Here is a 72089-nt window from a genome sequence, read left to right on the forward strand (position 1 = left end):
CCTCGTTTGCGTTATCTCTCACTAACTGCCTTAACAACAACTGTCTTAACCCGTCATCTTCAACCTGCTTCTCAAGAGAAGCAGCAACTTTCTCTACAAAAGAAAGGAATGACTCTGATTTCCCTTGAACTATTTCAGTATATCGCTTTCTGGGTGCTGACAACTCTATGGTTTTTAACAGGGCAGCCATGCCGACCTGTTGTGCTTGCTGCAGGATGCTAGAGGGCAAGTTACCCTGTAGACTGGGATCAGAGAAGGGACCAGTCCCCATCAAAGCATCCACTCCTGCTGTCTGTCTAGGATCAGCAGCAGGGAGCTGCAAATTTGCTAATGCAGTCTTCTTGGCCAGCTTTCTCCAGGTTGTCTCAAAAACTGTAAATTGTACAGGTTGAAATAGAATTTGACCTAAGTGTCTGATATCAAATGGAGAAAGCAAATCTGTATTTATCACCCTTATTGCTTGCATAACCTCAGCAGAACCCAGCCCATATTGTGCCACCTTGGATTGGAGGTCCTGGGCAACTTTCCAAGCAATTACCTCATGCTTGTCATGCTCCCCTGAATCTGGGAGAGCCTTATACACTGGGAAAGCTCGGATCTCTTTTGGGGAACCAGTACCATCCTGAACGTCGGGCACAGCCTGCGGATGGAGTGTAACAGCTCCCCGGTTACCCCCAGAATCCTCAGATCTATTTGGCAGTCCAAGGATTTCTAATAACCTCCAGTCACCCTCCCCCAATGCTTGCACCTTAAGAGACTCTAGGAAGCGATTATGATGCGTCGGACGCACTGTTACCGTGCAGTCCGGAAAGGTCCAAGGGCGAGACCGGCGCAGCCTTTTTCTTCGCCGCGCGGCTACAGCCGCCTGACGACCTGAGGCCAGAACCTCATCTGCCTCACTTCCGGACGAGGAATCATCAGGCAAAGGCAACTTTGGGGTGCTGGGAGGGAACAGAAATGTACGGGGAGGGGAGGCACTTTGGCTAGGTTCGCCAGAGCCAGAACAGACAGGACAGACTGCAGCTGGCTGCGCGGCAGTTTGTACAGCAGTCTCTTTACGGGAGGCCGTCTCGGCCAGTTCCGACCGAGCCGGTACTGAAGCTGCAGCCGACTCTGGAACTACGGCTGCGCCCGGCGCCGCGGTCGGCGCCGCGCTCGTCTTCCGCACAGCAGCCGCGTTCGGCGCGGTTGCCGCTTCCGCCGCTGCTTCGCGCTCCCCGGGCGCGCTCGGCGCCGCCGTCTCTGGCCGGCGCTCTGCGGACGCGCCCGGCGCCGCTGCCGGTCCGTTCTCTGCGGGCGCTCCCGGCGCCGCCGCTTCTGCCCGCCGCTCAGCAGCCGCCGCCGCTTCCGCGTTTTCCCGCGGCAGCGCTGTTCCCGGTTTCGCCGCCGGCTGCGCCGTTTCTCGGCTCGGAGCTGCGTCTCCCGCTTCTGGCGGGGGGGCCGCGGGCGGCGCGGGCGGCACGGCCGGCGCTGGCGCCGCTTGCGGCGCGGGCTCGGGCATTCGCCGCTCTAAAAGGCTGAGCAAGTCCCCCATCCTTTGGGATAGGTTTCGCAGCTCTGCCAGAAAGGGCAAATGCTGCATAAAAGGGTCCATGGCTCGGTTTTGCGACTGCGCAGAACAGTCCAGCGCCAGGGAGGGCAGCGGAGCACAGCCAGGCAGTTCCGGGGGGGGCACGCCCGGCGCTACGCCCGCTAAGTTAGATCCAGGTGCATACGGAACCGAACTAGGACGCTCTCTGGGCGTCCAGTTGGCTAAGCCGCTGATTTGCGGCCCTGGATAAGCCGTGGCTGCCGTCCAGCTGAACGGCAAGGCAGGCTGTGCACCCTGCCTCTGCCCTGACCCCCCCGCCTCTGGCGGCGCGGGGTTCCTGGGGGCTGCGGAGTCCTGAGACTGTGCAGGGTGAGCCGGCGCAGGCTCTGCCTGTGGAGCCGGGGGGGTTATTCCGAATCCACCATCACTTGCCCCAGAAGCCCAGTCAGCGGGGCCCCCCTCGGACATTCCTCCGTCACTCATCACCGAGACAGGCGATCCAGCCCTGCTATGACAGTCAAGGGCTGTCAGCAGAAAAAATAATGAACGCCAGGTTTTGTATAATCCTAACGCTGCCGGCTCCCCAGTCGGGAGCTCGTGTCGGACAGCAGAGCCGAGTTCCTGCCATAAGGCAAAGTCCAGGGCAGTATCTCTGTCCATGGAAATCCCTTTTAAAGTAGCCCAGTCTAATAATTCCCGAACTGAGTTTTCAGGAATGGAGGTTTGCAATATGCTAAACACACCTTTCCAGACCAGTACGACAGCGTCATTCTGTGAGCCGCTGTTCTCCATTTCTCAGTTCTGTCGGACCTCCCGGTCCTGGGGGGGTAAAAGGAACAGCGTACCTCTACAGGAATTCGGCTTGGCTCGCAGCAGCAGGACACGTCAGAGAGTGCAAATCACGTCGGGCAGCACCAAATATTACCGCAGGCCTGGTTCCTACGGTATATCACCGTGTCCCGCAGCTATAGGGAGGAGGAGGAGAAGAAGATCCAGCAGGCAGGAATTGTGCAGCAAGATTGATTTATTTAATTATTTTACAAACTCTTTTATAGACTTTTTTCTTCATAGTCTAATTGGACAAAGGACCAGCCACCCCTTGGGGGTGATTGGCCAAAATCCTAAAACATCCATTATCAAAATATTTTCTACTATACCATAAACAAGACTTTCCAAGGTTGCAGGTGGCTTGGTTGTTTACATTCCCTGCTACCTCTTCTGTGAGAGAGAAAAGTATCTCACGGACTTAGAAAAATAACAAGAAGATCCTCACTAACAGCATTTTTGTACCTACACAGAACCTCCTAGAAACAAGGCTCCATGGTGACACCGTGGCGAATCATGGAATCAAGGAGCCCCTTGTGACACAGAGAGGCCGCCTGGAAGCAATGGTCCATTGTTACACTGCGGATTCAAGAAGACCATGGGGACAGCACGGAACCTCATGGAACCATCCGTCCATTGGGACACAGCGGGGCCTCATGGACACAAGGGGACCATTGTGGCAAAGCAGGGCCTCATGGAAGCATGGAGAGCATTGTGACATTGTGGGCAATCATGGAAGCATGGAGAGCATTGTGCCACTAAGGAAACTGATGGAACCAAGGCGATCCCTGGGACACAATGGAAGCACATGGAATCAAGGCTCCATGATGACTTTGGAGGGCCTCATGGAGCACAGCATCCATTGTGACACAGCAAGACCTCGTGGAACCAAGGAGCCTTTGTGATACTCCAGATGCGCATGGAAGCCAGGGTGCACTGAGACACAGAGGGGCCTTGTTGGAACCAAAGACACCTCTGCAAAAAGCAGGGGAGCTCACAGAACCAAGGAGTCCATTGTTACATTGTAGAAAATTATACATTACATTCTAGAAAACCTATGGAACCAAGGGGCTATTGTGACACAGTGGGGCCACATGGAAGCAATTGTCCATTATGACAATGTGGATCAAAGGTGAGCATGGTGACACTGCGGAACCTCATGGAAGCAAGGAGCCATTGTGACAAAGTGGGGCCTCATGGAATCAAGGAGACCATGGTGACACAGGTGATGCACATGAAGCCAAGGAGCCATTATGACACAGTGGGGCCTCATGGAATCAAGGAGACCATGGTGACACAGGTGATGCACATGAAGCCAAGGAGCCATTGTGACACGGTGGGGCCTCATGGAATCAAGGAGACCATGGTGACACAGGTGATGCACATGAAGCCAAGGAGCCATTGTGACACAGTGGGGCCTCATGGAATCAAGGAGACCATGGTGACACAGGTGATGCACATGAAGCCAAGGAGCCATTGTGACACAGTGGGGCCTCATGGAATCAAGGAGACCATGGTGACACAGGTGATGCACATGAAGCCAAGGAGCCATTGTGACACAGTGGGGCCTCATGGAATCAAGGAGACCATGGTGACACAGGTGATGCACATGAAGCCAAGGAGCCATTGTGACCCAGTGGGGCCTGATGGAATCAAGGAGACCATGGTGACACAGGTGATGCACATGAAGCCAAGGAGCCATTGTGACACAGCGGGGCTTCTTCCCTTCAGCTCTGCAGCTGGCTGTCCCAGCCCACAGCACTATGTGCCAACTGCTCTCCTCAGGACTCTGCCTGCACACAGGCCCAGAGAAGTTTTCCTGTTTGTAAGGAAAGAATGGAAAAGCCTGAGCAGCTTTCCTAAACAACAAACCCCACATGCTGAGTCCAGGCTGCCTGCAATGATGTCCCCTTTCTACAAGGGACACTGTGAGCAGGAATGATCTCTGAGAGCAGAATTCTCACAGTCTTTCCACTGAATTCTCTGTCCCTGTCCTTTGCCTGGCTCTCTGTTGCAGATGGAAGCTGCTGGTGCCTTTCTCATCTTGAAGCCCTCGTTTGATGCAAGCAGATGCTCCCAGGTGTGTTCAGCAGCTGTTGCTCAGTGTTGATGCAAAGCTTTTGTGTTCCTCATGGAAGCAAGGAGCCATTGTGACACTGCAGGGGCTCATGGCATCAAGGAGACAATTGTGACACTACAGAACCTCCTAGAAACAAGACTCCATGATGACACCGTGGGGAATCATGGAACCACATGGAAATGTGTTCCTCATGAGACGCAGCAGGGCCTTGTTGGAACCAAAGACACCTCTACCAAAAGCAGGGTAGCTCACAGAACCAAGGAGTCCATTGTTACAATAGAAAACCTATGGAAGCAAGGAGACCATTGTGACACAGTGGGGCCACATGGAAGCCACAGAGCCATTGTGACCCAGTGGGGCCTCATGGAATCAAGGAGACCATGGTGACACAGGTGATGCACATGAAGCCAAGGAGCCATTGTGACACAGTGGGGCCTCATGGAATCAAGGAGACCATGGTGACACAGGTGATGCACATGAAGCCAAGGAGCCATTGTGACACAGCGGGGCTTCTTCCCTTCAGCTCTGCAGCTGGCTGTCCCACACCGAGGCACCATGTGCCAAGTGCTCTCCTCAGGGCTCTGCCTGCACACAGGCCCAGAGAAGTTTTCCTGTTTGTAAGGAAAGAATGAAAAAGCCTGAGCAGGTTCCCTAGACAACCAAACCCACATGCTGAGTCCAGGCTGCCTGCAATGATGTCCCCTTTCTACAAGGGACACTGTGAGCAGGAATGATGTCTGGGAGCAGAATTCTCGCAGTCTTTCCACGGAATTCCCTGTCCCTGTCCTTTGCCTGGCTCTCTGTTGCAGATGGAAGCTGCTGGTGCCTTTCTCAGCTTGAAGCCCTCTTTTGATGCAAGCAGATGCTCCCAGGTGTGTTCAGCAGCTGTTGCTCAGTGTTGATGCAAAGCTTTTGTGTTCCTCATGGAAGCAAGGAGCCATTGTGACACTGCAGGGGCTCATGGCATCAAGGAGACAATTGTGACACTACAGAACCTCCTAGAAACAAGGCTCCATGGTGACACCGTGGGGAATCATGGAACCACATGGAAATGTGTTCCTCATGAGACGCAGCAGGGCCTTGTTGGAACCAAAGACACCTCTGCAAAAAGCAGGGTAGCTCACAGAACCAAGGAGTCCATTGTTACAATAGAAAACCTATGGAAGCAAGGGGCCATTGTGACACAGTGGGGCCTCATGGAATCAAGGAGACCATGGTGACACAGGTGATGCACATGAAGCCAAGGAGCCATTGTGACACAGTGGGGCCTCATGGAATCAAGGAGACCATGGTGACACAGGTGATTCACATGAAGCCAAGGAGCCATTGTGACACAGTGGGGCCTCATGGAATCAAGGAGACCATGGTGACACAGGTGATGCACATGAACCCAAGGAGCCATTGTGACACAACCGGTCTTCTTCCCTTCAGCTCTGCAGCTGGCCGTCCCAGCCCACGGCACCATGTGCCATCTGCTCTCCTCAGGGCTCTGCCTGCACACAGGCCCAGGAAAGTTTTCCTGATGTAAGGAAAGAATGGAAAAGCCTGAGCAGGTTTCCTGAACAACAAACCCACATACTCAGTCCAGCCTGCTTGCAATGATGTCCCCTTTCTACAAGGGACACTGTGAGCAGGAATGATCTCTGAGAGCAGAATTCTCACAGTCTTTCCACTGAATTCTCTGTCCCTGTCCTTTGCCTGGCTCTCTGTTGCAGATGGAAGCTGCTGCTGCCATTCTCTGCTTGAAGCCCTCTTTTGATGCAAGCAGGTGCTCCCAGGTGTGTTCAGCAGCTGTTGCTCAGTGTTGATGCAAAGCTTTTGTGTTCCTCATGGAAGCAAGGAGCCATTGTGACACTGCAGGGGCTCATGGCATCAAGGAGACAATTGTGACACTACAGAACCTCCTAGAAACAAGGCTCCATGGTGACACCGTGGCGAATCATGGAATCAAGGAGCCCCTTGTGACACAGAGAGGCCGCCTGGAAGCAATGGTCCATTGTTACACTGCGGATTCAAGAAGACCATGGGGACAGCACGGAACCTCATGGAACCATCCGTCCATTGGGACACAGCGGGGCCTCATGGACACAAGGGGACCATTGTGGCAAAGCAGGGCCTCATGGAAGCATGGAGAGCATTGTGACATTGTGGGCAATCATGGAAGCATGGAGAGCATTGTGCCACTAAGGAAACTGATGGAACCAAGGCGATCCCTGGGACACAATGGAAGCACATGGAATCAAGGCTCCATGATGACTTTGGAGGGCCTCATGGAGCACAGCATCCATTGTGACACAGCAAGACCTCGTGGAACCAAGGAGCCTTTGTGATACTCCAGATGCGCATGGAAGCCAGGCTGCACTGAGACACAGCGGGGCCTTGTTGGACCCAAAGACACCTCTGCAAAAAGCAGGGGAGCTCACAGAACCAAGGAGTCCATTGTTACATTGTAGAAAATTATACATTACATTCTAGAAAACCTATGGAACCAAGGGGCTATTGTGACACAGTGGGGCCACATGGAAGCAATTGTCCATTATGACAATGTGGATCAAAGGTGAGCATGGTGACACTGCGGAACCTCATGGAAGCAAGGAGCCATTGTGACACAGTGGGGCCTCATGGAATCAAGGAGACCATGGTGACACAGGTGATGCACATGAAGCCAAGGAGCCATTGTGACCCAGTGGGGCCTCATGGAATCAAGGAGACCATGGTGACACAGGTGATGCACATGAAGCCAAGGATCCATTGTGACCCAGTGGGGCCTCATGGAATCAAGGAGACCATGGTGACACAGGTGATGCACATGAAGCCAAGGAGCCATTGTGACACAGTGGGGCCTCATGGAATCAAGGAGACCATGGTGACACAGGTGATGCACATGAAGCCAAGGAGCCATTGTGACACAGTGGGGCCTCATGGAATCAAGGAGACCATGGTGACACAGGTGATGCACATGAAGCCAAGGAGCCATTGTGACACAGTGGGGCCTCATGGAATCAAGGAGACCATGGTGACACAGGTGATGCACATGAAGCCAAGGAGCCATTGTGACACAGTGGGGCCTCATGGAATCAAGGAGACCATGGTGACACAGGTGATGCACATGAAGCCAAGGAGCCATTGTGACACTGTGGGGCTTCTTCCCTTCAGCTCTGCAGCTGGCTGTCCCAGCCCACAGCACCATGTGCCAAGTGCTCTCCTCAGGGCTCTGCCTGCACACAGGCCCAGAGAAGTTTTCCTGTTTGTAAGGAAAGAATGAAAAAGCCTGAGCAGGTTCCCTAGACAACCAAACCCACATGCTCAGTCCAGGCTGCCTGCAATGATGTCCCCTTTCTACAAGGGACACTGTGAGCAGGAATGATGTCTGGGAGCAGAATTCTCGCAGTCTTTCCACGGAATTCCCTGTCCCTGTCCTTTGCCTGGCTCTCTGTTGCAGATGGAAGCTGCTGGTGCCTTTCTCAGCTTGAAGCCCTCTTTTGATGCAAGCAGATGCTCCCAGGTGTGTTCAGCAGCTGTTGCTCAGTGTTGATGCAAAGCTTTTGTGTTCCTCATGGAAGCAAGGAGCCATTGTGACACTGCAGGGGCTCATGGCATCAAGGAGACAATTGTGACAGTACAGAACTATTACCGCAGGCCTGGTTCCTACGGTATATCACCGTGTCCCGCAGCTATAGGGAGGAGGAGAAGAAGATCCAGCAGGCAGGAATTGTGCAGCAAGATTGATTTATTTAATTATTTTACAAACTCTTTTATAGACTTTTTTCTTCATAGTCTAATTGGACAAAGGACCAGCCACCCCTTGGGGGTGGTTGGCCAAAATCCTAAAACATCCATTATCAAAATATTTTCTACTATACCATAAACAAGACTTTCCAAGGTTGCAGGTGGCTTGGTTGTTTACATTCCCTGCTACCTCTTCTGTGAGAGAGAAAAGTATCTCACGGACTTAGAAAAATAACAAGAAGATCCTCACTAACAGCATTTTTGTACCTACAATTCCCCCTTTTTGTTTTATAAGATAACAACCCTACTATTAATCCTAAATAGAAATCTACATCAGTTATTAATTCTAAAAATGTCCTTAAGGCTTTAACTATCTGACTCCGTAACAAGAAATTCAAAATTCAGTCTCTGCTTGTGGAAGGACCATCCCAGTCTCTGCTTGTAGAAGGACCATCTGCCTGATGGTTGACATCCTGGTCGTCATCAGAAGAGTCATTAGGCTGATGATCTACATTCTGGTCGCCATTTGGATGGTTGGCGTTCTGGTCATCATTTGGAGGTTGCCTGTTCTGCCTCTGGTGCCGCAGGTCAGGGTGAACGCATTTTGAAGGTAGCCACTGTACTCCAGTATCTGTGGAAACGCAAGCATACCCACGACCCCAAACGATAAGCTCATGTGGGCCTTCCCATTGGTTAGTGAGTAAATTCCGTACCCAGACTTTTGCCCGGGGCAGCTGTCTGTCGCCTGCAGACTGCAATGAGAGAAAATGATTCAGAATAACAGGATTATTTGAATTTTGTGGTACTGTAAGGTGATTAATTGTATACAAAGCTTTTGCTAGTCGGCTCTGTGGGGTTTCTCCATGCATTCCCCTTTTCTGTTTGTCCAAAACACGCTTCAAGGTACCATGAGCGCGTTCGACAATGGCTTGGCCAGTAGGAGAATGTGGGATACCAAAGGTATGGTCTACACCCCATAGGTGTAAAAACTGCCGCATCTTCTCCGAGGCGTAGGCAGGACCATTATCGGTTTTCACAGAAGCTGGCACGCCCAGGACTGAGAAAGCCAATTTCCAATGGGCAATGACATCACGGCCCTTCTCTCCAGTGTGAGCAGTAGCCCACATAGCCGAGGAGAAAGTGTCAATAGACACGTGCACATATTTCAGCCGACCAAATTCTGGGATGTGAGTTACATCCGTTTGCCAAATCTGCAAGGCTTTTAGCCCTCTGGGGTTTACCCCCGCTGGCAAAGGCGCAGCGAGTCCATGACAGTCAGCACAAGCGCTGACAATGTCGCGCACCTCGGTTGGCGTTAAATGGAACTGCTTCTGCAGGGTATGTGCACTTTGATGGAAGAAACCGTGCGATGCCTTGGCTTGTGCAATTTTGTCAGGCTGAGGCCCTACCCACGCAGGGTTGGCCAGCATGTCAGCCCTGGCATTGCCTTCTGTTAGAAACCCTGGTAAATTGGTGTGGCTTCGAATGTGCAGAATGTAATACGGATGCACTCAAGCCTGAATCGCAGACCACAAGGTTTGCAACAGTGAAAACAGAGCCGCATTGTTCACCTCCTTCAGAAGTGAACAATCTAAGCGTTGAGTTATATCTGCTACATAAGCAGAGTCAGTCACCAAATTCAAAGGTTCCTGTGAGAATCGCTGAAAAGCCATGGTAACAGCCCTTAATTCAACTAACTGAGCAGAGCCTGACTCGGATTGGTGTGTTAATCAACCACCTCAAGGGCAGTGTAGGATACTGTGCGCCCTTGCACACAGTGACCCCTGCTAAAAATTTGTCCCAATCCGTATGCCCCAGGCTGCCAACACATCCCGTCCCCAAAGGTTAAGGGAAGTGGTAGCAACATAAGGCCTAATTGTAGCTGTGTGCCCCTCTAAATCCTTCACCACCACAGGCTGTTCGCTTAAATAGCTCTGTGTGGATCCTCCTAATCCTGCGATGGCCGATCCCACCGGGGCTAAAGGCCATGAGGGAGGCCACGCAGAGAAGGAGATGATAGTTACATCAGCACCCGTATCAATCAAACCTCGAAGCTGAATCCGGGGCAGACGGGCGTTCGGCAGGATCAGGGTACATGTCATCTGTGGCCTTTGGTCAGAGATGTCTGCAGTCCAGAAGGCCTGCGGAAGTCCCGTAGATCCACTGCCATTATCTTCGTGAGTTTGTTGCTCTATCCTGGGGACACAAGACTTAAAAGGCACCAATTTAGCAAGGCAGGTCTTTTCAGGAATAGTTACAGGGGGTTTTTGCGTGGAGACCATAGCGCAAATCTGACCTTTAAAGTCAGCATCAATAACTCCTGAGTGCACTAAGATTCCTTGATGGGCAACATCAGGTTTTCCCACCAGCATCGCACTGGATCCCTGGGCTAAGGGTCCATATGCATCCAAGGGAACCTTATAAATACCGCTAGAGTCTAAGACGACTGCGGCTGTGGTGTGGACGTCAAACCCGTCTGATCCGTGGGTGCCGTCTGATCCCTGGGTGCCGTCTCTAGGGTGGCTGGGTAGGCCTGTGCCTGTACCTGTGCCACTCTCTGGGGGAGCGACTGCATCGGAGAGCAATTCCCCCTCCTTGCACCCCGGCGGAAGTTTCCCGAAAAAGGCTGACCATTGGCATGAGTCCGGGATCTACAGTAGCCCGTGCAATGCCCTGGCCTGCCACACCTTTTGCACTGGGGGATCGGTGTGTTCTCTTTTTGGCTAGGCTTAGGCCGCTTCCGTTTCTTCACCTGTTTTGGTTGCTTTGGTTCACGACCAGAAGATGCGTGAACAGGCTGCAGGAACGCAGCCAAAGCAGACCTTCTCTGGCTCCCAGATCCCACCTTAGCGCAGGCTTCGACCATGTCTGTTACCTCAGGATCCCCTGGTAAGGCATCTATGATTTTTCTGCACTCCTCGTTTGCGTTATCTCTCACTAACTGCCTTAACAACAACTGTCTTAACCCGTCATCTTCAACCTGCTTCTCAAGAGAAGCAGCAACTTTCTCTACAAAAGAAAGGAATGACTCTGATTTCCCTTGAACTATTTCAGTATATCGCTTTCTGGGTGCTGACAACTCTATGGTTTTTAACAGGGCAGCCATGCCGACCTGTTGTGCTTGCTGCAGGATGCTAGAGGGCAAGTTACCCTGTAGACTGGGATCAGAGAAGGGACCAGTCCCCATCAAAGCATCCACTCCTGCTGTCTGTCTAGGATCAGCAGCAGGGAGCTGCAAATTTGCTAATGCAGTCTTCTTGGCCAGCTTTCTCCAGGTTGTCTCAAAAACTGTAAATTGTACAGGTTGAAATAGAATTTGACCTAAGTGTCTGATATCAAATGGAGAAAGCAAATCTGTATTTATCACCCTTATTGCTTGCATAACCTCAGCAGAACCCAGCCCATATTGTGCCACCTTGGATTGGAGGTCCTGGGCAACTTTCCAAGCAATTACCTCATGCTTGTCATGCTCCCCTGAATCTGGGAGAGCCTTATACACTGGGAAAGCTCGGATCTCTTTTGGGGAACCAGTACCATCCTGAACGTCGGGCACAGCCTGCGGATGGAGTGTAACAGCTCCCCGGTTACCCCCAGAATCCTCAGATCTATTTGGCAGTCCAAGGATTTCTAATAACCTCCAGTCACCCTCCCCCAATGCTTGCACCTTAAGAGACTCTAGGAAGCGATTATGATGCGTCGGACGCACTGTTACCGTGCAGTCCGGAAAGGTCCAAGGGCGAGACCGGCGCAGCCTTTTTCTTCGCCGCGCGGCTACAGCCGCCTGACGACCTGAGGCCAGAACCTCATCTGCCTCACTTCCGGACGAGGAATCATCAGGCAAAGGCAACTTTGGGGTGCTGGGAGGGAACAGAAATGTACGGGGAGGGGAGGCACTTTGGCTAGGTTCGCCAGAGCCAGAACAGACAGGACAGACTGCAGCTGGCTGCGCGGCAGTTTGTACAGCAGTCTCTTTACGGGAGGCCGTCTCGGCCAGTTCCGACCGAGCCGGTACTGAAGCTGCAGCCGACTCTGGAACTACGGCTGCGCCCGGCGCCGCGGTCGGCGCCGCGCTCGTCTTCCGCACAGCAGCCGCGTTCGGCGCGGTTGCCGCTTCCGCCGCTGCTTCGCGCTCCCCGGGCGCGCTCGGCGCCGCCGTCTCTGGCCGGCGCTCTGCGGGCGCTCCCGGCGCCGCCGCTTCTGCCCGCCGCTCAGCAGCCGCCGCCGCTTCCGCGTTTTCCCGCGGCAGCGCTGTTCCCGGTTTCGCCGCCGGCTGCGCCGTTTCTCGGCTCGGAGCTGCGTCTCCCGCTTCTGGCGGGGGGGCCGCGGGCGGCGCGGGCGGCACGGCCGGCGCTGGCGCCGCTTGCGGCGCGGGCTCGGGCATTCGCCGCTCTAAAAGGCTGAGCAAGTCCCCCATCCTTTGGGATAGGTTTCGCAGCTCTGCCAGAAAGGGCAAATGCTGCATAAAAGGGTCCATGGCTCGGTTTTGCGACTGCGCAGAACAGTCCAGCGCCAGGGAGGGCAGCGGAGCACAGCCAGGCAGTTCCGGGGGGGGCACGCCCGGCGCTACGCCCGCTAAGTTAGATCCAGGTGCATACGGAACCGAACTAGGACGCTCTCTGGGCGTCCAGTTGGCTAAGCCGCTGATTTGCGGCCCTGGATAAGCCGTGGCTGCCGTCCAGCTGAACGGCAAGGCAGGCTGTGCACCCTGCCTCTGCCCTGACCCCCCCGCCTCTGGCGGCGCGGGGTTCCTGGGGGCTGCGGAGTCCTGAGACTGTGCAGGGTGAGCCGGCGCAGGCTCTGCCTGTGGAGCCGGGGGGGTTATTCCGAATCCACCATCACTTGCCCCAGAAGCCCAGTCAGCGGGGCCCCCCTCGGACATTCCTCCGTCACTCATCACCGAGACAGGCGATCCAGCCCTGCTATGACAGTCAAGGGCTGTCAGCAGAAAAAATAATGAACGCCAGGTTTTGTATAATCCTAACGCTGCCGGCTCCCCAGTCGGGAGCTCGTGTCGGACAGCAGAGCCGAGTTCCTGCCATAAGGCAAAGTCCAGGGCAGTATCTCTGTCCATGGAAATCCCTTTTAAAGTAGCCCAGTCTAATAATTCCCGAACTGAGTTTTCAGGAATGGAGGTTTGCAATATGCTAAACACACCTTTCCAGACCAGTACGACAGCGTCATTCTGTGAGCCGCTGTTCTCCATTTCTCAGTTCTGTCGGACCTCCCGGTCCTGGGGGGGTAAAAGGAACAGCGTACCTCTACAGGAATTCGGCTTGGCTCGCAGCAGCAGGACACGTCAGAGAGTGCAAATCACGTCGGGCAGCACCAAATATTACCGCAGGCCTGGTTCCTACGGTATATCACCGTGTCCCGCAGCTATAGGGAGGAGGAGGAGAAGAAGATCCAGCAGGCAGGAATTGTGCAGCAAGATTGATTTATTTAATTATTTTACAAACTCTTTTATAGACTTTTTTCTTCATAGTCTAATTGGACAAAGGACCAGCCACCCCTTGGGGGTGATTGGCCAAAATCCTAAAACATCCATTATCAAAATATTTTCTACTATACCATAAACAAGAATTTCCAAGGTTGCAGGTGGCTTGGTTGTTTACATTCCCTGCTACCTCTTCTGTGAGAGAGAAAAGTATCTCACGGACTTAGAAAAATAACAAGAAGATCCTCACTAACAGCATTTTTGTACCTACACAGAACCTCCTAGAAACAAGGCTCCATGGTGACACCGTGGCGAATCATGGAATCAAGGAGCCCCTTGTGACACAGAGAGGCCGCCTGGAAGCAATGGTCCATTGTTACACTGCGGATTCAAGAAGACCATGGGGACAGCACGGAACCTCATGGAACCATCCGTCCATTGGGACACAGCGGGGCCTCATGGACACAAGGGGACCATTGTGGCAAAGCAGGGCCTCATGGAAGCATGGAGAGCATTGTGACATTGTGGGCAATCATGGAAGCATGGAGAGCATTGTGCCACTAAGGAAACTGATGGAACCAAGGCGATCCCTGGGACACAATGGAAGCACATGGAATCAAGGCTCCATGATGACTTTGGAGGGCCTCATGGAGCACAGCATCCATTGTGACACAGCAAGACCTCGTGGAACCAAGGAGCCTTTGTGATACTCCAGATGCGCATGCAAGCCAGGGTGCACTGAGACACAGAGGGGCCTTGTTGGAACCAAAGACACCTCTGCAAAAAGCAGGGGAGCTCACAGAACCAAGGAGTCCATTGTTACATTGTAGAAAATTATACATTACATTCTAGAAAACCTATGGAACCAAGGGGCTATTGTGACACAGTGGGGCCACATGGAAGCAATTGTCCATTATGACAATGTGGATCAAAGGTGAGCATGGTGACACTGCGGAACCTCATGGAAGCAAGGAGCCATTGTGACAAAGTGGGGCCTCATGGAATCAAGGAGACCATGGTGACACAGGTGATGCACATGAAGCCAAGGAGCCATTATGACACAGTGGGGCCTCATGGAATCAAGGAGACCATGGTGACACAGGTGATGCACATGAAGCCAAGGAGCCATTGTGACACAGTGGGGCCTCATGGAATCAAGGAGACCATGGTGACACAGGTGATGCACATGAAGCCAAGGAGCCATTGTGACACAGTGGGGCCTCATGGAATCAAGGAGACCATGGTGACACAGGTGATGCACATGAAGCCAAGGAGCCATTGTGACACAGTGGGGCCTCATGGAATCAAGGAGACCATGGTGACACAGGTGATGCACATGAAGCCAAGGAGCCATTGTGACACAGTGGGGCCTCATGGAATCAAGGAGACCATGGTGACACAGGTGATGCACATGAAGCCAAGGAGCCATTGTGACCCAGTGGGGCCTCATGGAATCAAGGAGACCATGGTGACACAGGTGATGCACATGAAGCCAAGGAGCCATTGTGACCCAGTGGGGCCTGATGGAATCAAGGAGACCATGGTGACACAGGTGATGCACATGAAGCCAAGGAGCCATTGTGACACAGCGGGGCTTCTTCCCTTCAGCTCTGCAGCTGGCTGTCCCAGCCCACAGCACTATGTGCCAACTGCTCTCCTCAGGACTCTGCCTGCACACAGGCCCAGAGAAGTTTTCCTGTTTGTAAGGAAAGAATGGAAAAGCCTGAGCAGCTTTCCTAAACAACAAACCCCACATGCTGAGTCCAGGCTGCCTGCAATGATGTCCCCTTTCTACAAGGGACACTGTGAGCAGGAATGATCTCTGAGAGCAGAATTCTCACAGTCTTTCCACTGAATTCTCTGTCCCTGTCCTTTGCCTGGCTCTCTGTTGCAGATGGAAGCTGCTGGTGCCTTTCTCATCTTGAAGCCCTCGTTTGATGCAAGCAGATGCTCCCAGGTGTGTTCAGCAGCTGTTGCTCAGTGTTGATGCAAAGCTTTTGTGTTCCTCATGGAAGCAAGGAGCCATTGTGACACTGCAGGGGCTCATGGCATCAAGGAGACAATTGTGACACTACAGAACCTCCTAGAAACAAGACTCCATGATGACACCGTGGGGAATCATGGAACCACATGGAAATGTGTTCCTCATGAGACGCAGCAGGGCCTTGTTGGAACCAAAGACACCTCTACCAAAAGCAGGGTAGCTCACAGAACCAAGGAGTCCATTGTTACAATAGAAAACCTATGGAAGCAAGGAGACCATTGTGACACAGTGGGGCCACATGGAAGCCACAGAGCCATTGTGACCCAGTGGGGCCTCATGGAATCAAGGAGACCATGGTGACACAGGTGATGCACATGAAGCCAAGGAGCCATTGTGACACAGTGGGGCCTCATGGAATCAAGGAGACCATGGTGACACAGGTGATGCACATGAAGCCAAGGAGCCATTGTGACACAGCGGGGCTTCTTCCCTTCAGCTCTGCAGCTGGCTGTCCCACACCGAGGCACCATGTGCCAAGTGCTCTCCTCAGGGCTCTGCCTGCACACAGGCCCAGAGAAGTTTTCCTGTTTGTAAGGAAAGAATGAAAAAGCCTGAGCAGGTTCCCTAGACAACCAAACCCACATGCTGAGTCCAGGCTGCCTGCAATGATGTCCCCTTTCTACAAGGGACACTGTGAGCAGGAATGATCTCTGGGAGCAGAATTCTCGCAGTCTTTCCACGGAATTCCCTGTCCCTGTCCTTTGCCTGGCTCTCTGTTGCAGATGGAAGCTGCTGGTGCCTTTCTCAGCTTGAAGCCCTCTTTTGATGCAAGCAGATGCTCCCAGGTGTGTTCAGCAGCTGTTGCTCAGTGTTGATGCAAAGCTTTTGTGTTCCTCATGGAAGCAAGGAGCCATTGTGACACTGCAGGGGCTCATGGCATCAAGGAGACAATTGTGACACTACAGAACCTCCTAGAAACAAGGCTCCATGGTGACACCGTGGGGAATCATGGAACCACATGGAAATGTGTTCCTCATGAGACGCAACAGGGCCTTGTTGGAACCAAAGACACCTCTGCAAAAAGCAGGGTAGCTCACAGAACCAAGGAGTCCATTGTTACAATAGAAAACCTATGGAAGCAAGGGGCCATTGTGACACAGTGGGGCCTCATGGAATCAAGGAGACCATGGTGACACAGGTGATTCACATGAAGCCACGGAGCCATTGTGACACAGTGGGGCCTCATGGAATCAAGGAGACCATGGTGACACAGGTGATGCACATGAACCCAAGGAGCCATTGTGACACAACCGGTCTTCTTCCCTTCAGCTCTGCAGCTGGCCGTCCCAGCCCACGGCACCATGTGCCATCTGCTCTCCTCAGGGCTCTGCCTGCACACAGGCCCAGGAAAGTTTTCCTGATGTAAGGAAAGAATGGAAAAGCCTGAGCAGGTTTCCTGAACAACAAACCCACATACTCAGTCCAGCCTGCTTGCAATGATGTCCCCTTTCTACAAGGGACACTGTGAGCAGGAATGATCTCTGAGAGCAGAATTCTCACAGTCTTTCCACTGAATTCTCTGTCCCTGTCCTTTGCCTGGCTCTCTGTTGCAGATGGAAGCTGCTGCTGCCATTCTCTGCTTGAAGCCCTCTTTTGATGCAAGCAGGTGCTCCCAGGTGTGTTCAGCAGCTGTTGCTCAGTGTTGATGCAAAGCTTTTGTGTTCCTCATGGAAGCAAGGAGCCATTGTGACACTGCAGGGGCTCATGGCATCAAGGAGACAATTGTGACACTACAGAACCTCCTAGAAACAAGGCTCCATGGTGACACCGTGGCGAATCATGGAATCAAGGAGCCCCTTGTGACACAGAGAGGCCGCCTGGAAGCAATGGTCCATTGTTACACTGCGGATTCAAGAAGACCATGGGGACAGCACGGAACCTCATGGAACCATCCGTCCATTGGGACACAGCGGGGCCTCATGGACACAAGGGGACCATTGTGGCAAAGCAGGGCCTCATGGAAGCATGGAGAGCATTGTGACATTGTGGGCAATCATGGAAGCATGGAGAGCATTGTGCCACTAAGGAAACTGATGGAACCAAGGCGATCCCTGGGACACAATGGAAGCACATGGAATCAAGGCTCCATGATGACTTTGGAGGGCCTCATGGAGCACAGCATCCATTGTGACACAGCAAGACCTCGTGGAACCAAGGAGCCTTTGTGATACTCCAGATGCGCATGGAAGCCAGGCTGCACTGAGACACAGCGGGGCCTTGTTGGACCCAAAGACACCTCTGCAAAAAGCAGGGGAGCTCACAGAACCAAGGAGTCCATTGTTACATTGTAGAAAATTATACATTACATTCTAGAAAACCTATGGAACCAAGGGGCTATTGTGACACAGTGGGGCCACATGGAAGCAATTGTCCATTATGACAATGTGGATCAAAGGTGAGCATGGTGACACTGCGGAACCTCATGGAAGCAAGGAGCCATTGTGACACAGTGGGGCCTCATGGAATCAAGGAGACCATGGTGACACAGGTGATGCACATGAAGCCAAGGAGCCATTGTGACCCAGTGGGGCCTCATGGAATCAAGGAGACCATGGTGACACAGGTGATGCACATGAAGCCAAGGATCCATTGTGACCCAGTGGGGCCTCATGGAATCAAGGAGACCATGGTGACACAGGTGATGCACATGAAGCCAAGGAGCCATTGTGACACAGTGGGGCCTCATGGAATCAAGGAGACCATGGTGACACAGGTGATGCACATGAAGCCAAGGAGCCATTGTGACACAGTGGGGCCTCATGGAATCAAGGAGACCATGGTGACACAGGTGATGCACATGAAGCCAAGGAGCCATTGTGACACAGTGGGGCCTCATGGAATCAAGGAGACCATGGTGACACAGGTGATGCACATGAAGCCAAGGAGCCATTGTGACACAGTGGGGCCTCATGGAATCAAGGAGACCATGGTGACACAGGTGATGCACATGAAGCCAAGGAGCCATTGTGACACTGTGGGGCTTCTTCCCTTCAGCTCTGCAGCTGGCTGTCCCAGCCCACAGCACCATGTGCCAAGTGCTCTCCTCAGGGCTCTGCCTGCACACAGGCCCAGAGAAGTTTTCCTGTTTGTAAGGAAAGAATGAAAAAGCCTGAGCAGGTTCCCTAGACAACCAAACCCACATGCTGAGTCCAGGCTGCCTGCAATGATGTCCCCTTTCTACAAGGGACACTGTGAGCAGGAATGATGTCTGGGAGCAGAATTCTCGCAGTCTTTCCACGGAATTCCCTGTCCCTGTCCTTTGCCTGGCTCTCTGTTGCAGATGGAAGCTGCTGGTGCCTTTCTCAGCTTGAAGCCCTCTTTTGATGCAAGCAGATGCTCCCAGGTGTGTTCAGCAGCTGTTGCTCAGTGTTGATGCAAAGCTTTTGTGTTCCTCATGGAAGCAAGGAGCCATTGTGACACTGCAGGGGCTCATGGGATCAAGGAGACAATTGTGACACTACAGAACCTCCTAGAAACAAGGCTCCATGGTGACACCGTGGCGAATCATGGAATCAAGGAGCCCCTTGTGACACAGAGAGGCCGCCTGGAAGCAATGGTCCATTGTTACACTGCGGATTCAAGAAGACCATGGGGACAGCACGGAACCTCATGGAACCATCCGTCCATTGGGACACAGCGGGGCCTCATGGACACAAGGGGACCATTGTGGCAAAGCAGGGCCTCATGGAAGCATGGAGAGCATTGTGACATTGTGGGCAATCGTGGAAGCATGGAGAGCATTGTGCCACTAAGGAAACTGATGGAACCAAGGCGATCCCTGGGACACAATGGAAGCACATGGAATCAAGGCTCCATGATGACTTTGGAGGGCCTCATGGAGCACAGCATCCATTGTGACACAGCAAGACCTCGTGGAACCAAGGAGCCTTTGTGATACTCCAGATGCGCATGGAAGCCAGGGTGCACTGAGACACAGCAGGGCCTTGTTGGAACCAAAGACACCTCTGCAAAAAGCAGGGTAGCTCACAGAACCAAGGAGTCCATTGTTACATTGTAGAAAATTATACATTACATTCTAGAAAACCTATGGAACCAAGGGGCTATTGTGACACAGTGGGGCCACATGGAAGCAATTGTCCATTATGACAATGTGGATCAAAGGTGAGCATGGTGACACTGCGGAACCTCATGGAAGCAAGGAGCCATTGTGACACAGGTGATGCACATGAAGCCAAGGAGCCATTGTGACACAGTGGGGCCTCATGGAATCAAGGAGACCATGGTGACACAGGTGATGCACATGAAGCCAAGGAGCCATTGTGACACAGCGGGGCTTCTTCCCTTCAGCTCTGCAGCTGGCTGTCCCAGCCCACAGCACCATGTGCTAAGTGCTCTCCTCAGGGCTCTGCCTGCACACAGGCCCAGAGAAGTTTTCCTGTTTGTAAGGAAAGAATGAAAAAGCCTGAGCAGGTTCCCTAGACAACCAAACCCACATGCTCAGTCCAGGCTGCCTGCAATGATGTCCCCTTTCTACAAGGGACACTGTGAGCAGGAATGATCTCTGGGAGCAGAATTCTCGCAGTCTTTCCATGGAATTCCCTGTCCCTGTCCTTTGCCTGGCTCTCTGTTGCAGATGGAAGCTGCTGGTGCCTTTCTCAGCTTGAAGCCCTCTTTTGATGCAAGCAGATGCTCCCAGGTGTGTTCAGCAGCTGTTGCTCAGTGTTGATGCAAAGCTTTTGTGTTCCTCATGGAAGCAAGGAGCCATTGTGACACTGCAGGGGCTCATGGCATCAAGGAGACAATTGTGACACTACAGAACCTCCTAGAAACAAGGCTCCATGGTGACACCGTGGGGAATCATGGAACCACATGGAAATGTGTTCCTCATGAGACGCAACAGGGCCTTGTTGGAACCAAAGACACCTCTGCAAAAAGCAGGGTAGCTCACAGAACCAAGGAGTCCATTGTTACAATAGAAAACCTATGGAAGCAAGGGGCCATTGTGACCCAGTGGGGCCTCATGGAATCAAGGAGACCATGGTGACACAGGTGATGCACATGAAGCCAAGGAGCCATTGTGACACAGTGGGGCCTCATGGAATCAAGGAGACCATGGTGACACAGGTGATGCACATGAACCCAAGGAGCCATTGTGACACAACCGGTCTTCTTCCCTTCAGCTCTGCAGCTGGCCGTCCCAGCCCACGGCACCATGTGCCATCTGCTCTCCTCAGGGCTCTGCCTGCACACAGGCCCAGGAAAGTTTTCCTGATGTAAGGAAAGAATGGAAAAGCCTGAGCAGGTTTCCTGAACAACAAACCCACATACTCAGTCCAGCCTGCTTGCAATGATGTCCCCTTTCTACAAGGGACACTGTGAGCAGGAATGATCTCTGAGAGCAGAATTCTCACAGTCTTTCCACTGAATTCTCTGTCCCTGTCCTTTGCCTGGCTCTCTGTTGCAGATGGAAGCTGCTGCTGCCATTCTCTGCTTGAAGCCCTCTTTTGATGCAAGCAGGTGCTCCCAGGTGTGTTCAGCAGCTGTTGCTCAGTGTTGATGCAAAGCTTTTGTGTTCCTCATGGAAGCAAGGAGCCATTGTGACACTTCAGGGGCTCATGGGATCAAGGAGACAATTGTGACACTACAGAACCTCCTAGAAACAAGGCTCCATGGTGACACCGTGGCGAATCATGGAATCAAGGAGCCCCTTGTGACACAGAGAGGCCGCCTGGAAGCAATGGTCCATTGTTACACTGCGGATTCAAGAAGACCATGGGGACAGCACGGAACCTCATGGAACCATCCGTCCATTGGGACACAGCGGGGCCTCATGGACACAAGGGGACCATTGTGGCAAAGCAGGGCCTCATGGAAGCATGGAGAGCATTGTGACATTGTGGGCAATCATGGAAGCATGGAGAGCATTGTGCCACTAAGGAAACTGATGGAACCAAGGCGATCCCTGGGACACAATGGAAGCACATGGAATCAAGGCTCCATGATGACTTTGGAGGGCCTCATGGAGCACAGCATCCATTGTGACACAGCAAGACCTCGTGGAACCAAGGAGCCTTTGTGATACTCCAGATGCGCATGGAAGCCAGGCTGCACTGAGACACAGCGGGGCCTTGTTGGAACCAAAGACACCTCTGCAAAAAGCAGGGGAGCTCACAGAACCAAGGAGTCCATTGTTACATTGTAGAAAATTATACATTACATTCTAGAAAACCTATGGAACCAAGGGGCTATTGTGACACAGTGGGGCCACATGGAAGCAATTGTCCATTATGACAATGTGGATCAAAGGTGAGCATGGTGACACTGCGGAACCTCATGGAAGCAAGGAGCCATTGTGACACAGTGGGGCCTCATGGAATCAAGGAGACCATGGTGACACAGGTGATGCACATGAAGCCAAGGAGCCATTGTGACCCAGTGGGGCCTCATGGAATCAAGGAGACCATGGTGACACAGGTGATGCACATGAAGCCAAGGAGCCATTGTGACACAGTGGGGCCTCATGGAATCAAGGAGACCATGGTGACACAGGTGATGCACATGAAGCCAAGGAGCCATTGTGACACAGTGGGGCCTCATGGAATCAAGGAGACCATGGTGACACAGGTGATGCACATGAAGCCAAGGAGCCATTGTGACACAGTGGGGCCTCATGGAATCAAGGAGACCATGGTGACACAGGTGATGCACATGAAGCCAAGGAGCCATTGTGACACAGTGGGGCCTCATGGAATCAAGGAGACCATGGTGACACAGGTGATGCACATGAAGCCAAGGAGCCATTGTGACCCAGTGGGGCCTCATGGAATCAAGGAGACCATGGTGACACAGGTGATGCACATGAAGCCAAGGAGCCATTGTGACACTGTGGGGCTTCTTCCCTTCAGCTCTGCAGCTGGCTGTCCCAGCCCACAGCACCATGTGCCAAGTGCTCTCCTCAGGGCTCTGCCTGCACACAGGCCCAGAGAAGTTTTCCTGTTTGTAAGGAAAGAATGAAAAAGCCTGAGCAGGTTCCCTAGACAACCAAACCCACATGCTCAGTCCAGGCTGCCTGCAATGATGTCCCCTTTCTACAAGGGACACTGTGAGCAGGAATGATGTCTGGGAGCAGAATTCTCGCAGTCTTTCCACGGAATTCCCTGTCCCTGTCCTTTGCCTGGCTCTCTGTTGCAGATGGAAGCTGCTGGTGCCTTTCTCAGCTTGAAGCCCTCTTTTGATGCAAGCAGATGCTCCCAGGTGTGTTCAGCAGCTGTTGCTCAGTGTTGATGCAAAGCTTTTGTGTTCCTCATGGAAGCAAGGAGCCATTGTGACACTGCAGGGGCTCATGGCATCAAGGAGACAATTGTGACAGTACAGAACCTCCTAGAAACAAGGCTCCATGGTGACACCGTGGGGAATCATGGAATCAAGGAGCCCCTTGTGACACAGAGAGGCCGCCTGGAAGCAATGGTCCATTGTTACACTGCGGATTCAAGAAGACCATGGGGACAGCACGGAACCTCATGGAACCATCCGTCCATTGGGACACAGCGGGGCCTCATGGACACAAGGGGACCATTGTGGCAAAGCAGGGCCTCATGGAAGCATGGAGAGCATTGTGACATTGTGGGCAATCGTGGAAGCATGGAGAGCATTGTGCCACTAAGGAAACTGATGGAACCAAGGCGATCCCTGGGACACAATGGAAGCACATGGAATCAAGGCTCCATGATGACTTTGGAGGGCCTCATGGAGCACAGCATCCATTGTGACACAGCAAGACCTCGTGGAACCAAGGAGCCTTTGTGATACTCCAGATGCGCATGGAAGCCAGGGTGCACTGAGACACAGCAGGGCCTTGTTGGAACCAAAGACACCTCTGCAAAAAGCAGGGTAGCTCACAGAACCAAGGAGTCCATTGTTACATTGTAGAAAATTATACATTACATTCTAGAAAACCTATGGAACCAAGGGGCTATTGTGACACAGTGGGGCCACATGGAAGCAATTGTCCATTATGACAATGTGGATCAAAGGTGAGCATGGTGACACTGCGGAACCTCATGGAAGCAAGGAGCCATTGTGACACAGGTGATGCACATGAAGCCAAGGAGCCATTGTGACACAGTGGGGCCTGATGGAATCAAGGAGACCATGGTGACACAGGTGATGCACATGAAGCCAAGGAGCCATTGTGACACAGCGGGGCTTCTTCCCTTCAGCTCTGCAGCTGGCTGTCCCAGCCCACAGCACCATGTGCTAAGTGCTCTCCTCAGGGCTCTGCCTGCACACAGGCCCAGAGAAGTTTTCCTGTTTGTAAGGAAAGAATGAAAAAGCCTGAGCAGGTTCCCTAGACAACCAAACCCACATGCTGAGTCCAGGCTGCCTGCAATGATGTCCCCTTTCTACAAGGGACACTGTGAGCAGGAATGATGTCTGGGAGCAGAATTCTCGCAGTCTTTCCACGGAATTCCCTGTCCCTGTCCTTTGCCTGGCTCTCTGTTGCAGATGGAAGCTGCTGGTGCCTTTCTCAGCTTGAAGCCCTCTTTTGATGCAAGCAGATGCTCCCAGGTGTGTTCAGCAGCTGTTGCTCAGTGTTGATGCAAAGCTTTTGTGTTCCTCATGGAAGCAAGGAGCCATTGTGACACTGCAGGGGCTCATGGCATCAAGGAGACAATTGTGACACTACAGAACCTCCTAGAAACAAGGCTCCATGGTGACACCGTGGGGAATCATGGAACCACATGGAAATGTGTTCCTCATGAGACGCAACAGGGCCTTGTTGGAACCAAAGACACCTCTGCAAAAAGCAGGGTAGCTCACAGAACCAAGGAGTCCATTGTTACAATAGAAAACCTATGGAAGCAAGGGGCCATTGTGACACAGTGGGGCCTCATGGAATCAAGGAGACCATGGTGACACAGGTGATGCACATGAAGCCAAGGAGCCATTGTGACACAGTGGGGCCTCATGGAATCAAGGAGACCATGGTGACACAGGTGATGCACATGAACCCAAGGAGCCATTGTGACACAACCGGTCTTCTTCCCTTCAGCTCTGCAGCTGGCCGTCCCAGCCCACGGCACCATGTGCCATCTGCTCTCCTCAGGGCTCTGCCTGCACACAGGCCCAGGAAAGTTTTCCTGATGTAAGGAAAGAATGGAAAAGCCTGAGCAGGTTTCCTGAACAACAAACCCACATACTCAGTCCAGCCTGCTTGCAATGATGTCCCCTTTCTACAAGGGACACTGTGAGCAGGAATGATCTCTGAGAGCAGAATTCTCACAGTCTTTCCACTGAATTCTCTGTCCCTGTCCTTTGCCTGGCTCTCTGTTGCGGATGGAAGCTGCTGCTGCCATTCTCTGCTTGAAGCCCTCTTTTGATGCAAGCAGGTGCTCCCAGGTGTGTTCAGCAGCTGTTGCTCAGTGTTGATGCAAAGCTTTTGTGTTCCTCATGGAAGCAAGGAGCCATTGTGACACTTCAGGGGCTCATGGGATCAAGGAGACAATTGTGACACTACAGAACCTCCTAGAAACAAGGCTCCATGGTGACACCGTGGCGAATCATGGAATCAAGGAGCCCCTTGTGACACAGAGAGGCCGCCTGGAAGCAATGGTCCATTGTTACACTGCGGATTCAAGAAGACCATGGGGACAGCACGGAACCTCATGGAACCATCCGTCCATTGGGACACAGCGGGGCCTCATGGACACAAGGGGACCATTGTGGCAAAGCAGGGCCTCATGGAAGCATGGAGAGCATTGTGACATTGTGGGCAATCATGGAAGCATGGAGAGCATTGTGCCACTAAGGAAACTGATGGAACCAAGGCGATCCCTGGGACACAATGGAAGCACATGGAATCAAGGCTCCATGATGACTTTGGAGGGCCTCATGGAGCACAGCATCCATTGTGACACAGCAAGACCTCGTGGAACCAAGGAGCCTTTGTGATACTCCAGATGCGCATGGAAGCCAGGCTGCACTGAGACACAGCGGGGCCTTGTTGGACCCAAAGACACCTCTGCAAAAAGCAGGGGAGCTCACAGAACCAAGGAGTCCATTGTTACATTGTAGAAAATTATACATTACATTCTAGAAAACCTATGGAACCAAGGGGCTATTGTGACACAGTGGGGCCACATGGAAGCAATTGTCCATTATGACAATGTGGATCAAAGGTGAGCATGGTGACACTGCGGAACCTCATGGAAGCAAGGAGCCATTGTGACACAGTGGGGCCTCATGGAATCAAGGAGACCATGGTGACACAGGTGATGCACATGAAGCCAAGGAGCCATTGTGACCCAGTGGGGCCTCATGGAATCAAGGAGACCATGGTGACACAGGTGATGCACATGAAGCCAAGGAGCCATTGTGACACAGTGGGGCCTCATGGAATCAAGGAGACCATGGTGACACAGGTGATGCACATGAAGCCAAGGAGCCATTGTGACACAGTGGGGCCTCATGGAATCAAGGAGACCATGGTGACACAGGTGATGCACATGAAGCCAAGGAGCCATTGTGACACAGTGGGGCTTCTTCCCTTCAGCTCTGCAGCTGGCTGTCCCAGCCCACAGCACTATGTGCCAACTGCTCTCCTCAGGACTCTGCCTGCACACAGGCCCAGAGAAGTTTTCCTGTTTGTAAGGAAAGAATGGAAAAGCCTGAGCAGCTTTCCTAAACAACAAACCCCACATGCTGAGTCCAGGCTGCCTGCAATGATGTCCCCTTTCTACAAGGGACACTGTGAGCAGGAATGATCTCTGAGAGCAGAATTCTCACAGTCTTTCCACTGAATTCTCTGTCCCTGTCCTTTGCCTGGCTCTCTGTTGCAGATGGAAGCTGCTGGTGCCTTTCTCATCTTGAAGCCCTCGTTTGATGCACGCAGATGCTCCCAGGTGTGTTCAGCAGCTGTTGCTCAGTGTTGATGCAAAGCTTTTGTGTTCCTCATGGAAGCAAGGAGCTATTGTGACACTGCAGGGGCTCATGGCATCAAGGAGACAATTGTGACACTACAGAACCTCCTAGAAACAAGACTCCATGATGACACCGTGGGGAATCATGGAACCACATGGAAATGTGTTCCTCATGAGACGCAGCAAGGCCTTGTTGGAACCAAAGACACCTCTACCAAAAGCAGGGTAGCTCACAGAACCAAGGAGTCCATTGTTACAATAGAAAACCTATGGAAGCAAGGAGACCATTGTGACACAGTGGGGCCACATGGAAGCCACAGAGCCATTGTGACCCAGTGGGGCCTCATGGAATCAAGGAGACCATGGTGACACAGGTGATGCACATGAAGCCAAGGAGCCATTGTGACACAGTGGGGCCTCATGGAATCAAGGAGACCATGGTGACACAGGTGATGCACATGAAGCCAAGGAGCCATTGTGACACAGCGGGGCTTCTTCCCTTCAGCTCTGCAGCTGGCTGTCCCACACCGAGGCACCATGTGCCAAGTGCTCTCCTCAGGGCTCTGCCTGCACACAGGCCCAGGAGAAGTTTTCCTGTTTGTAAGGAAAGAATGGAAAAGCCTGAGCAGGTTCCCTAGACAACCAAACCCACATGCTCAGTCCAGGCTGCCTGCAATGATGTCCCCTTTCTACAAGGGACACTGTGAGCAGGAATGATCTCTGGGAGCAGAATTCTCACAGTCCTTCCACGGAATTCTCTGTCCCTGTCCTTTGCCTGGCTCTCTGTTGCAGATGGAAGCTGCTGGTGCCATTCTCAGCTTGAAGCCCTCTTTTGATGCAAGCAGATGCTCCCAGGTGTGTTCAGCAGCTGTTGCTCAGTGTTGATGCAAAGCTTTTGTGTTCCTCATGGAAGCAAGGAGCCATTGTGACACTGCAGGGGCTCATGGCATCAAGGAGACAATTGTGACACTACAGAACCTCCTAGAAACAAGGCTCCATGGTGACACCGTGGCGAATCATGGAATCAAGGAGCCCCTTGTGACACAGAGAGGCCGCCTGGAAGCAATGGTCCATTGTTACACTGCGGATTCAAGAAGACCATGGGGACAGCACGGAACCTCATGGAACCATCCGTCCATTGGGACACAGCGGGGCCTCATGGACACAAGGGGACCATTGTGGCAAAGCAGGGCCTCATGGAAGCATGGAGAGCATTGTGACATTGTGGGCAATCGTGGAAGCATGGAGAGCATTGTGCCACTAAGGAAACTGATGGAACCAAGGCGATCCCTGGGACACAATGGAAGCACATGGAATCAAGGCTCCATGATGACTTTGGAGGGCCTCATGGAGCACAGGATCCATTGTGACACAGCAAGACCTCGTGGAACCAAGGAGCCTTTGTGATACTCCAGATGCGCATGGAAGCCAGGGTGCACTGAGACACAGCAGGGCCTTGTTGGAACCAAAGACACCTCTGCAAAAAGCAGGGTAGCTCACAGAACCAAGGAGTCCATTGTTACATTGTAGAAAATTATACATTACATTCTAGAAAACCTATGGAACCAAGGGGCTATTGTGACACAGTGGGGCCACATGGAAGCAATTGTCCATTATGACAATGTGGATCAAAGGTGAGCATGGTGACACTGCGGAACCTCATGGAAGCAAGGAGCCATTGTGACACAGGTGATGCACATGAAGCCAAGGAGCCATTGTGACACAGTGGGGCCTCATGGAATCAAGGAGACCATGGTGACACAGGTGATGCACATGAAGCCAAGGAGCCATTGTGACCCAGTGGGGCCTCATGGAATCAAGGAGACCATGGTGACACAGGTGATGCACATGAAGCCAAGGAGCCATTGTGACACAGTGGGGCCTCATGGAATCAAGGAGACCATGGTGACACAGGTGATGCACATGAAGCCAAGGAGCCATTGTGACACAACCGGTCTTCTTCCCTTGAGCTCTGCAGCTGGCGGTCCCAGCCCACGGCACCATGTGCCAACTGCTCTCCTCAGGGCTCTGCCTGCACACAGGCCCAGGAGAAGTTTTCCTGTTTGTAAGGAAAGAATGGAAAAGCCTGAGCAGGTTCCCTAGACAACCAAACCCACATGCTCAGTCCAGCCTGCTTGCAATGATGTCCCCTTTCTACAAGGGACACTGTGAGCAGGAATGATCTCTGAGAGCAGAATTCTCACAGTCTTTCCACTGAATTCTCTGTCCCTGTCCTTTGCCTGGCTCTCTGTTGCAGATGGAAGCTGCTGCTGCCATTCTCAGCTTGAAGCCCTCTTTTGATGCAAGCAGGTGCTCCCAGGTGTGTTCAGCAGCTGTTGCTCAGTGTTGATGCAAAGCTTTTGTGTTCCTCATGGAAGCAAGGAGCCATTGTGACACTGCAGGGGCTCATGGCATCAAGGAGACAATTGTGACACTACAGAACCTCCTAGAAACAAGGCTCCATGGTGACACCGTGGCGAATCATGGAATCAAGGAGCCCCTTGTGACACAGAGAGGCCGCCTGGAAGCAATGGTCCATTGTTACACTGCGGATTCAAGAAGACCATGGGGACAGCACGGAACCTCATGGAACCATCCGTCCATTGGGACACAGCGGGGCCTCATGGACACAAGGGGACCATTGTGGCAAAGCAGGGCCTCATGGAAGCATGGAGAGCATTGTGACATTGTGGGCAATCGTGGAAGCATGGAGAGCATTGTGCCACTAAGGAAACTGATGGAACCAAGGCGATCCCTGGGACACAATGGAAGCACATGGAATCAAGGCTCCATGATGACTTTGGAGGGCCTCATGGAGCACAGCATCCATTGTGACACAGCAAGACCTCGTGGAACCAAGGAGCCTTTGTGATACTCCAGATGCGCATGGAAGCCAGGCTGCACTGAGACACAGCGGGGCCTTGTTGGAACCAAAGACACCTCTGCAAAAAGCAGGGGAGCTCACAGAACCAAGGAGTCCATTGTTACATTGTAGAAAATTATACATTACATTCTAGAAAACCTATGGAACCAAGGGGCTATTGTGACACAGTGGGGCCACATGGAAGCAATTGTCCATTATGACAATGTGGATCAAAGGTGAGCATGGTGACACTGCGGAACCTCATGGAAGCAAGGAGCCATTGTGACACAGTGGGGCCTCATGGAATCAAGGAGACCATGGTGACACAGGTGATGCACATGAAGCCAAGGAGCCATTGTGACCCAGTGGGGCCTCATGGAATCAAGGAGACCATGGTGACACAGGTGATGCACATGAAGCCAAGGAGCCATTGTGACACAGTGGGGCCTCATGGAATCAAGGAGACCATGGTGACACAGGTGATGCACATGAAGCCAAGGAGCCATTGTGACACAGTGGGGCCTCATGGAATCAAGGAGACCATGGTGACACAGGTGATGCACATGAAGCCAAGGAGCCATTGTGACACAGTGGGGCTTCTTCCCTTCAGCTCTGCAGCTGGCTGTCCCAGCCCACAGCACTATGTGCCAACTGCTCTCCTCAGGACTCTGCCTGCACACAGGCCCAGAGAAGTTTTCCTGTTTGTAAGGAAAGAATGGAAAAGCCTGAGCAGCTTTCCTAAACAACAAACCCCACATGCTGAGTCCAGGCTGCCTGCAATGATGTCCCCTTTCTACAAGGGACACTGTGAGCAGGAATGATCTCTGAGAGCAGAATTCTCACAGTCTTTCCACTGAATTCTCTGTCCCTGTCCTTTGCCTGGCTCTCTGTTGCAGATGGAAGCTGCTGGTTCCTTTCTCATCTTGAAGCCCTCGTTTGATGCAAGCAGATGCTCCCAGGTGTGTTCAGCAGCTGTTGCTCAGTGTTGATGCAAAGCTTTTGTGTTCCTCATGGAAGCAAGGAGCCATTGTGACACTGCAGGGGCTCATGGCATCAAGGAGACAATTGTGACAGTACAGAACCTCCTAGAAACAAGACTCCATGATGACACCGTGGGGAATCATGGAACCACATGGAAATGTGTTCCTCATGAGACGCAGCAGGGCCTTGTTGGAACCAAAGACACCTCTACCAAAAGCAGGGTAGCTCACAGAACCAAGGAGTCCATTGTTACAATAGAAAACCTATGGAAGCAAGGAGACCATTGTGACACAGTGGGGCCACATGGAAGCCACAGAGCCATTGTGACCCAGTGGGGCCTCATGGAATCAAGGAGACCATGGTGACACAGGTGATGCACATGAAGCCAAGGAGCCATTGTGACACAGTGGGGCCTCATGGAATCAAGGAGACCATGGTGACACAGGTGATGCACATGAAGCCAAGGAGCCATTGTGACACAGCGGGGCTTCTTCCCTTCAGCTCTGCAGCTGGCTGTCCCACACCGAGGCACCATGTGCCAAGTGCTCTCCTCAGGGCTCTGCCTGCACACAGGCCCAGGAGAAGTTTTCCTGTTTGTAAGGAAAGAATGGAAAAGCCTGAGCAGGTTCCCTAGACAACCAAACCCACATGCTCAGTCCAGGCTGCCTGCAATGATGTCCCCTTTCTACAAGGGACACTGTGAGCAGGAATGATCTCTGGGAGCAGAATTCTCACAGTCCTTCCACGGAATTCTCTGTCCCTGTCCTTTGCCTGGCTCTCTGTTGCAGATGGAAGCTGCTGGTGCCATTCTCAGCTTGAAGCCCTCTTTTGATGCAAGCAGATGCTCCCAGGTGTGTTCAGCAGCTGTTGCTCAGTGTTGATGCAAAGCTTTTGTGTTCCTCATGGAAGCAAGGAGCCATTGTGACACTGCAGGGGCTCATGGCATCAAGGAGACAATTGTGACAGTACAGAACCTCCTAGAAAGAAGGCTCCATGGTGACACCGTGGGGAATCAGGAAACAAATGGAAATGTGTTCCTCATGAGACACAGCAGGGCCTTGTTGGAACCAAAGACACCTCTGCAAAAAGCAGGGTAGCTCACAGAACCAAGGAGTCCATTGTTACAATAGAAAACCTATGGAAGCAAGGAGACCATTGTGACACAGGTGATGCACATGAAGCCAAGGAGCCATTGTGACCCAGTGGGGCCTCATGGAATCAAGGAGACCATGGTGACACAGGTGATGCACATGAAGCCAAGGAGCCGTTGTGACCCAGTGGGGCCTCATGGAATCAAGGAGACCATGGTGACACAGGTGATGCACATGAAGCCAAGGAGCCATTGTGACCCAGTGGGGCCTCATGGAATCAAGGAGACCATGGTGACACAGGTGATGCACATGAAGCCAAGGAGCCATTGTGACACAGTGCGGCTTCTTCCCTTGAGCTCTGCAGCTGGCCGTCCCAGCCCACAGCACCATGTGCCAAGTGCTCTCCTCAGGGCTCTGCCTGCACACAGGCCCAGGAGAAGTTTTCCTGTTTGTAAGGAAAGAATGGAAAAGCCTGAGCAGGTTCCCTAGACAACCAAACCCACATGCTCAGTCCAGGCTGCCTGCAATGATGTCCCCTTTCTACAAGGAATACTGTGAGCAGGAATGATCTCTGGGAGCAGAATTCTCGCAGTCTTTCCACGGAATTCCCTGTCCCTGTCCTTTGCCTGGCTCTCTGTTGCAGATGGAAGCTGCTGCTGCCATTCTCTGCTTGAAGCCCTCTTTTGATGCAAGCAGGTGCTCCCAGGTGTGTTCAGCAGCTGTTGCTCAGTGTTGATGCAAAGCTTTTGTGTTCCTCATGGAAGCAAGGAGCCATTGTGACACTGCAGGGGCTCATGGCATCAAGGAGACAATTGTGACAGTACAGAACCTCCTAGAAACAAGGCTCCATGGTGACACCGTGGCGAATCATGGAATCAAGGAGCCCCTTGTGACACAGAGAGGCCGCCTGGAAGCAATGGTCCATTGTTACACTGCGGATTCAAGAAGACCATGGAGACAGCACGGAACCTCATGGAACCATCCGTCCATTGGGACACAGCGGGGCCTCATGGACACAAGGGGACCATTGTGGCAAAGCAGGGCCTCATGGAAGCATGGAGAGCATTGTGACATTGTGGGCAATCATGGAAGCATGGAGAGCATTGTGCCACTAAGGAAACTGATGGAACCAAGGCGATCCCTGGGACACAATGGAAGCACATGGAATCAAGGCTCCATGATGACTTTGGAGGGCCTCATGGAGCACAGCATCCATTGTGACACAGCAAGACCTCGTGGAACCAAGGAGCCTTTGTGATACTCCAGATGCGCATGGAAGCCAGGGTGCACTGAGACACAGCAGGGCCTTGTTGGAACCAAAGACACCTCTGCAAAAAGCAGGGTAGCTCACAGAACCAAGGAGTCCATTGTTACATTGTAGAAAATTATACATTACATTCTAGAAAACCTTTGGAACCAAGGGGCTATTGTGACACAGTGGGGCCACATGGAAGCAATTGTCCATTATGACAATGTGGATCAAAGGTGAGCATGGTGACACTGCGGAACCTCATGGAATCAAGGAGACCATTGTGACACAGTGGGGCCTCATGGAAGCCAAGGAGCCATTGTGACCCAGTGGGGCCTCATGGAATCAAGGAGACCATGGTGACACAGGTGATGCACATGAAGCCAAGGAGCCATTGTGACCCAGTGGGGCCTCATGGAATCAAGGAGACCATGGTGACACAGGTGATGCACATGAAGCCAAGGAGCCATTGTGACACAGTGGGGCCTCATGGAATCAAGGAGACCATGGTGACACAGGTGATGCACATGAAGCCAAGGAGCCATTGTGACACAGTGGGGCCTGATGGAATCAAGGAGACCATGGTGACACAGGTGATGCACATGAAGCCAAGGAGCCATTGTGACACAGCGGGGCTTCTTCCCTTCAGCTCTGCAGCTGGCTGTCCCAGCCCACAGCACCATGTGCCAAGTGCTCTCCTCAGGGCTCTGCCTGCACACAGGCCCAGAGAAGTTTTCCTGTTTGTAAGGAAAGAATGAAAAAGCCTGAGCAGGTTCCCTAGACAACCAAACCCACATGCTCAGTCCAGGCTGCCTGCAATGATGTCCCCTTTCTACAAGGGACACTGTGAGCAGGAATGATCTCTGGGAGCAGAATTCTCGCAGTCTTTCCACGGAATTCCCTGTCCCTGTCCTTTGCCTGGCTCTCTGTTGCAGATGGAAGCTGCTGGTGCCTTTCTCAGCTTGAAGCCCTCTTTTGATGCAAGCAGATGCTCCCAGGTGTGTTCAGCAGCTGTTGCTCAGTGTTGATGCAAAGCTTTTGTGTTCCTCATGGAAGCAAGGAGCCATTGTGACACTGCAGGGGCTCATGGCATCAAGGAGACAATTGTGACACTACAGAACCTCCTAGAAACAAGGCTCCATGGTGACACCGTGGGGAATCATGGAACCACATGGAAATGTGTTCCTCATGAGATGCAGCAGGGCCTTGTTGGAACCAAAGACACCTCTGCAAAAAGCAGGGTAGCTCACAGAACCAAGGAGTCCATTGTTACAATAGAAAACCTATGGAAGCAAGGGGCCATTGTGACACAGTGGGGCCACATGGAAGCCACGGAGCCATTGTGACCCAGTGGGGCCTCATGGAATCAAGGAGACCATGGTGACACAGGTGATGCACATGAAGCCAAGGAGCCATTGTGACACAGTGGGGCCTCATGGAATCAAGGAGACCATGGTGACACAGGTGATGCACATGAACCCAAGGAGCCATTGTGACACAACCGGTCTTCTTCCCTTGAGCTCTGCAGCTCGCCGTCCCAGCCCACGGCACCATGTGCCATCTGCTCTCCTCAGGGCTCTGCCTGCACACAGGCCCAGGAAAGTTTTCCTGATGTAAGGAAAGAATGGAAAAGCCTGAGCAGGTTTCCTAAACAACAAACCCACATACTCAGTCCAGCCTGCTTGCAATGATGTCCCCTTTCTACAAGGGACACTGTGAGCAGGAATGATCTCTGAGAGCAGAATTCTCACAGTCTTTCCACGGAATTCTCTGTCCCTGTCCTTTGCCCGGCTCTCTGTTGCAGATGGAAGCTGCTGCTGCCATTCTCTGCTTGAAGCCCTCTTTTGATGCAAGCAGGTGCTCCCAGGTGTGTTCAGCAGCTGTTGCTCAGTGTTGATGCAAAGCTTTTGTGTTCCTCATGGAAGCAAGGAGCCATTGTGACACTGCAGGGGCTCATGGCATCAAGGAGACAATTGTGACACTACAGAACCTCCTAGAAACAAGGCTCCATGGTGACACCGTGGCGAATCATGGAATCAAGGAGCCCCTTGTGACACAGAGAGGCCGCCTGGAAGCAATGGTCCATTGTTACACTGCGGATTCAAGAAGACCATGGGGACAGCACGGAACCTCATGGAACCATCCGTCCATTGGGACACAGCGGGGCCTCATGGACACAAGGGGACCATTGTGGCAAAGCAGGGCCTCATGGAAGCATGGAGAGCATTGTGACATTGTGGGCAATCATGGAAGCATGGAGAGCATTGTGCCACTAAGGAAACTGATGGAACCAAGGCGATCCCTGGGACACAATGGAAGCACATGGAATCAAGGCTCCATGATGACTTTGGAGGGCCTCATGGAGCACAGCATCCATTGTGACACAGCAAGACCTCGTGGAACCAAGGAGCCTTTGTGATACTCCAGATGCGCATGGAAGCCAGGCTGCACTGAGACACAGCGGGGCCTTGTTGGACCCAAAGACACCTCTGCAAAAAGCAGGGGAGCTCACAGAACCAAGGAGTCCATTGTTACATTGTAGAAAATTATACATTACATTCTAGAAAACCTATGGAACCAAGGGGCTATTGTGACACAGTGGGGCCACATGGAAGCAATTGTCCATTATGACAATGTGGATCAAAGGTGAGCATGGTGACACTGCGGAACCTCATGGAAGCAAGGAGCCATTGTGACACAGGTGATGCACATGAAGCCAAGGAGCCATTGTGACCCAGTGGGGCCTCATGGAATCAAGGAGACCATGGTGACACAGGTGATGCACATGAAGCCAAGAAGCCATTGTGACACAGTGGGGCCTCATGGAATCAAGGAGACCATGGTGACACAGGTGATGCACATGAAGCCAAGGAGCCATTGTGACACAGCGGGGCTTCTTCCCTTCAGCTCTGCAGCTGGCTGTCCCAGCCCACAGCACTATGTGCCAACTGCTCTCCTCAGGCCTCTGCCTGCACACAGGCCCAGAGAAGTTTTCCTGTTTGTAAGGAAAGAATGGAAAAGCCTGAGCAGGTTCCCTAGACAACCAAACCCACATGCTCAGTCCAGGCTGCCTGCAATGATGTCCCCTTTCTACAAGGGATACTGTGAGCAGGAATGATCTCTGGGAGCAGAATTCTCACAGTCCTTCCACGGAATTCTCTGTCCCTGTCCTTTGCCTGGCTCTCTGTTGCAGATGGAAGCTGCTGGTGCCTTTCTCAGCTTGAAGCCCTCTTTTGATGCAAGCAGATGCTCCCAGGTGTGTTCAGCAGCTGTTGCTCAGTGTTGACGCAAAGCTTTTGTGTTCCTCATGGAAGCAAGGAGCCATTGTGACACTGCAGGGGCTCATGGCATCAAGGAGACAATTGTGACACTTCAGAACCTCCTAGAAAGAAGGCTCCATGGTGACACCGTGGGGAATCATGGAACCACATGGAAATGTGTTCCTCATGAGACACAGCAGGGCCTTGTTGGAACCAAAGACACCACTGCAAAAAGCAGGGTAGCTCACAGAACCAAGGAGTCCATTGTTACAATAGAAAACCTATGGAAGCAAGGGGCCATTGTGACACAGTGGGGCCACATGGAAGCCACGGAGCCATTGTGACCCAGTGGGGCCTCATGGAATCAAGGAGACCATTGTGACACAGGTGATGCACATGAAGCCAAGGAGCCATTGTGACCCAGTGGGGCCTCATGGAATCAAGGAGACCATGGTGACACAGGTGATGCACATGAAGCCAAGGAGCCATTGTGACCCAGTGGGGCCTCATGGAATCAAGGAGACCATTGTGACACAGGTGATGCACATGAAGCCAAGGAGCCATTGTGACACAGTGGGGCCTGATGGAATCAAGGAGACCATGGTGACACAGGTGATGCACATGAAGCCAAGGAGCCATTGTGACCCAGTGGGGCCTCATGGAATCAAGGAGACCATGGTGACACAGGTGATGCACATGAAGCCAAGGAGCCATTGTGACACAGTGGGGCCTCATGGAATCAAGGAGACCATGGTGACACAGGTGATGCACATGAAGCCAAGGAGCCATTGTGACACAGTGGGGCTTCTTCCCTTGAGCTCTTCAGCTGGCTGTCCCAGCCCACAGCACCATGTTCCAAGTGCTCTCCTCAGGGCTCTGCCTGCACACAGGCCCAGGAGAAGTTTTCCTGTTTGTAAGGAAAGAATGGAAAAGCCTGAGCAGGTTCCCTAGACAACCAAACCCACATGCTCAGTCCAGGCTGCCTGCAATGATGTCCCCTTTCTACAAGGGACACTGTGAGCAGGAATGATCTCTGGGAGCAGAATTCTCGCAGTCTTTCCACAGAATTCTCTGTCCCTGTCCTTTCCCTGGCTCTCTGTTGCAGATGGAAGCTGCTGGTGCCATTCTCAGCTTGAAGCCCTCTTTTGATGCAAGCAGATGCTCCCAGGTGTGTTCAGCAGCTGTTGCTCAGTGTTGATGCAAAGCTTTTGTGTTCCTCATGGAAGCAAGGAGCCATTGTGACACTGCAGGGGCTCATGGCATCAAGGAGACAATTGTGACACTACAGAACCTCCTAGAAACAAGGCTCCATGGTGACACCATGGCGAATCATGGAACCACATGGAAATGTGTTCCTCATGAGACGCAACAGGGCCTTGTTGGAACCAAAGACACCTCTGCAAAAAGCAGGGTAGCTCACAGAACCAAGGAGTACATTGTTACAATAGAAAACCTATGGAAGCAAAGAGACCATTGTGACACAGTGGGGCCACATGGAAGCCACGGAGCCATTGTGACCCAGTGGGGCCTCATGGAATCAAGGAGACCATGGTGACACAGGTGATGCACATGAAGCCAAGGAGCCATTGTGACACAGTGGGGCCTCATGGAATCAAGGAGACCATGGTGACACAGGTGATGCACATGAAGCCAAGGAGCCATTGTGACACAGTGGGGCCTGATGGAATCAAGGAGACCATGGTGACACAGGTGATGCACATGAAGCCAAGGAGCCATTGTGACACAGTGGGGCCTCATGGAATCAAGGAGACCATGGTGACACAGGTGATGCACATGAAGCCAAGAAGCCATTGTGACCCAGCGGGGCTTCTTCCCTTCAGCTCTGCAGCTGGCTGTCCCACACCGAGGCACCATATGCTAAGTGCTCTCCTCAGGGCTCTGCCTGCACACAGGCCCAGAGAAGTTTTCCTGTTTGTAAGGAAAGAATGGAAAAGCCTGAGCAGCTTTCCTAAACAACAAACCCCACATGCTCAGTCCAGGCTGCCTGCAATGATGTCCCCTTTCTACAAGGGACACTGTGAGCAGGAATGATCTCTGGGAGCAGAATTTTCGCAGTCTTTCCACGGAATTCCCTGTCCCTGTCCTTTGCCTGGCTCTCTGTTGCAGATGGAAGCTGCTGCTGCCATTCTCTGCTTGAAGCCCTCTTTTGATGCAAGCAGATGCTCCCAGGTGTGTTCAGCAGCTGTTGCTCAGTGTTGATGCAAAGCTTTTGTGTTCCTCATGGAAGCAAGGAGCCATTGTGACACTGCAGGGGCTCATGGCATCAAGGAGACAATTGTGACACTACAGAACCTCCTAGAAACAAGGCTCCATGGTGACACCATGGCGAATCTTGGAATCAAGGAGCCCCTTGTGACACAGAGAGGCCGCCTGGAAGCAATGGTCCATTGTTACACTGCGGATTCAAGAAGACCATGGGGACAGCACGGAACCTCATGGAACCATCCGTCCATTGGGACACAGCGGGGCCTCATGGACACAAGGGGACCATTGTGGCAAAGCAGGGCCTCATGGAAGCATGGAGAGCATTGTGACATTGTGGGCAATCATGGAAGCATGGAGAGCATTGTGCCACTAAGGAAACTGATGGAACCAAGGTGATCACTGGGACACAATGGAAGCACATGGAATCAAGGCTCCATGATGACTTTGGAGGGCCACATGGAGCACAGGATCCATTGTGACACAGCAAGACCTCGTGGAACCAAGGAGCCTTTGTGATACTCCAGATGCGCATGGAAGCCAGGGTGCACTGAGACACAGCAGGGCCTTGTTGGAACCAAAGACACCTCTGCAAAAAGCAGGGTAGCTCACAGAACCAAGGAGTCCATTGTTACAATGTAGAAAATTATACATTACATTCTAGAAAACCTATGGAACCAAGGGGCTATTGTGACACAGTGGGGCCACATGGAAGCAGTTGTCCATTATGACAATGTGGATCAAAGGTGAGCATGGTGACACTGCGGAACCTCATGGAAGCAAGGAGCCATTGTGACAAAGTGGGGGCTCATGGAATCAAGGAGACCATGGTGACACAGGTGATGCACATGAAGCCAAGGAGCCATTGTGACACAGTGGGGCCTCATGGAATCAAGGAGACCATGGTGACACAGGTGATGCACATGAAGCCAAGGAGCCATTGTGACACAGCGGGGCTTCTTCCCTTCAGCTCTGCAGCTGGCTGTCCCAGCCCGAGGCACCATGTGCCGAGTGCTCTCCTCAGGGCTCTGCCTGCACACAGGCCCAGAGAAGTTTTCCTGTTTGTAAGGAAAGAATGAAAAAGCCTGAGCAGCTTTCCTCAACAACAAACCCACATACTCAGTCCAGGCTGCCTGCAATGATGTCCCCTTTCTACAAGGGACACTGTGAGCAGGAATGATCTCTGGGAGCAGAATTCCCGCAGTCTTTCCACGGAATTCTCTGTCCCTGTCCTTTGCCTGGCTCTCTGTTGCAGATGGAAGCTGCTGCTGCCATTCTCAGCTTGAAGCCCTCTTTTGATGCAAGCAGATGCTCCCAGGTGTGTTCAGCAGCTGTTGCTCAGTGTTGATGCAAAGCTTTTGTGTTCCTCATGGAAGCAAGGAGCCATTGTGACACTGCAGGGGCTCATGGCATCAAGGAGACAATTGTGACAGTACAGAACTATTACCGCAGGCCTGGTTCCTACGGTATATCACCGTGTCCCGCAGCTATAGGGAGGAGGAGAAGAAGATCCAGCAGGCAGGAATTGTGCAGCAAGATTGATTTATTTAATTATTTTACAAACTCTTTTATAGACTTTTTTCTTCATAGTCTAATTGGACAAAGGACCAGCCACCCCTTGGGGGTGGTTGGCCAAAATCCTAAAACATCCATTATCAAAATATTTTCTACTATACCATAAACAAGACTTTCCAAGGTTGCAGGTGGCTTGGTTGTTTACATTCCCTGCTACCTCTTCTGTGAGAGAGAAAAGTATCTCACGGACTTAGAAAAATAACAAGAAGATCCTCACTAACAGCATTTTTGTACCTACAATTCCCCCTTTTTGTTTTATAAGATAACAACCCTACTATTAATCCTAAATAGAAATCTACATCAGTTATTAATTCTAAAAATGTCCTTAAGGCTTTAACTATCTGACTCCGTAACAAGAAATTCAAAATTCAGTCTCTGCTTGTGGAAGGACCATCCCAGTCTCTGCTTGTAGAAGGACCATCTGCCTGATGGTTGACATCCTGGTCGTCATCAGAAGAGTCATTAGGCTGATGATCTACATTCTGGTCGCCATTTGGATGGTTGGCGTTCTGGTCATCATTTGGAGGTTGCCTGTTCTGCCTCTGGTGCCGCAGGTCAGGGTGAACGCATTTTGAAGGTAGCCACTGTACTCCAGTATCTGTGGAAACGCAAGCATACCCACGACCCCAAACGATAAGCTCATGTGGGCCTTCCCATTGGTTAGTGAGTAAATTCCGTACCCAGACTTTTGCCCGGGGCAGCTGTCTGTCGCCTGCAGACTGCAATGAGAGAAAATGATTCAGAATAACAGGATTATTTGAATTTTGTGGTACTGTAAGGTGATTAATTGTATACAAAGCTTTTGCTAGTCGGCTCTGTGGGGTTTCTCCATGCATTCCCCTTTTCTGTTTGTCCAAAACACGCTTCAAGGTACCATGAGCGCGTTCGACAATGGCTTGGCCAGTAGGAGAATGTGGGATACCAAAGGTATGGTCTACACCCCATAGGTGTAAAAACTGCCGCATCTTCTCCGAGGCGTAGGCAGGACCATTATCGGTTTTCACAGAAGCTGGCACGCCCAGGACTGAGAAAGCCAATTTCCAATGGGCAATGACATCACGGCCCTTCTCTCCAGTGTGAGCAGTAGCCCACATAGCCGAGGAGAAAGTGTCAATAGACACGTGCACATATTTCAGCCGACCAAATTCTGGGATGTGAGTTACATCCGTTTGCCAAATCTGCAAGGCTTTTAGCCCTCTGGGGTTTACCCCCGCTGGCAAAGGCGCAGCGAGTCCATGACAGTCAGCACAAGCGCTGACAATGTCGCGCACCTCGGTTGGCGTTAAATGGAACTGCTTCTGCAGGGTATGTGCACTTTGATGGAAGAAACCGTGCGATGCCTTGGCTTGTGCAATTTTGTCAGGCTGAGGCCCTACCCACGCAGGGTTGGCCAGCATGTCAGCCCTGGCATTGCCTTCTGTTAGAAACCCTGGTAAATTGGTGTGGCTTCGAATGTGCAGAATGTAATACGGATGCACTCAAGCCTGAATCGCAGACCACAAGGTTTGCAACAGTGAAAACAGAGCCGCATTGTTCACCTCCTTCAGAAGTGAACAATCTAAGCGTTGAGTTATATCTGCTACATAAGCAGAGTCAGTCACCAAATTCAAAGGTTCCTGTGAGAATCGCTGAAAAGCCATGGTAACAGCCCTTAATTCAACTAACTGAGCAGAGCCTGACTCGGATTGGTGTGTTAATCAACCACCTCAAGGGCAGTGTAGGATACTGTGCGCCCTTGCACACAGTGACCCCTGCTAAAAATTTGTCCCAATCCGTATGCCCCAGGCTGCCAACACATCCCGTCCCCAAAGGTTAAGGGAAGTGGTAGCAACATAAGGCCTAATTGTAGCTGTGTGCCCCTCTAAATCCTTCACCACCACAGGCTGTTCGCTTAAATAGCTCTGTGTGGATCCTCCTAATCCTGCGATGGCCGATCCCACCGGGGCTAAAGGCCATGAGGGAGGCCACGCAGAGAAGGAGATGATAGTTACATCAGCACCCGTATCAATCAAACCTCGAAGCTGAATCCGGGGCAGACGGGCGTTCGGCAGGATCAGGGTACATGTCATCTGTGGCCTTTGGTCAGAGATGTCTGCAGTCCAGAAGGCCTGCGGAAGTCCCGTAGATCCACTGCCATTATCTTCGTGAGTTTGTTGCTCTATCCTGGGGACACAAGACTTAAAAGGCACCAATTTAGCAAGGCAGGTCTTTTCAGGAATAGTTACAGGGGGTTTTTGCGTGGAGACCATAGCGCAAATCTGACCTTTAAAGTCAGCATCAATAACTCCTGAGTGCACTAAGATTCCTTGATGGGCAACATCAGGTTTTCCCACCAGCATCGCACTGGATCCCTGGGCTAAGGGTCCATATGCATCCAAGGGAACCTTATAAATACCGCTAGAGTCTAAGACGACTGCGGCTGTGGTGTGGACGTCAAACCCGTCTGATCCGTGGGTGCCGTCTGATCCCTGGGTGCCGTCTCTAGGGTGGCTGGGTAGGCCTGTGCCTGTACCTGTGCCACTCTCTGGGGGAGCGACTGCATCGGAGAGCAATTCCCCCTCCTTGCACCCCGGCGGAAGTTTCCCGAAAAAGGCTGACCATTGGCATGAGTCCGGGATCTACAGTAGCCCGTGCAATGCCCTGGCCTGCCACACCTTTTGCACTGGGGGATCGGTGTGTTCTCTTTTTGGCTAGGCTTAGGCCGCTTCCGTTTCTTCACCTGTTTTGGTTGCTTTGGTTCACGACCAGAAGATGCGTGAACAGGCTGCAGGAACGCAGCCAAAGCAGACCTTCTCTGGCTCCCAGATCCCACCTTAGCGCAGGCTTCGACCATGTCTGTTACCTCAGGATCCCCTGGTAAGGCATCTATGATTTTTCTGCACTCCTCGTTTGCGTTATCTCTCACTAACTGCCTTAACAACAACTGTCTTAACCCGTCATCTTCAACCTGCTTCTCAAGAGAAGCAGCAACTTTCTCTACAAAAGAAAGGAATGACTCTGATTTCCCTTGAACTATTTCAGTATATCGCTTTCTGGGTGCTGACAACTCTATGGTTTTTAACAGGGCAGCCATGCCGACCTGTTGTGCTTGCTGCAGGATGCTAGAGGGCAAGTTACCCTGTAGACTGGGATCAGAGAAGGGACCAGTCCCCATCAAAGCATCCACTCCTGCTGTCTGTCTAGGATCAGCAGCAGGGAGCTGCAAATTTGCTAATGCAGTCTTCTTGGCCAGCTTTCTCCAGGTTGTCTCAAAAACTGTAAATTGTACAGGTTGAAATAGAATTTGACCTAAGTGTCTGATATCAAATGGAGAAAGCAAATCTGTATTTATCACCCTTATTGCTTGCATAACCTCAGCAGAACCCAGCCCATATTGTGCCACCTTGGATTGGAGGTCCTGGGCAACTTTCCAAGCAATTACCTCATGCTTGTCATGCTCCCCTGAATCTGGGAGAGCCTTATACACTGGGAAAGCTCGGATCTCTTTTGGGGAACCAGTACCATCCTGAACGTCGGGCACAGCCTGCGGATGGAGTGTAACAGCTCCCCGGTTACCCCCAGAATCCTCAGATCTATTTGGCAGTCCAAGGATTTCTAATAACCTCCAGTCACCCTCCCCCAATGCTTGCACCTTAAGAGACTCTAGGAAGCGATTATGATGCGTCGGACGCACTGTTACCGTGCAGTCCGGAAAGGTCCAAGGGCGAGACCGGCGCAGCCTTTTTCTTCGCCGCGCGGCTACAGCCGCCTGACGACCTGAGGCCAGAACCTCATCTGCCTCACTTCCGGACGAGGAATCATCAGGCAAAGGCAACTTTGGGGTGCTGGGAGGGAACAGAAATGTACGGGGAGGGGAGGCACTTTGGCTAGGTTCGCCAGAGCCAGAACAGACAGGACAGACTGCAGCTGGCTGCGCGGCAGTTTGTACAGCAGTCTCTTTACGGGAGGCCGTCTCGGCCAGTTCCGACCGAGCCGGTACTGAAGCTGCAGCCGACTCTGGAACTACGGCTGCGCCCGGCGCCGCGGTCGGCGCCGCGCTCGTCTTCCGCACAGCAGCCGCGTTCGGCGCGGTTGCCGCTTCCGCCGCTGCTTCGCGCTCCCCGGGCGCGCTCGGCGCCGCCGTCTCTGGCCGGCGCTCTGCGGGCGCTCCCGGCGCCGCCGCTTCTGCCCGCCGCTCAGCAGCCGCCGCCGCTTCCGCGTTTTCCCGCGGCAGCGCTGTTCCCGGTTTCGCCGCCGGCTGCGCCGTTTCTCGGCTCGGAGCTGCGTCTCCCGCTTCTGGCGGGGGGGCCGCGGGCGGCGCGGGCGGCACGGCCGGCGCTGGCGCCGCTTGCGGCGCGGGCTCGGGCATTCGCCGCTCTAAAAGGCTGAGCAAGTCCCCCATCCTTTGGGATAGGTTTCGCAGCTCTGCCAGAAAGGGCAAATGCTGCATAAAAGGGTCCATGGCTCGGTTTTGCGACTGCGCAGAACAGTCCAGCGCCAGGGAGGGCAGCGGAGCACAGCCAGGCAGTTCCGGGGGGGGCACGCCCGGCGCTACGCCCGCTAAGTTAGATCCAGGTGCATACGGAACCGAACTAGGACGCTCTCTGGGCGTCCAGTTGGCTAAGCCGCTGATTTGCGGCCCTGGATAAGCCGTGGCTGCCGTCCAGCTGAACGGCAAGGCAGGCTGTGCACCCTGCCTCTGCCCTGACCCCCCCGCCTCTGGCGGCGCGGGGTTCCTGGGGGCTGCGGAGTCCTGAGACTGTGCAGGGTGAGCCGGCGCAGGCTCTGCCTGTGGAGCCGGGGGGGTTATTCCGAATCCACCATCACTTGCCCCAGAAGCCCAGTCAGCGGGGCCCCCCTCGGACATTCCTCCGTCACTCATCACCGAGACAGGCGATCCAGCCCTGCTATGACAGTCAAGGGCTGTCAGCAGAAAAAATAATGAACGCCAGGTTTTGTATAATCCTAACGCTGCCGGCTCCCCAGTCGGGAGCTCGTGTCGGACAGCAGAGCCGAGTTCCTGCCATAAGGCAAAGTCCAGGGCAGTATCTCTGTCCATGGAAATCCCTTTTAAAGTAGCCCAGTCTAATAATTCCCGAACTGAGTTTTCAGGAATGGAGGTTTGCAATATGCTAAACACACCTTTCCAGACCAGTACGACAGCGTCATTCTGTGAGCCGCTGTTCTCCATTTCTCAGTTCTGTCGGACCTCCCGGTCCTGGGGGGGTAAAAGGAACAGCGTACCTCTACAGGAATTCGGCTTGGCTCGCAGCAGCAGGACACGTCAGAGAGTGCAAATCACGTCGGGCAGCACCAAATATTACCGCAGGCCTGGTTCCTACGGTATATCACCGTGTCCCGCAGCTATAGGGAGGAGGAGGAGAAGAAGATCCAGCAGGCAGGAATTGTGCAGCAAGATTGATTTATTTAATTATTTTACAAACTCTTTTATAGACTTTTTTCTTCATAGTCTAATTGGACAAAGGACCAGCCACCCCTTGGGGGTGATTGGCCAAAATCCTAAAACATCCATTATCAAAATATTTTCTACTATACCATAAACAAGACTTTCCAAGGTTGCAGGTGGCTTGGTTGTTTACATTCCCTGCTACCTCTTCTGTGAGAGAGAAAAGTATCTCACGGACTTAGAAAAATAACAAGAAGATCCTCACTAACAGCATTTTTGTACCTACACAGAACCTCCTAGAAACAAGGCTCCATGGTGACACCGTGGCGAATCATGGAATCAAGGAGCCCCTTGTGACACAGAGAGGCCGCCTGGAAGCAATGGTCCATTGTTACACTGCGGATTCAAGAAGACCATGGGGACAGCACGGAACCTCATGGAACCATCCGTCCATTGGGACACAGCGGGGCCTCATGGACACAAGGGGACCATTGTGGCAAAGCAGGGCCTCATGGAAGCATGGAGAGCATTGTGACATTGTGGGCAATCATGGAAGCATGGAGAGCATTGTGCCACTAAGGAAACTGATGGAACCAAGGCGATCCCTGGGACACAATGGAAGCACATGGAATCAAGGCTCCATGATGACTTTGGAGGGCCTCATGGAGCACAGCATCCATTGCGACACAGCAAGACCTCGTGGAACCAAGGAGCCTTTGTGATACTCCAGATGCGCATGGAAGCCAGGGTGCACTGAGACACAGAGGGGCCTTGTTGGAACCAAAGACACCTCTGCAAAAAGCAGGGGAGCTCACAGAACCAAGGAGTCCATTGTTACATTGTAGAAAATTATACATTACATTCTAGAAAACCTATAGAACCAAGGGGCTATTGTGACACAGTGGGGCCACATGGAAGCAATTGTCCATTATGACAATGTGGATCAAAGGTGAGCATGGTGACACTGCGGAACCTCATGGAAGCAAGGAGCCATTGTGACAAAGTGGGGCCTCATGGAATCAAGGAGACCATGGTGACACAGGTGATGCACATGAAGCCAAGGAGCCATTATGACACAGTGGGGCCTCATGGAATCAAGGAGACCATGGTGACACAGGTGATGCACATGAAGCCAAGGAGCCATTGTGACACAGTGGGGCCTCATGGAATCAAGGAGACCATGGTGACACAGGTGATGCACATGAAGCCAAGGAGCCATTGTGACACAGTGGGGCCTCATGGAATCAAGGAGACCATGGTGACACAGGTGATGCACATGAAGCCAAGGAGCCATTGTGACACAGTGGGGCCTCATGGAATCAAGGAGACCATGGTGACACAGGTGATGCACATGAAGCCAAGGAGCCATTGTGACACAGTGGGGCCTCATGGAATCAAGGAGACCATGGTGACACAGGTGATGCACATGAAGCCAAGGAGCCATTGTGACACAGTGGGGCCTCATGGAATCAAGGAGACCATGGTGACACAGGTGATGCACATGAAGCCAAGGAGCCATTGTGACACAGCGGGGCTTCTTCCCTTCAGCTCTGCAGCTGGCTGTCCCACACCGAGGCACCATGTGCCAAGTGCTCTCCTCAGGGCTCTGCCTGCACACAGGCCCAGGAGAAGTTTTCCTGTTTGTAAGGAAAGAATGGAAAAGCCTGAGCAGGTTCCCTAGACAACCAAACCCACATGCTCAGTCCAGGCTGCCTGCAATGATGTCCCCTTTCTACAAGGGACACTGTGAGCAGGAATGATCTCTGGGAGCAGAATTCTCACAGTCCTTCCACGGAATTCTCTGTCCCTGTCCTTTGCCTGGCTCTCTGTTGCAGATGGAAGCTGCTGGTGCCATTCTCAGCTTGAAGCCCTCTTTTGATGCAAGCAGATGCTCCCAGGTGTGTTCAGCAGCTGTTGCTCAGTGTTGATGCAAAGCTTTTGTGTTCCTCATGGAAGCAAGGAGCCATTGTGACACTGCAGGGGCTCATGGCATCAAGGAGACAATTGTGACACTACAGAACCTCCTAGAAACAAGGCTCCATGGTGACACCGTGGCGAATCATGGAATCAAGGAGCCCCTTGTGACACAGAGAGGCCGCCTGGAAGCAATGGTCCATTGTTACACTGCGGATTCAAGAAGACCATGGGGACAGCACGGAACCTCATGGAACCATCCGTCCATTGGGACACAGCGGGGCCTCATGGACACAAGGGGACCATTGTGGCAAAGCAGGGCCTCATGGAAGCATGGAGAGCATTGTGACATTGTGGGCAATCGTGGAAGCATGGAGAGCATTGTGCCACTAAGGAAACTGATGGAACCAAGGCGATCCCTGGGACACAATGGAAGCACATGGAATCAAGGCTCCATGATGACTTTGGAGGGCCTCATGGAGCACAGCATCCATTGTGACACAGCAAGACCTCGTGGAACCAAGGAGCCTTTGTGATACTCCAGATGCGCATGGAAGCCAGGGTGCACTGAGACACAGCAGGGCCTTGTTGGAACCAAAGACACCTCTGCAAAAAGCAGGGTAGCTCACAGAACCAAGGAGTCCATTGTTACATTGTAGAAAATTATACATTACATTCTAGAAAACCTATGGAACCAAGGGGCTATTGTGACACAGTGGGGCCACATGGAAGCAATTGTCCATTATGACAATGTGGATCAAAGGTGAGCATGGTGACACTGCGGAACCTCATGGAAGCAAGGAGCCATTGTGACACAGGTGATGCACATGAAGCCAAGGAGCCATTGTGACACAGTGGGGCCTCATGGAATCAAGGAGACCATGGTGACACAGGTGATGCACATGAAGCCAAGGAGCCATTGTGACCCAGTGGGGCCTCATGGAATCAAGGAGACCATGGTGACACAGGTGATGCACATGAAGCCAAGGAGCCATTGTGACACAGTGGGGCCTCATGGAATCAAGGAGACCATGGTGACACAGGTGATGCACATGAAGCCAAGGAGCCATTGTGACACAACCGGTCTTCTTCCCTTGAGCTCTGCAGCTGGCGGTCCCAGCCCACGGCACCATGTGCCAACTGCTCTCCTCAGGGCTCTGCCTGCACACAGGCCCAGGAGAAGTTTTCCTGTTTGTAAGGAAAGAATGGAAAAGCCTGAGCAGGTTCCCTAGACAACCAAACCCACATGCTCAGTCCAGCCTGCTTGCAATGATGTCCCCTTTCTACAAGGGACACTGTGAGCAGGAATGATCTCTGAGAGCAGAATTCTCACAGTCTTTCCACTGAATTCTCTGTCCCTGTCCTTTGCCTGGCTCTCTGTTGCAGATGGAAGCTGCTGCTGCCATTCTCAGCTTGAAGCCCTCTTTTGATGCAAGCAGGTGCTCCCAGGTGTGTTCAGCAGCTGTTGCTCAGTGTTGATGCAAAGCTTTTGTGTTCCTCATGGAAGCAAGGAGCCATTGTGACACTGCAGGGGCTCATGGCATCAAGGAGACAATTGTGACACTACAGAACCTCCTAGAAACAAGGCTCCATGGTGACACCGTGGCGAATCATGGAATCAAGGAGCCCCTTGTGACACAGAGAGGCCGCCTGGAAGCAATGGTCCATTGTTACACTGCGGATTCAAGAAGACCATGGGGACAGCACGGAACCTCATGGAACCATCCGTCCATTGGGACACAGCGGGGCCTCATGGACACAAGGGGACCATTGTGGCAAAGCAGGGCCTCATGGAAGCATGGAGAGCATTGTGACATTGTGGGCAATCGTGGAAGCATGGAGAGCATTGTGCCACTAAGGAAACTGATGGAACCAAGGCGATCCCTGGGACACAATGGAAGCACATGGAATCAAGGCTCCATGATGACTTTGGAGGGCCTCATGGAGCACAGCATCCATTGTGACACAGCAAGACCTCGTGGAACCAAGGAGCCTTTGTGATACTCCAGATGCGCATGGAAGCCAGGCTGCACTGAGACACAGCGGGGCCTTGTTGGAACCAAAGACACCTCTGCAAAAAGCAGGGGAGCTCACAGAACCAAGGAGTCCATTGTTACATTGTAGAAAATTATACATTACATTCTAGAAAACCTATGGAACCAAGGGGCTATTGTGACACAGTGGGGCCACATGGAAGCAATTGTCCATTATGACAATGTGGATCAAAGGTGAGCATGGTGACACTGCGGAACCTCATGGAAGCAAGGAGCCATTGTGACACAGTGGGGCCTCATGGAATCAAGGAGACCATGGTGACACAGGTGATGCACATGAAGCCAAGGAGCCATTGTGACCCAGTGGGGCCTCATGGAATCAAGGAGACCATGGTGACACAGGTGATGCACATGAAGCCAAGGAGCCATTGTGACACAGTGGGGCCTCATGGAATCAAGGAGACCATGGTGACACAGGTGATGCACATGAAGCCAAGGAGCCATTGTGACACAGTGGGGCCTCATGGAATCAAGGAGACCATGGTGACACAGGTGATGCACATGAAGCCAAGGAGCCATTGTGACACAGTGGGGCTTCTTCCCTTCAGCTCTGCAGCTGGCTGTCCCAGCCCACAGCACTATGTGCCAACTGCTCTCCTCAGGACTCTGCCTGCACACAGGCCCAGAGAAGTTTTCCTGTTTGTAAGGAAAGAATGGAAAAGCCTGAGCAGCTTTCCTAAACAACAAACCCCACATGCTGAGTCCAGGCTGCCTGCAATGATGTCCCCTTTCTACAAGGGACACTGTGAGCAGGAATGATCTCTGAGAGCAGAATTCTCACAGTCTTTCCACTGAATTCTCTGTCCCTGTCCTTTGCCTGGCTCTCTGTTGCAGATGGAAGCTGCTGGTTCCTTTCTCATCTTGAAGCCCTCGTTTGATGCAAGCAGATGCTCCCAGGTGTGTTCAGCAGCTGTTGCTCAGTGTTGATGCAAAGCTTTTGTGTTCCTCATGGAAGCAAGGAGCCATTGTGACACTGCAGGGGCTCATGGCATCAAGGAGACAATTGTGACAGTACAGAACCTCCTAGAAACAAGACTCCATGATGACACCGTGGGGAATCATGGAACCACATGGAAATGTGTTCCTCATGAGACGCAGCAGGGCCTTGTTGGAACCAAAGACACCTCTACCAAAAGCAGGGTAGCTCACAGAACCAAGGAGTCCATTGTTACAATAGAAAACCTATGGAAGCAAGGAGACCATTGTGACACAGTGGGGCCACATGGAAGCCACAGAGCCATTGTGACCCAGTGGGGCCTCATGGAATCAAGGAGACCATGGTGACACAGGTGATGCACATGAAGCCAAGGAGCCATTGTGACACAGTGGGGCCTCATGGAATCAAGGAGACCATGGTGACACAGGTGATGCACATGAAGCCAAGGAGCCATTGTGACACAGCGGGGCTTCTTCCCTTCAGCTCTGCAGCTGGCTGTCCCACACCGAGGCACCATGTGCCAAGTGCTCTCCTCAGGGCTCTGCCTGCACACAGGCCCAGGAGAAGTTTTCCTGTTTGTAAGGAAAGAATGGAAAAGCCTGAGCAGGTTCCCTAGACAACCAAACCCACATGCTCAGTCCAGGCTGCCTGCAATGATGTCCCCTTTCTACAAGGGACACTGTGAGCAGGAATGATCTCTGGGAGCAGAATTCTCACAGTCCTTCCACGGAATTCTCTGTCCCTGTCCTTTGCCTGGCTCTCTGTTGCAGATGGAAGCTGCTGGTGCCATTCTCAGCTTGAAGCCCTCTTTTGATGCAAGCAGATGCTCCCAGGTGTGTTCAGCAGCTGTTGCTCAGTGTTGATGCAAAGCTTTTGTGTTCCTCATGGAAGCAAGGAGCCATTGTGACACTGCAGGGGCTCATGGCATCAAGGAGACAATTGTGACAGTACAGAACCTCCTAGAAAGAAGGCTCCATGGTGACACCGTGGGGAATCAGGAAACAAATGGAAATGTGTTCCTCATGAGACACAGCAGGGCCTTGTTGGAACCAAAGACACCTCTGCAAAAAGCAGGGTAGCTCACAGAACCAAGGAGTCCATTGTTACAATAGAAAACCTATGGAAGCAAGGAGACCATTGTGACACAGGTGATGCACATGAAGCCAAGGAGCCATTGTGACCCAGTGGGGCCTCATGGAATCAAGGAGACCATGGTGACACAGGTGATGCACATGAAGCCAAGGAGCCGTTGTGACCCAGTGGGGCCTCATGGAATCAAGGAGACCATGGTGACACAGGTGATGCACATGAAGCCAAGGAGCCATTGTGACCCAGTGGGGCCTCATGGAATCAAGGAGACCATGGTGACACAGGTGATGCACATGAAGCCAAGGAGCCATTGTGACACAGTGCGGCTTCTTCCCTTGAGCTCTGCAGCTGGCCGTCCCAGCCCACAGCACCATGTGCCAAGTGCTCTCCTCAGGGCTCTGCCTGCACACAGGCCCAGGAGAAGTTTTCCTGTTTGTAAGGAAAGAATGGAAAAGCCTGAGCAGGTTCCCTAGACAACCAAACCCACATGCTCAGTCCAGGCTGCCTGCAATGATGTCCCCTTTCTACAAGGAATACTGTGAGCAGGAATGATCTCTGGGAGCAGAATTCTCGCAGTCTTTCCACGGAATTCCCTGTCCCTGTCCTTTGCCTGGCTCTCTGTTGCAGATGGAAGCTGCTGCTGCCATTCTCTGCTTGAAGCCCTCTTTTGATGCAAGCAGGTGCTCCCAGGTGTGTTCAGCAGCTGTTGCTCAGTGTTGATGCAAAGCTTTTGTGTTCCTCATGGAAGCAAGGAGCCATTGTGACACTGCAGGGGCTCATGGCATCAAGGAGACAATTGTGACAGTACAGAACCTCCTAGAAACAAGGCTCCATGGTGACACCGTGGCGAATCATGGAATCAAGGAGCCCCTTGTGACACAGAGAGGCCGCCTGGAAGCAATGGTCCATTGTTACACTGCGGATTCAAGAAGACCATGGAGACAGCACGGAACCTCATGGAACCATCCGTCCATTGGGACACAGCGGGGCCTCATGGACACAAGGGGACCATTGTGGCAAAGCAGGGCCTCATGGAAGCATGGAGAGCATTGTGACATTGTGGGCAATCATGGAAGCATGGAGAGCATTGTGCCACTAAGGAAACTGATGGAACCAAGGCGATCCCTGGGACACAATGGAAGCACATGGAATCAAGGCTCCATGATGACTTTGGAGGGCCTCATGGAGCACAGCATCCATTGTGACACAGCAAGACCTCGTGGAACCAAGGAGCCTTTGTGATACTCCAGATGCGCATGGAAGCCAGGGTGCACTGAGACACAGCAGGGCCTTGTTGGAACCAAAGACACCTCTGCAAAAAGCAGGGTAGCTCACAGAACCAAGGAGTCCATTGTTACATTGTAGAAAATTATACATTACATTCTAGAAAACCTTTGGAACCAAGGGGCTATTGTGACACAGTGGGGCCACATGGAAGCAATTGTCCATTATGACAATGTGGATCAAAGGTGAGCATGGTGACACTGCGGAACCTCATGGAATCAAGGAGACCATTGTGACACAGTGGGGCCTCATGGAAGCCAAGGAGCCATTGTGACCCAGTGGGGCCTCATGGAATCAAGGAGACCATGGTGACACAGGTGATGCACATGAAGCCAAGGAGCCATTGTGACCCAGTGGGGCCTCATGGAATCAAGGAGACCATGGTGACACAGGTGATGCACATGAAGCCAAGGAGCCATTGTGACACAGTGGGGCCTCATGGAATCAAGGAGACCATGGTGACACAGGTGATGCACATGAAGCCAAGGAGCCATTGTGACACAGTGGGGCCTGATGGAATCAAGGAGACCATGGTGACACAGGTGATGCACATGAAGCCAAGGAGCCATTGTGACACAGCGGGGCTTCTTCCCTTCAGCTCTGCAGCTGGCTGTCCCAGCCCACAGCACCATGTGCCAAGTGCTCTCCTCAGGGCTCTGCCTGCACACAGGCCCAGAGAAGTTTTCCTGTTTGTAAGGAAAGAATGAAAAAGCCTGAGCAGGTTCCCTAGACAACCAAACCCACATGCTCAGTCCAGGCTGCCTGCAATGATGTCCCCTTTCTACAAGGGACACTGTGAGCAGGAATGATCTCTGGGAGCAGAATTCTCGCAGTCTTTCCACGGAATTCCCTGTCCCTGTCCTTTGCCTGGCTCTCTGTTGCAGATGGAAGCTGCTGGTGCCTTTCTCAGCTTGAAGCCCTCTTTTGATGCAAGCAGATGCTCCCAGGTGTGTTCAGCAGCTGTTGCTCAGTGTTGATGCAAAGCTTTTGTGTTCCTCATGGAAGCAAGGAGCCATTGTGACACTGCAGGGGCTCATGGCATCAAGGAGACAATTGTGACACTACAGAACCTCCTAGAAACAAGGCTCCATGGTGACACCGTGGGGAATCATGGAACCACATGGAAATGTGTTCCTCATGAGATGCAGCAGGGCCTTGTTGGAACCAAAGACACCTCTGCAAAAAGCAGGGTAGCTCACAGAACCAAGGAGTCCATTGTTACAATAGAAAACCTATGGAAGCAAGGGGCCATTGTGACACAGTGGGGCCACATGGAAGCCACGGAGCCATTGTGACCCAGTGGGGCCTCATGGAATCAAGGAGACCATGGTGACACAGGTGATGCACATGAAGCCAAGGAGCCATTGTGACCCAGTGGGGCCTCATGGAATCAAGGAGACCATGGTGACACAGGTGATGCACATGAACCCAAGGAGCCATTGTGACACAACCGGTCTTCTTCCCTTGAGCTCTGCAGCTCGCCGTCCCAGCCCACGGCACCATGTGCCATCTGCTCTCCTCAGGGCTCTGCCTGCACACAGGCCCAGGAAAGTTTTCCTGATGTAAGGAAAGAATGGAAAAGCCTGAGCAGGTTTCCTAAACAACAAACCCACATACTCAGTCCAGCCTGCTTGCAATGATGTCCCCTTTCTACAAGGGACACTGTGAGCAGGAATGATCTCTGAGAGCAGAATTCTCACAGTCTTTCCACGGAATTCTCTGTCCCTGTCCTTTGCCCGGCTCTCTGTTGCAGATGGAAGCTGCTGCTGCCATTCTCTGCTTGAAGCCCTCTTTTGATGCAAGCAGGTGCTCCCAGGTGTGTTCAGCAGCTGTTGCTCAGTGTTGATGCAAAGCTTTTGTGTTCCTCATGGAAGCAAGGAGCCATTGTGACACTGCAGGGGCTCATGGCATCAAGGAGACAATTGTGACACTACAGAACCTCCTAGAAACAAGGCTCCATGGTGACACCGTGGCGAATCATGGAATCAAGGAGCCCCTTGTGACACAGAGAGGCCGCCTGGAAGCAATGGTCCATTGTTACACTGCGGATTCAAGAAGACCATGGGGACAGCACGGAACCTCATGGAACCATCCGTCCATTGGGACACAGCGGGGCCTCATGGACACAAGGGGACCATTGTGGCAAAGCAGGGCCTCATGGAAGCATGGAGAGCATTGTGACATTGTGGGCAATCATGGAAGCATGGAGAGCATTGTGCCACTAAGGAAACTGATGGAACCAAGGCGATCCCTGGGACACAATGGAAGCACATGGAATCAAGGCTCCATGATGACTTTGGAGGGCCTCATGGAGCACAGCATCCATTGTGACACAGCAAGACCTCGTGGAACCAAGGAGCCTTTGTGATACTCCAGATGCGCATGGAAGCCAGGCTGCACTGAGACACAGCGGGGCCTTGTTGGACCCAAAGACACCTCTGCAAAAAGCAGGGGAGCTCACAGAACCAAGGAGTCCATTGTTACATTGTAGAAAATTATACATTACATTCTAGAAAACCTATGGAACCAAGGGGCTATTGTGACACAGTGGGGCCACATGGAAGCAATTGTCCATTATGACAATGTGGATCAAAGGTGAGCATGGTGACACTGCGGAACCTCATGGAAGCAAGGAGCCATTGTGACACAGTGGGGCCTCATGGAATCAAGGAGACCATGGTGACACAGGTGATGCACATGAAGCCAAGGAGCCATTGTGACCCAGTGGGGCCTCATGGAATCAAGGAGACCATGGTGACACAGGTGATGCACATGAAGCCAAGGAGCCATTGTGACACAGTGGGGCCTCATGGAATCAAGGAGACCATGGTGACACAGGTGATGCACATGAAGCCAAGGAGCCATTGTGACACAGTGGGGCCTCATGGAATCAAGGAGACCATGGTGACACAGGTGATGCACATGAAGCCAAGGAGCCATTGTGACACAGTGGGGCTTCTTCCCTTCAGCTCTGCAGCTGGCTGTCCCAGCCCACAGCACTATGTGCCAACTGCTCTCCTCAGGACTCTGCCTGCACACAGGCCCAGAGAAGTTTTCCTGTTTGTAAGGAAAGAATGGAAAAGCCTGAGCAGCTTTCCTAAACAACAAACCCCACATGCTGAGTCCAGGCTGCCTGCAATGATGTCCCCTTTCTACAAGGGACACTGTGAGCAGGAATGATCTCTGAGAGCAGAATTCTCACAGTCTTTCCACTGAATTCTCTGTCCCTGTCCTTTGCCTGGCTCTCTGTTGCAGATGGAAGCTGCTGGTTCCTTTCTCATCTTGAAGCCCTCGTTTGATGCAAGCAGATGCTCCCAGGTGTGTTCAGCAGCTGTTGCTCAGTGTTGATGCAAAGCTTTTGTGTTCCTCATGGAAGCAAGGAGCCATTGTGACACTGCAGGGGCTCATGGCATCAAGGAGACAATTGTGACAGTACAGAACCTCCTAGAAACAAGACTCCATGATGACACCGTGGGGAATCATGGAACCACATGGAAATGTGTTCCTCATGAGACGCAGCAGGGCCTTGTTGGAACCAAAGACACCTCTACCAAAAGCAGGGTAGCTCACAGAACCAAGGAGTCCATTGTTACAATAGAAAACCTATGGAAGCAAGGAGACCATTGTGACACAGTGGGGCCACATGGAAGCCACAGAGCCATTGTGACCCAGTGGGGCCTCATGGAATCAAGGAGACCATGGTGACACAGGTGATGCACATGAAGCCAAGGAGCCATTGTGACACAGTGGGGCCTCATGGAATCAAGGAGACCATGGTGACACAGGTGATGCACATGAAGCCAAGGAGCCATTGTGACACAGCGGGGCTTCTTCCCTTCAGCTCTGCAGCTGGCTGTCCCACACCGAGGCACCATGTGCCAAGTGCTCTCCTCAGGGCTCTGCCTGCACACAGGCCCAGGAGAAGTTTTCCTGTTTGTAAGGAAAGAATGGAAAAGCCTGAGCAGGTTCCCTAGACAACCAAACCCACATGCTCAGTCCAGGCTGCCTGCAATGATGTCCCCTTTCTACAAGGGACACTGTGAGCAGGAATGATCTCTGGGAGCAGAATTCTCACAGTCCTTCCACGGAATTCTCTGTCCCTGTCCTTTGCCTGGCTCTCTGTTGCAGATGGAAGCTGCTGGTGCCATTCTCAGCTTGAAGCCCTCTTTTGATGCAAGCAGATGCTCCCAGGTGTGTTCAGCAGCTGTTGCTCAGTGTTGATGCAAAGCTTTTGTGTTCCTCATGGAAGCAAGGAGCCATTGTGACACTGCAGGGGCTCATGGCATCAAGGAGACAATTGTGACAGTACAGAACCTCCTAGAAAGAAGGCTCCATGGTGACACCGTGGGGAATCAGGAAACAAATGGAAATGTGTTCCTCATGAGACACAGCAGGGCCTTGTTGGAACCAAAGACACCTCTGCAAAAAGCAGGGTAGCTCACAGAACCAAGGAGTCCATTGTTACAATAGAAAACCTATGGAAGCAAGGAGACCATTGTGACACAGGTGATGCACATGAAGCCAAGGAGCCATTGTGACCCAGTGGGGCCTCATGGAATCAAGGAGACCATGGTGACACAGGTGATGCACATGAAGCCAAGGAGCCGTTGTGACCCAGTGGGGCCTCATGGAATCAAGGAGACCATGGTGACACAGGTGATGCACATGAAGCCAAGGAGCCATTGTGACCCAGTGGGGCCTCATGGAATCAAGGAGACCATGGTGACACAGGTGATGCACATGAAGCCAAGGAGCCATTGTGACACAGTGCGGCTTCTTCCCTTGAGCTCTGCAGCTGGCCGTCCCAGCCCACAGCACCATGTGCCAAGTGCTCTCCTCAGGGCTCTGCCTGCACACAGGCCCAGGAGAAGTTTTCCTGTTTGTAAGGAAAGAATGGAAAAGCCTGAGCAGGTTCCCTAGACAACCAAACCCACATGCTCAGTCCAGGCTGCCTGCAATGATGTCCCCTTTCTACAAGGAATACTGTGAGCAGGAATGATCTCTGGGAGCAGAATTCTCGCAGTCTTTCCACGGAATTCCCTGTCCCTGTCCTTTGCCTGGCTCTCTGTTGCAGATGGAAGCTGCTGCTGCCATTCTCTGCTTGAAGCCCTCTTTTGATGCAAGCAGGTGCTCCCAGGTGTGTTCAGCAGCTGTTGCTCAGTGTTGATGCAAAGCTTTTGTGTTCCTCATGGAAGCAAGGAGCCATTGTGACACTGCAGGGGCTCATGGCATCAAGGAGACAATTGTGACAGTACAGAACCTCCTAGAAACAAGGCTCCATGGTGACACCGTGGCGAATCATGGAATCAAGGAGCCCCTTGTGACACAGAGAGGCCGCCTGGAAGCAATGGTCCATTGTTACACTGCGGATTCAAGAAGACCATGGAGACAGCACGGAACCTCATGGAACCATCCGTCCATTGGGACACAGCGGGGCCTCATGGACACAAGGGGACCATTGTGGCAAAGCAGGGCCTCATGGAAGCATGGAGAGCATTGTGACATTGTGGGCAATCATGGAAGCATGGAGAGCATTGTGCCACTAAGGAAACTGATGGAACCAAGGCGATCCCTGGGACACAATGGAAGCACATGGAATCAAGGCTCCATGATGACTTTGGAGGGCCTCATGGAGCACAGCATCCATTGTGACACAGCAAGACCTCGTGGAACCAAGGAGCCTTTGTGATACTCCAGATGCGCATGGAAGCCAGGGTGCACTGAGACACAGCAGGGCCTTGTTGGAACCAAAGACACCTCTGCAAAAAGCAGGGTAGCTCACAGAACCAAGGAGTCCATTGTTACATTGTAGAAAATTATACATTACATTCTAGAAAACCTTTGGAACCAAGGGGCTATTGTGACACAGTGGGGCCACATGGAAGCAATTGTCCATTATGACAATGTGGATCAAAGGTGAGCATGGTGACACTGCGGAACCTCATGGAATCAAGGAGACCATTGTGACACAGTGGGGCCTCATGGAAGCCAAGGAGCCATTGTGACCCAGTGGGGCCTCATGGAATCAAGGAGACCATGGTGACACAGGTGATGCACATGAAGCCAAGGAGCCATTGTGACCCAGTGGGGCCTCATGGAATCAAGGAGACCATGGTGACACAGGTGATGCACATGAAGCCAAGGAGCCATTGTGACACAGTGGGGCCTCATGGAATCAAGGAGACCATGGTGACACAGGTGATGCACATGAAGCCAAGGAGCCATTGTGACACAGTGGGGCCTGATGGAATCAAGGAGACCATGGTGACACAGGTGATGCACATGAAGCCAAGGAGCCATTGTGACACAGCGGGGCTTCTTCCCTTCAGCTCTGCAGCTGGCTGTCCCAGCCCACAGCACCATGTGCCAAGTGCTCTCCTCAGGGCTCTGCCTGCACACAGGCCCAGAGAAGTTTTCCTGTTTGTAAGGAAAGAATGAAAAAGCCTGAGCAGGTTCCCTAGACAACCAAACCCACATGCTCAGTCCAGGCTGCCTGCAATGATGTCCCCTTTCTACAAGGGACACTGTGAGCAGGAATGATCTCTGGGAGCAGAATTCTCGCAGTCTTTCCACGGAATTCCCTGTCCCTGTCCTTTGCCTGGCTCTCTGTTGCAGATGGAAGCTGCTGGTGCCTTTCTCAGCTTGAAGCCCTCTTTTGATGCAAGCAGATGCTCCCAGGTGTGTTCAGCAGCTGTTGCTCAGTGTTGATGCAAAGCTTTTGTGTTCCTCATGGAAGCAAGGAGCCATTGTGACACTGCAGGGGCTCATGGCATCAAGGAGACAATTGTGACACTACAGAACCTCCTAGAAACAAGGCTCCATGGTGACACCGTGGGGAATCATGGAACCACATGGAAATGTGTTCCTCATGAGATGCAGCAGGGCCTTGTTGGAACCAAAGACACCTCTGCAAAAAGCAGGGTAGCTCACAGAACCAAGGAGTCCATTGTTACAATAGAAAACCTATGGAAGCAAGGGGCCATTGTGACACAGTGGGGCCACATGGAAGCCACGGAGCCATTGTGACCCAGTGGGGCCTCATGGAATCAAGGAGACCATGGTGACACAGGTGATGCACATGAAGCCAAGGAGCCATTGTGACACAGTGGGGCCTCATGGAATCAAGGAGACCATGGTGACACAGGTGATGCACATGAACCCAAGGAGCCATTGTGACACAACCGGTCTTCTTCCCTTGAGCTCTGCAGCTCGCCGTCCCAGCCCACGGCACCATGTGCCATCTGCTCTCCTCAGGGCTCTGCCTGCACACAGGCCCAGGAAAGTTTTCCTGATGTAAGGAAAGAATGGAAAAGCCTGAGCAGGTTTCCTAAACAACAAACCCACATACTCAGTCCAGCCTGCTTGCAATGATGTCCCCTTTCTACAAGGGACACTGTGAGCAGGAATGATCTCTGAGAGCAGAATTCTCACAGTCTTTCCACGGAATTCTCTGTCCCTGTCCTTTGCCCGGCTCTCTGTTGCAGATGGAAGCTGCTGCTGCCATTCTCTGCTTGAAGCCCTCTTTTGATGCAAGCAGGTGCTCCCAGGTGTGTTCAGCAGCTGTTGCTCAGTGTTGATGCAAAGCTTTTGTGTTCCTCATGGAAGCAAGGAGCCATTGTGACACTGCAGGGGCTCATGGCATCAAGGAGACAATTGTGACACTACAGAACCTCCTAGAAACAAGGCTCCATGGTGACACCGTGGCGAATCATGGAATCAAGGAGCCCCTTGTGACACAGAGAGGCCGCCTGGAAGCAATGGTCCATTGTTACACTGCGGATTCAAGAAGACCATGGGGACAGCACGGAACCTCATGGAACCATCCGTCCATTGGGACACAGCGGGGCCTCATGGACACAAGGGGACCATTGTGGCAAAGCAGGGCCTCATGGAAGCATGGAGAGCATTGTGACATTGTGGGCAATCATGGAAGCATGGAGAGCATTGTGCCACTAAGGAAACTGATGGAACCAAGGCGATCCCTGGGACACAATGGAAGCACATGGAATCAAGGCTCCATGATGACTTTGGAGGGCCTCATGGAGCACAGCATCCATTGTGACACAGCAAGACCTCGTGGAACCAAGGAGCCTTTGTGATACTCCAGATGCGCATGGAAGCCAGGCTGCACTGAGACACAGCGGGGCCTTGTTGGACCCAAAGACACCTCTGCAAAAAGCAGGGGAGCTCACAGAACCAAGGAGTCCATTGTTACATTGTAGAAAATTATACATTACATTCTAGAAAACCTATGGAACCAAGGGGCTATTGTGACACAGTGGGGCCACATGGAAGCAATTGTCCATTATGACAATGTGGATCAAAGGTGAGCATGGTGACACTGCGGAACCTCATGGAAGCAAGGAGCCATTGTGACACAGGTGATGCACATGAAGCCAAGGAGCCATTGTGACCCAGTGGGGCCTCATGGAATCAAGGAGACCATGGTGACACAGGTGATGCACATGAAGCCAAGAAGCCATTGTGACACAGTGGGGCCTCATGGAATCAAGGAGACCATGGTGACACAGGTGATGCACATGAAGCCAAGGAGCCATTGTGACACAGCGGGGCTTCTTCCCTTCAGCTCTGCAGCTGGCTGTCCCAGCCCACAGCACTATGTGCCAACTGCTCTCCTCAGGCCTCTGCCTGCACACAGGCCCAGAGAAGTTTTCCTGTTTGTAAGGAAAGAATGGAAAAGCCTGAGCAGGTTCCCTAGACAACCAAACCCACATGCTCAGTCCAGGCTGCCTGCAATGATGTCCCCTTTCTACAAGGGATACTGTGAGCAGGAATGATCTCTGGGAGCAGAATTCTCACAGTCCTTCCACGGAATTCTCTGTCCCTGTCCTTTGCCTGGCTCTCTGTTGCAGATGGAAGCTGCTGGTGCCTTTCTCAGCTTGAAGCCCTCTTTTGATGCAAGCAGATGCTCCCAGGTGTGTTCAGCAGCTGTTGCTCAGTGTTGACGCAAAGCTTTTGTGTTCCTCATGGAAGCAAGGAGCCATTGTGACACTGCAGGGGCTCATGGCATCAAGGAGACAATTGTGACACTTCAGAACCTCCTAGAAAGAAGGCTCCATGGTGACACCGTGGGGAATCATGGAACCACATGGAAATGTGTTCCTCATGAGACACAGCAGGGCCTTGTTGGAACCAAAGACACCACTGCAAAAAGCAGGGTAGCTCACAGAACCAAGGAGTCCATTGTTACAATAGAAAACCTATGGAAGCAAGGGGCCATTGTGACACAGTGGGGCCACATGGAAGCCACGGAGCCATTGTGACCCAGTGGGGCCTCATGGAATCAAGGAGACCATTGTGACACAGGTGATGCACATGAAGCCAAGGAGCCATTGTGACCCAGTGGGGCCTCATGGAATCAAGGAGACCATGGTGACACAGGTGATGCACATGAAGCCAAGGAGCCATTGTGACCCAGTGGGGCCTCATGGAATCAAGGAGACCATTGTGACACAGGTGATGCACATGAAGCCAAGGAGCCATTGTGACACAGTGGGGCCTGATGGAATCAAGGAGACCATGGTGACACAGGTGATGCACATGAAGCCAAGGAGCCATTGTGACCCAGTGGGGCCTCATGGAATCAAGGAGACCATGGTGACACAGGTGATGCACATGAAGCCAAGGAGCCATTGTGACACAGTGGGGCCTCATGGAATCAAGGAGACCATGGTGACACAGGTGATGCACATGAAGCCAAGGAGCCATTGTGACACAGTGGGGCTTCTTCCCTTGAGCTCTTCAGCTGGCTGTCCCAGCCCACAGCACCATGTTCCAAGTGCTCTCCTCAGGGCTCTGCCTGCACACAGGCCCAGGAGAAGTTTTCCTGTTTGTAAGGAAAGAATGGAAAAGCCTGAGCAGGTTCCCTAGACAACCAAACCCACATGCTCAGTCCAGGCTGCCTGCAATGATGTCCCCTTTCTACAAGGGACACTGTGAGCAGGAATGATCTCTGGGAGCAGAATTCTCGCAGTCTTTCCACAGAATTCTCTGTCCCTGTCCTTTCCCTGGCTCTCTGTTGCAGATGGAAGCTGCTGGTGCCATTCTCAGCTTGAAGCCCTCTTTTGATGCAAGCAGATGCTCCCAGGTGTGTTCAGCAGCTGTTGCTCAGTGTTGATGCAAAGCTTTTGTGTTCCTCATGGAAGCAAGGAGCCATTGTGACACTGCAGGGGCTCATGGCATCAAGGAGACAATTGTGACAGTACAGAACCTCCTAGAAACAAGGCTCCATGGTGACACCATGGCGAATCATGGAACCACATGGAAATGTGTTCCTCATGAGACGCAACAGGGCCTTGTTGGAACCAAAGACACCTCTGCAAAAAGCAGGGTAGCTCACAGAACCAAGGAGTACATTGTTACAATAGAAAACCTATGGAAGCAAAGAGACCATTGTGACACAGTGGGGCCACATGGAAGCCACGGAGCCATTGTGACCCAGTGGGGCCTCATGGAATCAAGGAGACCATGGTGACACAGGTGATGCACATGAAGCCAAGGAGCCATTGTGACACAGTGGGGCCTCATGGAATCAAGGAGACCATGGTGACACAGGTGATGCACATGAAGCCAAGGAGCCATTGTGACACAGTGGGGCCTGATGGAATCAAGGAGACCATGGTGACACAGGTGATGCACATGAAGCCAAGGAGCCATTGTGACACAGTGGGGCCTCATGGAATCAAGGAGACCATGGTGACACAGGTGATGCACATGAAGCCAAGAAGCCATTGTGACCCAGCGGGGCTTCTTCCCTTCAGCTCTGCAGCTGGCTGTCCCACACCGAGGCACCATATGCTAAGTGCTCTCCTCAGGGCTCTGCCTGCACACAGGCCCAGAGAAGTTTTCCTGTTTGTAAGGAAAGAATGGAAAAGCCTGAGCAGCTTTCCTAAACAACAAACCCCACATGCTCAGTCCAGGCTGCCTGCAATGATGTCCCCTTTCTACAAGGGACACTGTGAGCAGGAATGATCTCTGGGAGCAGAATTTTCGCAGTCTTTCCACGGAATTCCCTGTCCCTGTCCTTTGCCTGGCTCTCTGTTGCAGATGGAAGCTGCTGCTGCCATTCTCTGCTTGAAGCCCTCTTTTGATGCAAGCAGATGCTCCCAGGTGTGTTCAGCAGCTGTTGCTCAGTGTTGATGCAAAGCTTTTGTGTTCCTCATGGAAGCAAGGAGCCATTGTGACACTGCAGGGGCTCATGGCATCAAGGAGACAATTGTGACACTACAGAACCTCCTAGAAACAAGGCTCCATGGTGACACCATGGCGAATCTTGGAATCAAGGAGCCCCTTGTGACACAGAGAGGCCGCCTGGAAGCAATGGTCCATTGTTACACTGCGGATTCAAGAAGACCATGGGGACAGCACGGAACCTCATGGAACCATCCGTCCATTGGGACACAGCGGGGCCTCATGGACACAAGGGGACCATTGTGGCAAAGCAGGGCCTCATGGAAGCATGGAGAGCATTGTGACATTGTGGGCAATCATGGAAGCATGGAGAGCATTGTGCCACTAAGGAAACTGATGGAACCAAGGTGATCACTGGGACACAATGGAAGCACATGGAATCAAGGCTCCATGATGACTTTGGAGGGCCACATGGAGCACAGGATCCATTGTGACACAGCAAGACCTCGTGGAACCAAGGAGCCTTTGTGATACTCCAGATGCGCATGGAAGCCAGGGTGCACTGAGACACAGCAGGGCCTTGTTGGAACCAAAGACACCTCTGCAAAAAGCAGGGTAGCTCACAGAACCAAGGAGTCCATTGTTACAATGTAGAAAATTATACATTACATTCTAGAAAACCTATGGAACCAAGGGGCTATTGTGACACAGTGGGGCCACATGGAAGCAGTTGTCCATTATGACAATGTGGATCAAAGGTGAGCATGGTGACACTGCGGAACCTCATGGAAGCAAGGAGCCATTGTGACAAAGTGGGGGCTCATGGAATCAAGGAGACCATGGTGACACAGGTGATGCACATGAAGCCAAGGAGCCATTGTGACACAGTGGGGCCTCATGGAATCAAGGAGACCATGGTGACACAGGTGATGCACATGAAGCCAAGGAGCCATTGTGACACAGCGGGGCTTCTTCCCTTCAGCTCTGCAGCTGGCTGTCCCAGCCCGAGGCACCATGTGCCGAGTGCTCTCCTCAGGGCTCTGCCTGCACACAGGCCCAGAGAAGTTTTCCTGTTTGTAAGGAAAGAATGAAAAAGCCTGAGCAGCTTTCCTCAACAACAAACCCACATACTCAGTCCAGGCTGCCTGCAATGATGTCCCCTTTCTACAAGGGACACTGTGAGCAGGAATGATCTCTGGGAGCAGAATTCCCGCAGTCTTTCCACGGAATTCTCTGTCCCTGTCCTTTGCCTGGCTCTCTGTTGCAGATGGAAGCTGCTGCTGCCATTCTCAGCTTGAAGCCCTCTTTTGATGCAAGCAGATGCTCCCAGGTGTGTTCAGCAGCTGTTGCTCAGTGTTGATGCAAAGCTTTTGTGTTCCTCATGGAAGCAAGGAGCCATTGTGACACTGCAGGGGCTCATGGCATCAAGGAGACAATTGTGACAGTACAGAACTATTACCGCAGGCCTGGTTCCTACGGTATATCACCGTGTCCCGCAGCTATAGGGAGGAGGAGAAGAAGATCCAGCAGGCAGGAATTGTGCAGCAAGATTGATTTATTTAATTATTTTACAAACTCTTTTATAGACTTTTTTCTTCATAGTCTAATTGGACAAAGGACCAGCCACCCCTTGGGGGTGGTTGGCCAAAATCCTAAAACATCCATTATCAAAATATTTTCTACTATACCATAAACAAGACTTTCCAAGGTTGCAGGTGGCTTGGTTGTTTACATTCCCTGCTACCTCTTCTGTGAGAGAGAAAAGTATCTCACGGACTTAGAAAAATAACAAGAAGATCCTCACTAACAGCATTTTTGTACCTACAATTCCCCCTTTTTGTTTTATAAGATAACAACCCTACTATTAATCCTAAATAGAAATCTACATCAGTTATTAATTCTAAAAATGTCCTTAAGGCTTTAACTATCTGACTCCGTAACAAGAAATTCAAAATTCAGTCTCTGCTTGTGGAAGGACCATCCCAGTCTCTGCTTGTAGAAGGACCATCTGCCTGATGGTTGACATCCTGGTCGTCATCAGAAGAGTCATTAGGCTGATGATCTACATTCTGGTCGCCATTTGGATGGTTGGCGTTCTGGTCATCATTTGGAGGTTGCCTGTTCTGCCTCTGGTGCCGCAGGTCAGGGTGAACGCATTTTGAAGGTAGCCACTGTACTCCAGTATCTGTGGAAACGCAAGCATACCCACGACCCCAAACGATAAGCTCATGTGGGCCTTCCCATTGGTTAGTGAGTAAATTCCGTACCCAGACTTTTGCCCGGGGCAGCTGTCTGTCGCCTGCAGACTGCAATGAGAGAAAATGATTCAGAATAACAGGATTATTTGAATTTTGTGGTACTGTAAGGTGATTAATTGTATACAAAGCTTTTGCTAGTCGGCTCTGTGGGGTTTCTCCATGCATTCCCCTTTTCTGTTTGTCCAAAACACGCTTCAAGGTACCATGAGCGCGTTCGACAATGGCTTGGCCAGTAGGAGAATGTGGGATACCAAAGGTATGGTCTACACCCCATAGGTGTAAAAACTGCCGCATCTTCTCCGAGGCGTAGGCAGGACCATTATCGGTTTTCACAGAAGCTGGCACGCCCAGGACTGAGAAAGCCAATTTCCAATGGGCAATGACATCACGGCCCTTCTCTCCAGTGTGAGCAGTAGCCCACATAGCCGAGGAGAAAGTGTCAATAGACACGTGCACATATTTCAGCCGACCAAATTCTGGGATGTGAGTTACATCCGTTTGCCAAATCTGCAAGGCTTTTAGCCCTCTGGGGTTTACCCCCGCTGGCAAAGGCGCAGCGAGTCCATGACAGTCAGCACAAGCGCTGACAATGTCGCGCACCTCGGTTGGCGTTAAATGGAACTGCTTCTGCAGGGTATGTGCACTTTGATGGAAGAAACCGTGCGATGCCTTGGCTTGTGCAATTTTGTCAGGCTGAGGCCCTACCCACGCAGGGTTGGCCAGCATGTCAGCCCTGGCATTGCCTTCTGTTAGAAACCCTGGTAAATTGGTGTGGCTTCGAATGTGCAGAATGTAATACGGATGCACTCAAGCCTGAATCGCAGACCACAAGGTTTGCAACAGTGAAAACAGAGCCGCATTGTTCACCTCCTTCAGAAGTGAACAATCTAAGCGTTGAGTTATATCTGCTACATAAGCAGAGTCAGTCACCAAATTCAAAGGTTCCTGTGAGAATCGCTGAAAAGCCATGGTAACAGCCCTTAATTCAACTAACTGAGCAGAGCCTGACTCGGATTGGTGTGTTAATCAACCACCTCAAGGGCAGTGTAGGATACTGTGCGCCCTTGCACACAGTGACCCCTGCTAAAAATTTGTCCCAATCCGTATGCCCCAGGCTGCCAACACATCCCGTCCCCAAAGGTTAAGGGAAGTGGTAGCAACATAAGGCCTAATTGTAGCTGTGTGCCCCTCTAAATCCTTCACCACCACAGGCTGTTCGCTTAAATAGCTCTGTGTGGATCCTCCTAATCCTGCGATGGCCGATCCCACCGGGGCTAAAGGCCATGAGGGAGGCCACGCAGAGAAGGAGATGATAGTTACATCAGCACCCGTATCAATCAAACCTCGAAGCTGAATCCGGGGCAGACGGGCGTTCGGCAGGATCAGGGTACATGTCATCTGTGGCCTTTGGTCAGAGATGTCTGCAGTCCAGAAGGCCTGCGGAAGTCCCGTAGATCCACTGCCATTATCTTCGTGAGTTTGTTGCTCTATCCTGGGGACACAAGACTTAAAAGGCACCAATTTAGCAAGGCAGGTCTTTTCAGGAATAGTTACAGGGGGTTTTTGCGTGGAGACCATAGCGCAAATCTGACCTTTAAAGTCAGCATCAATAACTCCTGAGTGCACTAAGATTCCTTGATGGGCAACATCAGGTTTTCCCACCAGCATCGCACTGGATCCCTGGGCTAAGGGTCCATATGCATCCAAGGGAACCTTATAAATACCGCTAGAGTCTAAGACGACTGCGGCTGTGGTGTGGACGTCAAACCCGTCTGATCCGTGGGTGCCGTCTGATCCCTGGGTGCCGTCTCTAGGGTGGCTGGGTAGGCCTGTGCCTGTACCTGTGCCACTCTCTGGGGGAGCGACTGCATCGGAGAGCAATTCCCCCTCCTTGCACCCCGGCGGAAGTTTCCCGAAAAAGGCTGACCATTGGCATGAGTCCGGGATCTACAGTAGCCCGTGCAATGCCCTGGCCTGCCACACCTTTTGCACTGGGGGATCGGTGTGTTCTCTTTTTGGCTAGGCTTAGGCCGCTTCCGTTTCTTCACCTGTTTTGGTTGCTTTGGTTCACGACCAGAAGATGCGTGAACAGGCTGCAGGAACGCAGCCAAAGCAGACCTTCTCTGGCTCCCAGATCCCACCTTAGCGCAGGCTTCGACCATGTCTGTTACCTCAGGATCCCCTGGTAAGGCATCTATGATTTTTCTGCACTCCTCGTTTGCGTTATCTCTCACTAACTGCCTTAACAACAACTGTCTTAACCCGTCATCTTCAACCTGCTTCTCAAGAGAAGCAGCAACTTTCTCTACAAAAGAAAGGAATGACTCTGATTTCCCTTGAACTATTTCAGTATATCGCTTTCTGGGTGCTGACAACTCTATGGTTTTTAACAGGGCAGCCATGCCGACCTGTTGTGCTTGCTGCAGGATGCTAGAGGGCAAGTTACCCTGTAGACTGGGATCAGAGAAGGGACCAGTCCCCATCAAAGCATCCACTCCTGCTGTCTGTCTAGGATCAGCAGCAGGGAGCTGCAAATTTGCTAATGCAGTCTTCTTGGCCAGCTTTCTCCAGGTTGTCTCAAAAACTGTAAATTGTACAGGTTGAAATAGAATTTGACCTAAGTGTCTGATATCAAATGGAGAAAGCAAATCTGTATTTATCACCCTTATTGCTTGCATAACCTCAGCAGAACCCAGCCCATATTGTGCCACCTTGGATTGGAGGTCCTGGGCAACTTTCCAAGCAATTACCTCATGCTTGTCATGCTCCCCTGAATCTGGGAGAGCCTTATACACTGGGAAAGCTCGGATCTCTTTTGGGGAACCAGTACCATCCTGAACGTCGGGCACAGCCTGCGGATGGAGTGTAACAGCTCCCCGGTTACCCCCAGAATCCTCAGATCTATTTGGCAGTCCAAGGATTTCTAATAACCTCCAGTCACCCTCCCCCAATGCTTGCACCTTAAGAGACTCTAGGAAGCGATTATGATGCGTCGGACGCACTGTTACCGTGCAGTCCGGAAAGGTCCAAGGGCGAGACCGGCGCAGCCTTTTTCTTCGCCGCGCGGCTACAGCCGCCTGACGACCTGAGGCCAGAACCTCATCTGCCTCACTTCCGGACGAGGAATCATCAGGCAAAGGCAACTTTGGGGTGCTGGGAGGGAACAGAAATGTACGGGGAGGGGAGGCACTTTGGCTAGGTTCGCCAGAGCCAGAACAGACAGGACAGACTGCAGCTGGCTGCGCGGCAGTTTGTACAGCAGTCTCTTTACGGGAGGCCGTCTCGGCCAGTTCCGACCGAGCCGGTACTGAAGCTGCAGCCGACTCTGGAACTACGGCTGCGCCCGGCGCCGCGGTCGGCGCCGCGCTCGTCTTCCGCACAGCAGCCGCGTTCGGCGCGGTTGCCGCTTCCGCCGCTGCTTCGCGCTCCCCGGGCGCGCTCGGCGCCGCCGTCTCTGGCCGGCGCTCTGCGGGCGCTCCCGGCGCCGCCGCTTCTGCCCGCCGCTCAGCAGCCGCCGCCGCTTCCGCGTTTTCCCGCGGCAGCGCTGTTCCCGGTTTCGCCGCCGGCTGCGCCGTTTCTCGGCTCGGAGCTGCGTCTCCCGCTTCTGGCGGGGGGGCCGCGGGCGGCGCGGGCGGCACGGCCGGCGCTGGCGCCGCTTGCGGCGCGGGCTCGGGCATTCGCCGCTCTAAAAGGCTGAGCAAGTCCCCCATCCTTTGGGATAGGTTTCGCAGCTCTGCCAGAAAGGGCAAATGCTGCATAAAAGGGTCCATGGCTCGGTTTTGCGACTGCGCAGAACAGTCCAGCGCCAGGGAGGGCAGCGGAGCACAGCCAGGCAGTTCCGGGGGGGGCACGCCCGGCGCTACGCCCGCTAAGTTAGATCCAGGTGCATACGGAACCGAACTAGGACGCTCTCTGGGCGTCCAGTTGGCTAAGCCGCTGATTTGCGGCCCTGGATAAGCCGTGGCTGCCGTCCAGCTGAACGGCAAGGCAGGCTGTGCACCCTGCCTCTGCCCTGACCCCCCCGCCTCTGGCGGCGCGGGGTTCCTGGGGGCTGCGGAGTCCTGAGACTGTGCAGGGTGAGCCGGCGCAGGCTCTGCCTGTGGAGCCGGGGGGGTTATTCCGAATCCACCATCACTTGCCCCAGAAGCCCAGTCAGCGGGGCCCCCCTCGGACATTCCTCCGTCACTCATCACCGAGACAGGCGATCCAGCCCTGCTATGACAGTCAAGGGCTGTCAGCAGAAAAAATAATGAACGCCAGGTTTTGTATAATCCTAACGCTGCCGGCTCCCCAGTCGGGAGCTCGTGTCGGACAGCAGAGCCGAGTTCCTGCCATAAGGCAAAGTCCAGGGCAGTATCTCTGTCCATGGAAATCCCTTTTAAAGTAGCCCAGTCTAATAATTCCCGAACTGAGTTTTCAGGAATGGAGGTTTGCAATATGCTAAACACACCTTTCCAGACCAGTACGACAGCGTCATTCTGTGAGCCGCTGTTCTCCATTTCTCAGTTCTGTCGGACCTCCCGGTCCTGGGGGGGTAAAAGGAACAGCGTACCTCTACAGGAATTCGGCTTGGCTCGCAGCAGCAGGACACGTCAGAGAGTGCAAATCACGTCGGGCAGCACCAAATATTACCGCAGGCCTGGTTCCTACGGTATATCACCGTGTCCCGCAGCTATAGGGAGGAGGAGGAGAAGAAGATCCAGCAGGCAGGAATTGTGCAGCAAGATTGATTTATTTAATTATTTTACAAACTCTTTTATAGACTTTTTTCTTCATAGTCTAATTGGACAAAGGACCAGCCACCCCTTGGGGGTGATTGGCCAAAATCCTAAAACATCCATTATCAAAATATTTTCTACTATACCATAAACAAGACTTTCCAAGGTTGCAGGTGGCTTGGTTGTTTACATTCCCTGCTACCTCTTCTGTGAGAGAGAAAAGTATCTCACGGACTTAGAAAAATAACAAGAAGATCCTCACTAACAGCATTTTTGTACCTACACAGAACCTCCTAGAAACAAGGCTCCATGGTGACACCGTGGCGAATCATGGAATCAAGGAGCCCCTTGTGACACAGAGAGGCCGCCTGGAAGCAATGGTCCATTGTTACACTGCGGATTCAAGAAGACCATGGGGACAGCACGGAACCTCATGGAACCATCCGTCCATTGGGACACAGCGGGGCCGCATGGACACAAGGGGACCATTGTGGCAAAGCAGGGCCTCATGGAAGCATGGAGAGCATTGTGACATTGTGGGCAATCATGGAAGCATGGAGAGCATTGTGCCACTAAGGAAACTGATGGAACCAAGGCGATCCCTGGGACACAATGGAAGCACATGGAATCAAGGCTCCATGATGACTTTGGAGGGCCTCATGGAGCACAGCATCCATTGTGACACAGCAAGACCTCGTGGAACCAAGGAGCCTTTGTGATACTCCAGATGCGCATGGAAGCCAGGGTGCACTGAGACACAGAGGGGCCTTGTTGGAACCAAAGACACCTCTGCAAAAAGCAGGGGAGCTCACAGAACCAAGGAGTCCATTGTTACATTGTAGAAAATTATACATTACATTCTAGAAAACCTATGGAACCAAGGGGCTATTGTGACACAGTGGGGCCACATGGAAGCAATTGTCCATTATGACAATGTGGATCAAAGGTGAGCATGGTGACACTGCGGAACCTCATGGAAGCAAGGAGCCATTGTGACAAAGTGGGGCCTCATGGAATCAAGGAGACCATGGTGACACAGGTGATGCACATGAAGCCAAGGAGCCATTATGACACAGTGGGGCCTCATGGAATCAAGGAGACCATGGTGACACAGGTGATGCACATGAAGCCAAGGAGCCATTGTGACACAGTGGGGCCTCATGGAATCAAGGAGACCATGGTGACACAGGTGATGCACATGAAGCCAAGGAGCCATTGTGACACAGTGGGGCCTCATGGAATCAAGGAGACCATGGTGACACAGGTGATGCACATGAAGCCAAGGAGCCATTGTGACACAGTGGGGCCTCATGGAATCAAGGAGACCATGGTGACACAGGTGATGCACATGAAGCCAAGGAGCCATTGTGACACAGTGGGGCCTCATGGAATCAAGGAGACCATGGTGACACAGGTGATGCACATGAAGCCAAGGAGCCATTGTGACACAGTGGGGCCTCATGGAATCAAGGAGACCATGGTGACACAGGTGATGCACATGAAGCCAAGGAGCCATTGTGACCCAGTGGGGCC

The sequence above is a fragment of the Corvus hawaiiensis genome, chromosome 21, assembly GCF_020740725.1.
Source record: "Corvus hawaiiensis isolate bCorHaw1 chromosome 21, bCorHaw1.pri.cur, whole genome shotgun sequence".
NCBI lineage: Eukaryota > Metazoa > Chordata > Aves > Passeriformes > Corvidae > Corvus > Corvus hawaiiensis.